Raw genomic sequence first — 72089 nt, 5'->3', positions numbered from 1 at the left:
ATGTTTTTTTTTTTTTTAATTGATGGATAATTGCTTTACAATATTGTGTTAGTTTCTGCCATCCATCAACATGAATCAGCTATAGGCATATATATGTCCCCTCTCTCTTGACCCTCCCTCCCACCTGCCACCCTATTCCATGAGAAGAATTTTAGATGAAATGTTTTACTTTCATGAAATACACAATCAAAGGAGCATGTGTTTGTGTAAAATCAGTTTTAAGCCCAGCTTAAGAAATAGAGTATTATCAGTATTTTATGGGGCATAGGGGCAGTTTTCAGTTACCTGTGCTTATTTAATCCACAGCCAGATGTTGGGCTCCATCAGACATTTACATTTAAATATGTCAAATTATCACCTCTTTTAACATTATCCAGATAAGAGTTGGTTTTAGTGGTTTGAAATCTTGAAATCCCTACTCCCCAAAGTCTATTCATTATCTGACCCCTACCACTATTAAAGCTTCCCCCCAACTTTTGTCTGCAAAAATATGGGTTGATAATCCATATCAAGAGCCCTATTTCTAGGAATAACATCCACTTAACTACCCAATTCTTCCTAAATTCTGTGATGTTAGAGCCAGGAATCCTTACAGACTTGAGGAAGCAGCAGTACCTCCCTTGGCAGTGCACATAAGGGACATATTTTGGGGTCTTTCAAGGAATGGGGATGGAAGGGTAGGTTGCAAATATGACTTTCCTCTCCTTAATACACAGACATTGGGTCTTGCCACCAAGAATCCTCTTCTTCCTTGTCTGGCCTTTTCCAGAGGGACATCGTAAATGGTTTCAAATGTTCTGTATGAGTGACCTTGTGTGCATGCTAAGTTGCTTCAGTCGTGTCTGACTCTTTGCAACTCTATGGACTGTAGCCCACCAGGCTCCTCTATCCATGGGATTCTCCAGGCAAGAATACTGGAGTGGGTTGCCATGCTTTCCTCCAAGGGATCTTCCTGACCTAAGGATGTCTCTAATGTCCCTTGCATTGACAGGGGGGTTCTTTACCACTAGAGCCACCTGGAAAGCTCCATGGGTACTTGGATGGAGCAGGTAGGCGCAGTCATCTTCAGACAGGTGGCAGAGAGGGCATTCTTTTTATTTTATTTTTTTTTTGCCTGTGCTGAGTCTTTGTTACTGAGTGGGGTTTTCCTATGCAGCAAGTGGGGGCTACTCTCCAGCGGTGATGTGTGGGCTTAGTAGTTGTGGCACATTGGTGTAGTTGCTCCATGTCATGTGGAATCTTCCCAGACCAGGGATTGAACCCATGTCTTCTGCATTGGCAGGCAAATTCTTTACCGCTGAGCCCCTGGAGAGGTCATTCTGAGCAGCACTGATGCCTCCCTGCTGCTCAAGGTCAAGAAGCATTTTCCATTGCTCATCACTCAAAAGCAGTGATGATGTTCCCACCCATACACATCGTTGTATGAGTGTTCCTGCCAATCTCTCATTTCCTGGGTGTCACCAGACATGGTTTCTAAAATTTTTAGGTGCTTCCCACCCCATTCCTATATCCTCGGCTGCTGGGCTGAATCTGGACTGACTTCTAGCTCTCCTACCTTTTGCTGCTTTCTCCACAGGGCTTTGAGAATGATCTGGATCTGAGACCCTAGATGGACCTAAATCTGTGTTTCTTGATCTTATTTCAGAGTGACCTCTCCTTCTCCCTGTCTACTTCCTAGATCCCGAAGACCTTACACCACCAGGTGGAGCTTTCTGGTCCTGGACTCAGATGAACTTCTAGCCTTGGGGCTTTTCTACAAGGGGGTGAGGGTGGGGATTGTTTTGGATACAGCATATCATGGATGGGCAGGGTCCAGGCAAAAGGACAAGCTCCATCTTTGTTATTCCTCTCATAAAAATGCATGCCACGATGCAGAAGGCTAGTCCTGAGAGTCTCAGGGTCTGAGTGTGGGGTCTTGTCTTGAGTCTACTACAGCTTACAGAGAACCCTAGAGCCATTAGTGATGACGAGAGGATAAAGTCATAAGTGAGTCAGTCACTTACTCACTCATATGTTAATAAACATCAAGTGTTCCCTGACTCGATGGTTGAAGATGGAAAGTATCCCAGAAAGGATGAGAGAGGGACTTTCTGGTTGTGGAGAGTGGCGTCCTTGCTTGCTGGCTGGTTAGTGAATTTTCTGTCCGCTCTGACTGGTTTCCTTCCTTGGAAAGGGAATCTCTCGCGGAATGCAGACTGCCAAGAATGAAGCTCCTGTCAGCTTCAGGGGTTGTTACTGAGGTGCCACCCGGGTGTGGACCCGGGTGTGGACAGTCCTCGGGGACTGTGCATGTGTGGGGCCCCTCTGGACTTTCCACTCAATTTTGCAGTGAGCCCAGAATTGCTCTGAAGATGTGTATTAACAACAGCAGCAATTGAATGTGTGAGCTGTGGGCTTTGCCAAAGATGGGGCTGCCAGGAAGATAAAGCCTGTTAAATTCTTTTTTTATCCGTTTGGATAAAAGGTGCTTTTGAAAGAGAGGGTTTTGTCAAGTGCCATGATCTCATCATTTGGCAGCACCCGCGGGAAAGAATCCAAGGGAAACCCGGGGCGTCGACATGTGGGTGACTCAGGGCCCGCTCCGCTGACGGTGAGCAGCCGGGGCTGCGAGTCTGTGGGAGGGGGCCATGCGGAGGGTAATGAAGCCTGGAGGCTCCGGCCAGGGGCTCTTGCCTGCCCAGGAGTGGCGGCCGCTGGCCTTGGCTTCTCTCTTCTGCATTTCCTCTGTGATCTTCAGTGGATGGTTGTAATCTGTGGTGGCTCTTTCAAGGGCTCGGCTAACATGGAATAGCCCGGACCTTCATTTACTGACATTCCAGCCCAGTTCCCACACTGGGCCTTCACTGTCAATTCCTGGAGGCAGTTAACATGCCTGAAACACGCCCTTTGATGAGTTTTGCTCATCTTTTTGGTTTACTTAATAATATTGCTAACATATGGAAAAAGGTTTTTAAAACTTTTTATTCCCATATCTCATTTGCTTCTCACGGCAGTGTCTGATGAACAGGGAAAGTGAATGATAGCAGAGTGGCTAGTCCTTGTCTTGCAGATGATGAAGAGACAGACATTCAGCCAGAGAAATGACTTGCCTCAGCTGCATGCCGATGGGCAACATGGATGATGTAGGCAATGTGGACCACAGTTTCCAGGACTCTTCCTTGGGCATCCCAAGGTTTCTGGTCTTCTAAGTCCTGGGGTCCCACCTTAAATGCTGTGTATTAGTCGCCGCGTGTTAGTCGCTCAGTTATGTCTAACTCTTTGCAACCTCATGGACTGTAGCCCTCCAGGCTCCTCTGTCCATGGGATTCTCCAGGCAAGAATACTGGAGTGGGTAGCCTTTCACTTCTCCAGGGAATCTTCCCAACCCAGGGATCAAACCCAGGTCTCCTGTAGTGCAGATTCTTTACCATCTGAGCCACCAGGGAAGCCCAAATACTAAGTAGGTCAGCGAAATAGGTGATGCTTTACTTAATAGCCACTGAAGAAGACAATTTACCCTGTAGGTATCTGCATTTGCAGGAATTTTCCACAGATAGACTTTCACAAGAGATTTAGGATCAGGATGAAAAACAATATAACAATGAAAAATTCTTTAAAAAGACTTTTTTTTTTTTTTCCAGTTTGGCTGTGGTATTGTTGCTGAGTCCTTGAATAAGCCCTTCTTATTTGTACCCATGAGCTAAGTTTTAAGAAACAGATTACCAGGGAAAACAAGGCTGAGTGAAATGTTTAGGTAGGGCTCAGGTCTCATCTCAACCAGGAAGACACTGGGTGGAACCACAAGGCCCTCAGGGAGGCCGTGTTATCAGGATTTGAGGCAAATGGTCCAGGTGGCTGTTTAGCATCTTCGAGTTTACAGCTTCCATTCCAAGCCAGTAACTCAATTGGGCCCCCCAGTGACCTGTGTTCCACACCTGGAGCAGTTTCCCCGGGGGTGGCTTATTCATTAGCAAATGTGAGAAATTAGTAATTAGCACCCCTCTACCGAATTAAAGCAGTGGCGGTTGTAGGTGGGTGTTTAAAAAGGAGACCAGCTCCTCCTCCCATTCTCTTCCCTTCTGAGCAACTTGGATTAACACTGAAAGGAAGTCTCCATTCATGAAACCACTGTAACATTCAAGACTTTTAAAACTGAAAAGATGGATGTAAAAAGAAGGCTAAAAACATTTGAAAAAAAATGAAAAATCTCACAACACTACCATCCTAATATGGCTGTAGTATTTATTTTTGTCCACACATTGGAAGAGGGTGTTTGCTATGACCAGTGCGTTCTCTTGGCAAAACTCTGTTAGCCTTTGCCCTGCTTCATTTTGTACTCCAAGACCAAATTTGCCTGTCACTCCAGGTATCTCTTGACTTCCTACTTTCGCACTCCAGTCTCCTATGATGAAAAGGACATCTGTTTTTGGTGTTAGTTCTAGAAGATCCTGTAGGTCTTCATAGAACTGTTCAACTTCATCTTCTTTGACATTAGTGGTTGGGACATAGACTTGGATTACTGTGGTATTGAATGGTTTGTCTTGGAAACGAACAGAGATCATTCTGTTGTTTTTGAGATTGCACCCAAGTACTGCATTTCAGACTCTTTCATTGACTATGATGGCTGCTCCATTTTTTCTAAGGGATTCTTGCCCACAGTAGTAGATATAATGGTCATCTGAATTAAATTCGCCCATTCCAGTCCATTTTAGTTCACTGATTCCTAAAATGTAGATGTTCACTCTTGCCGTCTCCTGTTTGACCACTTTATGGACCTAACATTCCAGGTTCACCTGGCGTGCTGCAGTCCATGGGGTCACGAAGAGTCGGACATGACTGAGCGACTGAACTGAACTGAACCACACATGTTCTTTGGCAGTGTGGCAAGTTCATTAGAACATAACCATTTAGTATTGTGGTTTTTCCCCCCTAATATCATATCATACGTATACATTGTCTTCATCATGATAATTTTCAGTGTCTACACCATCTTCGGCGGGTTGATACTTTCAGTCTACTGACCAGTTCCTTTGATGAACATTTTGATTATTTCTAGATTTTTTGTTATTGAGGTGGCCAGCTACATTTTGGTGTGTTAGATACTTTGTCTTCTTTGAAGTGGTTTTCTTAAGGAAATACCAGCCGGCACACCTGGAAACAACGTAGCTGTGGGGATGATATCACTCTTCTGCTTCTGTCCCCACCAGAGGGAGAGGCTGAGGCATTTCAAACCATCTCGCAAGGCTACTCTTTGAAGTGCTTTTTCTATTGCCTTAAAATAATCTGTCCTTGGGGCTTCCCTGGTGGTCCAATGGTTAAGATTTCACCTTCCAATTCACGGGGTGTGGGTTCGACCCTTGGTCAGAGAGCTGAGATCCCTCATTCCTCAGGCCCTACCCCCCAAAAAAAACCAAAATGTAAAACAGAAGCAATATTATAACAAATTCAATCAAGACTTTAAAAATTGTCAAAAAATCTTTAAAAAAAGGAAGAAAAAAACAATAAAATACCATCCTCAGTTCTTACTTATGCGTGTGCCTGCATTCCCGTCTCCTGCCCACCTCCACCCCCCGCTTACCTCTCTCACTGTCAATCCTCAGCCCAGATCTGCCCCTTGGACCCCTCATAAATATCCATCTCCCCATCCCTGGAAGGGTCTTGTCTGACCCATCTTTTCGCTCTTGGCTCTTTGCTGAAGATCAGCTCTCAAAGGGATGGAAAAGGCAGGGAAACAACACACATATGAATCATATCAGTCTCTGCATCTGATGTCTTATCTCAGTATTATTTCTTGTCCCACTTACATCAGAAGCCCTCAAGGCAAGAGCCCTGCCCCTACATGTGCCATGGAGAACAGAGAGCCCCGTTGGCACTGGGTGAATGGGGAATGTTGTCGTTGTAAGGTGTTGATGGGAAGATGTGAATAGATGTTCAGGGAGGTAGAACCTGTGCTAGAAATGAGTGAGTGGGGCTTCCTGGGAGGACCATGAAGGGAAGAGTCTTCACAAGAAGAGGGTGTCTTCTGTGTTTTCAGAAAAGTGTCTGGGGCTTCTGCTACTGGGGGATCCTGGCATTGGAGAAGGTGCTGGGTTGGAGTGCTGGCCATTGGAATATGTTCCATGGAGCACTTGGGTCCTGTCAAGTTGAGTTCAGGGCTATAGACAAGGGAATGATACACAAACCTTTGGGATAATCATTCAGTGATACTGAGCAGTGGGACTGGAGCTCCTTTGACAAGCTCTATATTTTAATACTTTAAGTTTCCAAAGGGAAGTTGAACTTGAGAGAGGATTTGTCAAGGATAAAAATCGCTTGTCGAGTCAAGCCAGTGGGACCATCCATTCTCTGCTGACATCCATTCTCCATAAGCCCTTTTGACATTATCCTAAAATACTAGTGATATATACTTAACCTTCCTAGATAATTTTAGCCAAGGCCCTTCATGAGTTAAACAGAAATTACAACAAGTTGGAGAGAAATCAAAATCCTATCCAGTCAGGGCCTTTCACTTCAAAATAGCTTAGAGAAGTAGGATGCCTCTACAAATGAGTTCTTTCTAATGCAAAAATCTGTTCTTGTACTTGAAATGTGTTGACTGTTATGAATTTGCTGTTATTTTTATACAAGTTGCGTGGGTAGGACACCTATAATTCTATGTACATATTGTTCTATAGTCAACAAGTGTTTTAATATACATTTTCTCTTTATTCTTAGAACAACTTGTGAAGTAGAAGTAAGGCTGCTTCCATTTACAGAAGTGGACAGTGAGGCAGAAGAGAGTTAGGGATTCAGGTGGTCCACTCCCTGGTCCACTCCCCACTTAAAATAATGCATTCTGTACAACAGTGTGAATGTGTCAACACTTAATGTCATGGATCCATACACTCAAAATTGGTCAAGATGGTAAGTTTTAATATTACATATGTTTTACCACAATTTTTTAAATGAAAAAAATTGTACTCATCACCAGTGGAAGAGCGAACTTGGCGTTGATAGTACATGTAAAGGCAAGTTAGCCTTTATAATAGTAGTCATAGTTAATGTTTATTGAGCCCTAACTAGGGGGTTCCCAGGTGGTGGAATGGAAAAGAACCCACCTGACAATGAAGGAGATTCGAGAGATGCAGGTTCAATTCCTGGGTGGAGAAGATCCCCTCAAGGAGGAAATGGCAACCCACTCCAGTATCCTTGCCTGGAAAATCCCATGGACAGAGGAGCCTGGCGGGCTGAAGTCCATGGGGTCAGGAGAGTCAGATGCAACTGAGCACGCACGCACGCAACTAAGGGATTCATTTAAACACAATCGATTCACCTAATGACCATATGTGGTACACACTAACATTATTGCCAGTTCATAAATGAGGAAACAGAGGCACAGAGAGGTGAAGTCACTTGCCCAAAGTCACACAGTAGTGATACTAAATATAGTAAGAGACCCTAAAGACAAGAAAGGAATTTATGTGCCTGCATTTGTGGGCACAGCACATGGCAGATGTCAGCAGGGTCTTGCACAGAGATTCAGGTGACCATTGTCTGGTGGTTCCCTGAGCAACTGTCTTTCTTCATTTCACTGGCTTCTTTTGCTCAATCTTTTTGAACTTTTTGAACCCGAGAAGTGAAGACCTGGTTCAGATTCATTTTGTGGATATTATTTGTTGGAATGTTAGCAACTCAGTAGCAGAGAGAACTGTTTGGAAGACCTATGCTCCTTCATCACAGGTTCATGATTCTGGTCTTCCAGGGAATGTGGATAAAGACTGGTGCAGGACTCGGTGATTTCATTGCATTCCTTGAGATAGACAAGGCCAGAAATTTAGAGGGTGGCTTCCTTGGTGTCTCAGGCAGTGAAGAATCTGCCTTCTAATTCTGGGGATGCAGGTTTGATACCTGGTCAGGGAACTAAGATCCCACATGCCTCAAAGCCACTAAGTTGCAACTTAGACAAAGCCCTTGTGTGGGAACAAAGACCCATCATAGCAAAAAAAAAAAAAAAAAAAAGAGAAGGAGGTCAATTTCTGAAAATCATAAGGTTGTGAGGGCAAATGGACTTTAATAAAAATGGGAAGTCTATGCCCCTAACTTTCAGATTTTTTCTTCAAGTTGCTAGTGGCACCATCACCCCATAGCTGGTGAGCATGAGAACAGCTGGAAAAGGGACTGATCTAAAGCTTGGCACGTGTCTGCAAATCCAGCCTCAGAGAGATGGTTTGAAATTCATTTACTCTTCCATGTAGTCCTTCAACTAATGTGTACTGAGCATGTGCTAGAAATTGTAGTGGTCCCTGGAATTCTGCTTGAAAGGATCTCATCTCCCCCAGAGAGGGTTTATTGCGAGAAGTTTCTAAAATGTAGCTTTGGGGGGCACATGCCTTTTATCCCTAGTGTTCAATTAGGTATTTAGCTCTTCTGGGCCTGTTTAGTGTGCAGGTGTCAAACAGACACAAGCATTTCAATACCTGTGAGAGATCCTCGGTTGGCAGACTATTAAACATCAAAGGCCATCAGCTGTCTCCAGGGTGGATGGTCCAGCAGTTTCTAGGAGCTCAGAGAGTGAACTATTGGCAGACTCAAGGGTCCAGGTGCACACACCTAGATGCAGCCACCTCGGGGCTAGAGATTTTCACTTTTTTCCAGCTTTATGGAGATATCACTGGAGTACGACATCATGCAAGTTTAAGATGTACCATGTACTGACTTTATGTGTGTGTCTACCACTTGATGATTGCCACAGTAAGGTTTGTTAATGCATCCATCACCTCACGTAGTTACAACATTTTTGCTCTGTTGAGAACTTTTAAAATTGACTCTTGGCAACTTTCAAGTATAGAACACAGTACTGTTAACTCTAGTCATGGTGCTGTACATTATATACCCAGGATCTAGTCATCTCCTTTTGTTGTAGTTGTTAAATATTTATTTATTTATTTAGCTGTGTGAGGTCTTAGTTGTGGGGCACGGGATCTTTCACGGTGGCATAGGAACTTTCTAGTTGTGGAGCACGGGCTTAGTTACTCTGCAGCATGTGGGATCTTAGTTCTCCGACCAGAGATTGAACCAGTGTCCCCTGCATTGGAAGGTGGATTCTTAACCACTGGGCCATCATGGAAGTTTCACTTATTCATCTTATAACTAGAAGTATGTAACGTTTGACCAGCTCTACCCATTTTCTTCACTCTCATCCCCTGCCCCAGCAGTCAACAACACTATAAATGTGTTTTTTTTAATTTTTAAAATGTATTTTTATTAATTTTTTTCAGTTTTATTGATGAAGAATTGACAAATAACATTGTAAGATATCTAAAATCATCAGCAGCATGATTTTTATAGGACACTGGATTCTCAGACCTCATTCATTTTTTTTTTTTTTTAGCCTCTTTATCACCCTCTCCCTATTTCCCTTGGAATGTACTTTTTTTTAGATTCCAGATGTAAATGAAATACTACAGTGTTTGTCTGTCTCTGTCCTACCTGTGTCACTTAGCACAGTGTCCTCAAGTTCATCTGTGTAGTTGCAAACGGAAGGATTTTTCCTTTTTCTTGAATAAGATTCCACTCTATCTATCTATCTAGCTATGTATATACATATATAGAGAGAGAGGCTTCCCAGGTGGTGCTTAGTGGTAAAGAACCCACCTGCCAACGCAGGAGATGTAAGAGATATGGGTTTAATTCCTGGGTCAGGAAGCTCTTCTGGAGAAGGGCCTGGCAACCTACTCCACTATTCTTGCCTGGAGAATCTCTTGGACAGAGGAGCCTGGCGGGCTACAGTCCACACAGTCACTACAGTTGCAAAGAGTTGGACACAACTGAAGTGACTTAGTATGCACGTATACGTGTGTGTGTGTGTGTGTGTGTGTTATATTTTCTTTATTGTAAATAATGCTGCAATGAACATAGGAGTGCAGACACCTTTTTGAGATGGTGATTTCACTTCCTTTGGATAAATACTCAGAAGTGGAGTTATTGATGGGTCATATGGTTCTATTTCACATTTCTTGAGGAACCTCCATACTGTTTTCTATAGTGGCTGCACCAATTTTAATTCCTACCAAAAAAAAGGTTCCCTTTTCTCCAGATCCTTACCAACCCTTGTCTCTTTTCTTTTTTATATAAAGATTTTTATTTAGTTATCTTTCCATCCATTTATCCATCCATCCACCCAAAAAGCACTGCAGATGCTTCCAGGCACTGGGAATTTTCATGAGCAGGGAATCACATGTAGTATTTCCCATCTAGTCTGATTGTGGAACCCTAGATATTCTGTGGAGCAGAGTTTTGGAGACATCAAAAACTATGAAATACTCTTGCATTCCCTTCATTGCCTCTCCTATGAACCCTAACCTGACTAGCATTTGTATCTACTGGGGTATGTTATGAAGGGTAAGATTTTGGAGAAGAAGAGGGTTACAGAGGATGAGATGGTTGGATGGCATCACTGATTCAATGGACATGAACTTGGACAAACTCCAGGAGGTAGTGAGGGACAGGAAGGCCTGGTGTGCTGCAGTCCCCGGGGTCAAAAAGAGTCGGATGCAACTTAGAGATCGAACAACAACAACGAGATTTTGGAAGGCAGCAGCTAGAATTTGTTGAGTCCCTGAGATGTTGTGAAATCTCTTCTTCCAGTGATCTGCAGCACCGAAGTCTTAGTTTGGATGAAGAGTATAGAGACGCTGGTATCTGAGCATGCCAGGCCTCCCCTCCTGCCTTTTCTAGATAAACAGAACTGCCACCTTCCTTTCATGCAGAGCCACCTGGCCTCTGGCCTCACACCTGGGATGTTTCATCTCCAAGTATCTGATTGACCTGCCTTTCCACTCTCTGCCTCCTACTCCTAACTGGAATCTGGGGAGCTGTGAACGTGTGTGTTTGGGGAGAAGGCAGGAACTGTGCCACCACCTGGAGGTTTGGTAGGCACACCCCTGCAGTGTTTACGCTCGTGTGAAGCTGCAGAGGTCCTGGTGGAAACTCAAGTCTTGGGTTGGGTCTGCCATACTGGCGATGCCTAGGGAAATCCATGCCCAATTTCCCAAGGTCCCCAGCCTCCACCCTCTCCCTGAAGTCACCTCCCTCATCCCACCCTGGATAGGGTAATGGGGTGGAGGGGGAGGAGACGAAGAAGGATGTCTCCCTTTATGTATTTAAGGGTCAAAGAGTCATAAACATTTTTTTGGCTGAAGAATCCTGCTTCCTGACATGTTGCTTGACTTGCTGTCAGGCTTCTTAGCAGGAAGATATGGCTTTCTCCTTCCCTCCCACGAACATTCCAAGGTATGGAGCTGGTCACACTACAGAGATGTGGAATAGGAAAGAAGACAGCTTCGAGTCCTTCCTGCCCGTCTAGAGGAAATAGAAGAGTGAACCTACAAACAAAAATAGTTGTTTCCCTAAGTTTGTAAAAACTGCCTTAAAAATAAAAATGGCTTCATTGTCTTGTATGATTGATGTGCCGAGTGGCATGTTTAAAGAGCCACCAAGATTTTAGTTTCAGGCACGTATGAGTCAGTATCATAGTTATCAAAATAAGACCATATATGTGAAAGTGCTCTGTAAACAGTAAAAGCAGTCTGAATGGAGGTGATTCTTGTTCTTGTCTTGTTACTAACGCCACCTGTAAACACTGCTTCTTATGGGTGTCATGATGGCCTTTTCTAAGGCTGGCTTTTAACACTTAAACCATGTCAATACCCATCCAATGGAGCTCTGGAGGCTCCTGGGGTCAAAATGTCTCTCCTTGTCATGTTACCTCAAATTCCTATCATTTGTCTTGTTTGTATGTCAGCTGCGTGGGACAATACAGTAAGGTATGCTTGTTATAACATAGCTTGTTTGAAAATTTAACAGACAGCAGAGTTTTTTTTTTAAATATTTATTTATTTGACAGCATCAACTCTTAGTTACATCATGTGGGATCTTATATTGTGGTCAGTGGGCACGGTAGTTATGGCATAGGAGCTTAGCTGCCCCGCAGCATGTGGGATCTTAGTTCCTCAATCAGGGATCGAATCAGCATCCCCTGCATTGCAAGGCAGATTCTTAACCACTGGACCGCCAGGGAAGTCCTGAGAGCAGAGTTTTAAGGGCAAAGGACAGATGTATTTTGAACTGGGGAGATGGGGAGAGGAAGCTGATGACCCGAGATTGGCACTAAAGGTCTGAGAAGCAGCAAGGACAGAGCAAGGCAGAAGGAACAGTGCAAACCCCATTAGCACCAATATTCACTGCTTTCCCCTGTTTTTCAGTTTAAGTGAATCTGACAAGATCATTGCCATTTGGACACTCATGATCATTGGGACAACAAAGAAATAGATAAACATAGTGTTGACATTAACACGTACCTATGTTAAATAAAGTATTTCCTTCATGCTAAATACAGTCAGTAGGGTGATGAGTTGTGGGGAATTTTATGAAGTTCATTTTCAGATGGGGTGCCTGAAAATGTCCCCTCCCAGGGAGTCAGCAAGGAACAACAACCGTAGGAGCCCTTATAGCATGGAAGAGGGTCTAGATGAGGTGACAGGGGGTCCCAGGCATAGCATGAAGTTCAAAAGAGGGTTTACAACTTGAAATAGAAATTTGCACATTAATGATTGAAACATGCAGGAAATATTACATAAACTACCAAGACGCTGTCCTGGATCAACACAGAAGAATTTCAACATGTTTTCAGAAGTCTTGATAAATAAATCTTTTTCCCTAAACTCAGCACAAATGCCAGGTCCTTTAAGTGCGAGTAGAGTCTTACCTGGGCTTCCCAGATAGTGCTAGTGGTAAAGAACCCAGTTGTCAATGCAGGAGATGCAGCAGATGTGGGTTCGATCCCTGGGTCAGGAAGATCCCCTGGAGGAGGTCATGGAAACCCACTCCGGTATTCTTGCCTGGAGAATCCCATGAACAGAGGAGCCTGGCAGGCTACAGTCCATCGGGTAGCAAACAGTTGGACCTGACTGAAATGACTGAGCACACACACATTCAGAGTCTTACTCCAGAGGTTGTATGTGACTTCTGAGCAGACTTTCTGTGCAAGCGAAAATGTGTTCCCTGAAATGTACGCCATCAAATCAGAGCTGGAATACAGACTCTACAGTGCTTCTGTGAACTGCGAGTTTGGCAAAGGCTCTGGGTCCTTCTGGATATTTTGCTTGCTGTACGTTTCCTGAAAAAAAAAAAAAAAATACAGTCTACACTCTGAGGGATAGGAGCGACCACTTACTGGCTGATTGCTGGATTAAGCTAGTTTTTATTTCGTTTGGACTTTGGAGAAATCTTAGCTGAATTGACCTTGAAAGGGTTATTTCTTTGAAGTTCATTAAAATATGTTCATTAAAAGCTATGTTTCCAAATTTGACAACACGTTTAGTCAAAACCACTGAGATTCTGCCACTTTGTGGCTTTGGCCAGATCCTGCCAGTGTGGAAGTTGATTCTTAGAAATATGGAGGATGTGATAGAGAAAAAGGTTCAGATTCCCTGAGGTTCAGAGTTGTAATTCATAATCATGATTTCCAAATGGTTGACATTTCAAAATATCCAGAGCCATTATTTTCATTAACTAAGAATTGTTTATTGAGGTGTGTCTGAGTTCCAACTAACATTTCAGGGTGAATGTACAAAAACCAAGGACTCTTGCTTCAAGGATCTTATAACAACAAACCAGCCCCTTGTTGAATACTCCAACTTCTGTCATATATGCAGTGTTGTCCCAAGAACTGTGGGGAATATGAAAGCAATCTAAGCCTGTGTACTTCAAGAATTTGTGGTCTATTTGGATATTAAGATCAGTACCTAGGAAACAATGGAGCCTATCTTAGGATGCTTTTGACTGTGAGAAATAAACACCTTGACGGAAACTGGCTTAACCAAGTAGATGGTCACATAATAGGCTGTCAGAGGTAGGACTGGTTTTAGGCTAGAGATCTAGAGACTCGAAAACTTTAAGATCCAGGTTTTTCCAGTCATCCCCCCTTGCCAATCCCAAAGGTGTTTCATCTTAGGCTGTAGAGCAGCAGCTGGTAGCAGGTTCCTTCTTTGTGTCCAGTAGGGGAGACCTGTCATCTCTCTCATAGCTCTCTCAGAAGAGCAAGGAAATTCCTTTCCCAGAAACTCTCAGAAAGTCTCCTGTCACTTCTCATTAGCCCTAATTAGTTACACACCCATTCCTGAACCAAGCATTTGGTCAACAGTGATGGGAGTGGTCCAACTGGCTCAGATTAATGGGTTCACCACTGGAGCTGGGATAAAGGTCAGCTTCCATCAAAAAGTAAGCCTTCATGGAAGATCAGAGAAGGCAATGGCACCCCACTCCAGTACTCTTGCCTGGAGGATCTCATGGACGGAGGAGCCTGGTGGGCTGCAGTCCATGGGGTCACTGGGAGTTGGACATGACTGAGCGACTTCACTTTCACTTTTCACTTTCATGCATTGGAGAAGGAGATGGCAACCCACTCCAGTGTTCTTGCCTGTAGAGTCCCGGGGACGGGGGAGCCTGGTGGGCTGCCGTTTATGGGGTCGCATAGAGTCGGACACGACTGAAGCAACTTAGCAGCAGCAGCAGCATGGAAGATACCAGAAAGGGAATATAGATTCAACTGAAAAGGAGTCAAGTGGAAACAGCCTAAATGTCCACTGACAAATGAATGGATAAAGAAGATGTAGTTCATATATACAATGGAATATTACTCAGCCACAAAAAGAACAAAATAATGCCATTTGCAGCGACACGTATGTGGCTAGAGATTATCATAGTAAGTGAAGTAGGTAAGTCAGACAGACAGAAAGACAAATACCATATGATACTACTTATATGTGGAATCTAAGAGATGATACAAATGAACCAATCTATGAAACATAAACAGAATCAGAGACATAGAGTATAGACTGCTGGTTACCAAGTGGGGGCGGGGTAAGAGAGGGTTGGATTGGGAGTTTGGGATTAACAGATAAAAACTAGTATATATAGGATGGATAAACAACAAGGTCCTACTGCATAGCAGAGGGAACTATATTCAACAACTTCTTATAAACCATAAAGGAACAGAAAATGGAAAAAGTATTTTATATATATATATATAACTGAGTTGCTTTGCTGTACATGGTAATTAACACAGCATTGTAATTCAACTATACGTCAACAGAAAAGATTTTTAAAAAGAAAGAAAAGGGGTCAAGCGGCTCCTGGGTTGACCAGTGAGCATGTTCACTATAGGATACAAGCAATATGTTAAGATGTGTGTGCTTCATGCTAAGCTGCCTCAGTCATGTCCGACTCTTTGTGACCCTAGGGACCATTCTCTGTCCATGGGGGTCTCCAGGCAAGAATACTGGAGTGGGTTGCCAGGCCCTCCTCCAGGGGATCTTCCCAACCCAGGGATTGAACCTGCGTTTCTTACGTCTCCTGCTTTGGCAGGCGGGTTCTTTACCACCAGTGCCATGGGGGCAGTCGTGTTTTGCTGTCTATAACCACAGCTGCTGTCTGATGCTGGGTGTCATTAGATGGCATCTTGCTGACCTCATCTTGCTGGTGCCATCTTTGGAAATGCGCCAGGTTTGGAATATAAGGTGGTGGGTACTGACCAGCTCTACACAGTGGAGATAAGAAGAATTGGTAGTTGGGGGTCAGAAGAGGAAAAATCCAAAAAAGAGTGAAGCCTGCAGAGTGAAGCCTGCAGACCAGGCATTGCTGGGGTAGGAGCAGACACAGAAGTGCCTGGGGTGGCCAAGGGGGAAACAGCAGGTGAGAAGGTTGCAGAAAAATATTCAATAAAGATTTTTAAACTTGCCACAGTCAAATGCCCTGGAAATCCCTTCCTCCTGGGAAGCCCCATGAGCACTTCTCCTGGATGCCATGTCAGGTTTACATTACACTATTAATCCTTCTGTGTTAGTTTTGGAGTTTGAGCATATCCTGTGGTTATGCTCTTACACTCCAGTTTGCCTTTTTATCATTTCTTTGTATCATTTTCCTCCTTCCAAACAGTCTTCTGCAGCAGGGGTCCTGGAGAAACCTAGACGCTTCCGTCCTCCCCTGATCCCAGCCTCTCTGGTCCTCTCCTCAGTGGCTGGGTGGATGCCCAGGAGTGTGCACCGTTCACCAGCAGAGATTGGTTCTGATGTCCCTCAGATGGTGCTTCTGATGGTGGTTTTGATTTCTTCACACGTAAGAAGGAGCATGGATGTTCCTTGGTCTGTCTGGGGTCAGATGTACACTATAGCATGTATATACAAGAGAATCATCTCTTGTTTTGGCTACACCAAGAGGCTTGTGGGATCCTAGCCCCCTGACCAGGGATTGCACCTCTGCCCCTTGCAGTAGAAGTGTAGAGCCCTAACTACTGGACCACCAGGGAATTCCCAAGAATCGTCTTTCTCCTCTTGGTTCCTCAGGGGCAGGGGGATGACACGTTTTCCCCTATTTACAACTTACAGAAGTATAACATGGTAGGTACTATCGAGATCTCCACTCTACTGATGAAGAATTGAAGCTCAGAAACATTCAGGTCATATAACTAGTTGGGGTGAATCCCAGATTCACTCAGAGCCCGTGGTCCTCACCAGCACACTGCACCACTTGCTTGGAGAGGTTTACAGATGAACTTCTGGCTAAAGAGCAGAGAGGCAGGAGGCCTGGCATCTGTTTCTGACTCCCCGGCCAGGGATCTTGTTCAGTCACTGTAGGGAACTTGGGCCGCAGATAACTTGTCTGTAAGATAAGGGAACTGTAGTCAAGAAGGCTTCTTGTAGCCTTAATATCTGATGAATCCATAACATGGGTGAGTCTGAGGCCTTGTGTTAATAAATCAAGTTCCAAGAATGAGGTGAAACTTAACCTTTTTATTAGCTCTGTTTTAAGTGTTTTGAGTGTCCACACTCAACATCCAATTTTGAACATCCCCTAAGGGTCAGGCACTTTTTTAGCAGTGCCACAGGCAGACAAAACCCTTCAGTCCATTCTGAGTAACTTTTTTTTTTTTTAAGAAATTCATGAAGATGTCTTTGGGGGCCAGAAAGTGAGTTTTACATTGTTAGCATTCTTTCCCTGATGGTCCTATTGAATCCTTGTATTCTCGGGGGATATGATACTTTGATGGCCCTGGTCTTACTGATTTTCGCCATTCATGTCAGAGAACAGGAGCCCAGTTCAGGAAAGTTCCCTTACCAACCTGCCATCCTAAAATAGAGTCCACAGCCAACCAAAGTTGATGGGATGGACTAGCCAGGCCCTTCCTTCAGCTTGCACCTTCCGTAGCCTGACCCCTGGCTTGTTAGGCACAAATGAATGAATGAACTCATGAACTAATGATGCAACTTTCCAGAAACTAGGCAACAGAAAAATCTGATGGACTGAAAATATTTCAAAAGTCATTTATATTTTCATGACATTTTCAAAACATGTTTCAATATGTCTTCTCAGGTTTGCTTGGAAATTTCAATTCTCAAAAGTTTCAGTTCAGTTCAGTTGTTCAGTTGTGTCTGACTCTTTGTGACCCCATGAATCGCAGCACGCCAGGCCTCCCTGTCCATCACCAACTCCTGGAGTTCACTCAAACTCACGTCCATCTAGTCGGTGATGCCATCCAGCCATCCCATCCTCTGTCATCCCCTTCTCCTCCTGCCCCCAATCCCTCCCAGCATCAGGGTCTTTTCCAATGAGTCAACTCTTCGCATGAGGTGGCCAAAGTATTGGAGTTTCAGTGTTAGCATCAGTCCTTCCAATGAACACCCAGGACTGGTCTCCTTTAGAATGGACTGGTTGGATCTCCTTGCAGTCCAAGGGACTCTCAAGAGTCTTCTCCAGCACCACAGTTCAAAAGCATCAATTCTTCAGTGCTCAGCTTTCTTCACAGTCCAACTTTCACATCCATACATGACCATTGGAAAAACCATAGCCTTGACTAGACGGACCTTTGCTGGCAAAGTAATGTCTCTGCTTTTCAATATGCTATCTAGGTTGGTCATAACTTTCCTTCCAAGGAGTAAGCATCTTCTAATTTCATGGCTGCAATCACCATGTGCAGTGATTTTGGAGCCCCCAAAAATAAAGTCTGACACTGTTTCCACTGTTTTCCCATCTATTTCCCATGAAGTGATGGGACAGATGTCATGATCTTTGTTTTCTGAATGTTGAGCTTTAAGCCAACTTTTTCACTCTCCTCTTTTCACTTTCATCAAGAGGCTTTTTAGTTCCTCTTCACTTTCTGCCATAAGGGTGGTGTCATCTGCATATCTGAGGTTATTGATACTTCTCTCGGCAATCTTGATTCCAGCTTGTGCTTCTTCTAGCCCAGCATTTCTCATGATGTACTCTGCATATAAGTTAAATAAGCAGGGTGACAATATATAGCCTTGATGTATTCCTTTTCCTATTTGGAACCAGTCTGTTGTTCCATGTCCAGTTCTAACTGTTACTTCCTGATCTGTGGCTGTAAATCCAGATCAAAGAGAATGCTCTGTTTTTACATAGCTTTACTACTTAGTTATTTATCTTTTACTGGGCTGTGTCAGATCTTAGTTGCAGTGGGCCTAGTTGCCCCATAGTATGTGGGATCTTAGTTCCTTGATCAAGGGTCCGAACCCAAGTCACCTGCATTGCAAAGCAAATTCTGAACCACTGGGCCATCAGGGAATTTCCTTATATAGCTTTGTGTTGATAGTTTATCATTCACATGATCTCCTTTATATTGTGGACTTACATGGTACAACCTAAACCTCTGAATAACTGGCTCCCTCCATACTCATGTGACCTAACCCAATGCACTTTAGGTAACGTACTTTAGATGCAAAGAAGCCTTAAGGAATTTAGAACCTGCATGGATTCCAGTTGCTTCCTGCTCTATTTCTTCCTGCTTGACACCAGGACAGCTTATGCTGGCCATAAGATATAGCTGTTTTCTGAAATGGCAGCTATCTCAGTAATCAACAGGGCACTTAAGTTCTTGCATCTTTCTTTTGTTGAATCCAAATATTGACACATTTTCTCTTAAGCATTGAGGATGCCTGGGAAAAAGTCAAACAGTATTACTCAAATTCCTTAAATCAATGATTAAAGATTTTTAATCTTGTCTTTCATGCAGTAAGAATGGCTGACAAGCCTGGTGTAGATATGAGTTGTACAGTAACTAAAAAAAGAAATCTTTTCAACAAAACCCAAGTTAATTCTTGCTTGATGTTGATTCACAATCCATCTCAACTTAATCGCTTTTGTTACTTAACACGACTTATACTGGAGGAAAAAAAAAAAAAAAACTATCCTGAAGTCAACTATTTATTATTGTTACCTGATAGAGAGTCATAGGAATTTAGGACTGGAAAAGACTTAGGAAAACTATGGGTCATCTGGGACCTAAACATTGGAGGTCCGAAGGGGTCAAAACTTTCCCAGAGATTTCAGAGACAGTGATGACCTAGGAATAGAACCCAGTTTTCCTGACCCCGCTCCCAACTGTGACCTTAACACTCCCGCTAAAAAAAGAAGTCTCAAACTCACTTTGAGTTGGGAACTCGTACAGGTGAGGCTGAAACTGAGAAGCTGTCACTGTTCTCCTGGGTGGCCTATTAAGAAAAGAGGAACATTTCTCTTTTTCTAAACCACATTTGTTCTAAAGTAGGGACTGACAGTTTATTTCGGGAGTATTTATCAGGGACTTCCCTGGCACTCCAGTGGTTAAGACTTTGCTCTCCAATGCAGGTGGTGCAGGTTCAAATCCTTGTCGAGGAACTAAGATCCCAAACACCTGTGCCCAAAAAGCCAACCCCTAAAACACAAACAATATTGTAACGGATTCAATAAAGACTCTGAAAATGGTTCACATAAAAAAAAAAATCTAAGAAAACTCCAAAACCACAGAACAACTATTTATCATACCCATTATCATCATTGCAAATAATAAAATATTTTACATTGTACAGGGCTAAATTTTCTAGCACTTTCACGCGCACCCTTGTTACTGTAGCTTGGAGAGGTGGGTGCTAGTGTCCCCATATTGCTGGTGAGGCCCAGTGTGTGGTTTCCTGGAAGTCATATAACCAGCAGGTATGAGCTCTCATTAGAACACAGGTCTTTTCAGTCCCCAACTGCCTTGGTGCATTCACTTATGTTAAAACTTCCATTACTGAGATGGCAAATCCTTGGGTAACTCTGAGTTGTTGTCGTTGTTTAGCCACCCAGTGTGTCCGACTCTTTGCAGTTCTAAGCCTGCCAGGCTGCTGTGTCCATCAGATTTCCTAGGCAAGAATACTGGAGTGGGTTGCCATTTCCTTCTCCAACTCTGGGGGAGGAATTTAAATCTTCTGGGGCTAATGTTGAAAAAACCCTTGCATTATTTGATTCCTACTAAGCCCCTCTTTTGGCCTCTGATTTTTGAAAGTCCTCACCAAAAGGCTCGCTCACTGCCTGGGTTTCTGCTTGGAAGGTTCTCATTTCATGTGTGCGATGGGCCCAGTCCGGGGTCCTGGCCTCCACTGCACTGTGTTCCCACTCAGGGAGGACCCCAGGCCCAGCTGGCCATAGTCCTGTAGCTCCCACAAGACACACCTGAGGCACCTGTCTTAGCTTTTGTCACATGTGCTTTCCGAATGCTGAAATCTGTGGATTTCTGGAAGTTTCTCTTGCAATCTCAGGGGTTGATTCTCATGGTGACAAAGGGCTGGTTGGGCCAATTTCCTTAGGGCATGACCTCTCTCTCTGGGGGAATTCTGCACCTACAAATCAAGGCGGGAACAAAGAAGTATTTTTATTCGTGTGTCCCACATTCCCTTTTTTCTTTTGAGCAGTCTCCTGGAGGCCTCGGGATTACCCCTGCGCACCCGCTCCTCGCCTCAAATGTAAACAAATCATAAATTCTGCAGTAAAAGCAGTGCAAAGGTTTTTAAAGACTGTGTTTACAACCTGGCTTGATCTTCTAAAAACCGAATTTTACTCAAGATAGAGAAAAATCCAAGGAAGAAAGAAAAGAGAGAAAGAGAAAGCTTGCATTGCCTAAATCTCTCTTCACCTTGCTGTCCTCCAGTCCTGGAGAGAGGCATTCCTGGGACTCAGAGCCCAGTGTTCTCACCTCCCGACATCTGCCACACAGGTTAATGGCAGGTGGGTGGGAAGACTGCCCGCCAAACCTGTTCCTTGTGATTCATGATCAGTTAGTTACATGTTTCAGATCTATGGGATGGCTTCTGTGGATGGAAGAGAATGTTCTGAGCTTCAAACGTTTTTGTTCTTTCAAGAGGTCTGGCCATGGGCTCAATGGCATCCACAGCTGTGCATGTAGGGTGGCCCTCAGAGATGGCCCTACCTTGGGGTCCACTGGCCCAAACCTCCAAAAGCCTGTTTTACCTGCTTCCATTCTTGCAGGAAAGATCTTCAGAGAGACTGGCAAGTTGAGGCTATTAGCAGTCCCTGGGAAAAATAAAGGGCTGAATCTGGGAATTTGGGGGTGGCTCAATCATTTAGACGATTTGGGGAAGTGTCATCAATTTTTTAAATATTGAGAGACTTTCCCATGACCACTTTAATCATCTACCTTGGCAAGAAGGGACATCTTCAACAGTGAGCACTGGGTCTGCTGACTTTGCCCCCTCCTCAGACTTCTTCCCCATTAATCCCAGCCAGCCCGACCCTTCAGTCACTCCCACCCTGGTGGGCTATAGTCCCATGTTGCATAGAGTTGGGCAAGACTGAAGCGACTTAACATGCAGGAAAAAAAGGGCTTGCTCTAAAAAACAATTTTTCAAGGCAAGTTCCTGAGTTTTCTCCTTTCAATCTCGTCCTCTGCTATATGGAAATTCTGGACCCATGGCTGACTATCTCTGTGGGTTACCAAGATGGAATTTGAGGGTCTCACAGTCAAAAGAAAACCTGACTAGTCAATATTGGTCAATATGGAAACACTATCATAAGGCCAGCAAATGTCAGAAGCAGACATTTTATTTGAGATGTCGTAAATTTCAGGGTGTAATAGAAGGACTGTGACTGATGAGTACCTGTTTCAGAAGTGGATGGAGGTAATTTTGCTGCACACATTCTGCCAAGCGTGGGGTAAATAAATAACATTCAGCAAGTTATGCATTTGTTGAAACAGTGGGTGTCTCCCCGGGTATTGGAATCATAAATGTGCCTGAAGTTCCTTTTATCCCATCTTCTGCATAGAACAATCCTGATGTCTAACTGCAACAGTTTAGGGATTGTTTCAGAGCACAAACTGTACTTCAAACATGAACTGTTAAGCGACAAACTCGGATGAAAGTTAGGCTTGCAGGAATCAGAACCTCCCTGATGTATGGTGTAAATCCAAAATGATAGTGAGTTTTCCTAGGTGGTTCCCCCAATCTGCACAACCACCTGTGAATAGATGTGATCATCCCATCCCCATTATATAAATGAGGAAACTGAGGTTCAGAAGGTAGCTACTGTGCCCAGGAGAAAGTGTTAGTCACTCAGTCATGTCCAACTCTTTGGGACACCATGGACTGTAGCTGACCAGGCTTCTCTGTCCATGGGATTCTCCAGGCAAGAATACTGAAATGGGTTGCCTTTTCCTTCTCCAGGGGATCTTCCTGACCCAGGGATTGCACTGGGTCTCCTGCATTGCAGGCAGATTCTTTACCGTCTGAGCCACCAGGGAAGCCCCTAATGTTCCCGGGAGTAGACCTGTAAGTGCTGCAGCAGCGTCTGCACACAGGTCCCTCTGACAACAGGCTTCTTGCTTGTCTTACTTTACAGTATGAATACAGAGTGGGGTTTGGCAGCAAGGGAGCCAGTTGGAATTATATTCCAGATATTTTCCAAGCCATCTATCTTGTTTTTTCCTTTGCCATCTGGCTTAAAATTTTTGATGTTGTTGTTGAAGTATAATCGCTTTACAATATTGTGTTAGTTTCAGGTGTACAGTAAAATGATCTAGTTATATATACATATATATGGTTTCCCTGGTGGCTCAGCTGGTAAAGAATCTGCCTGCAATGCAGGAAACCTGGGTTTGTTTCCTGGTTTGGGAAGATCCCTTGGAGAAGGGAAAGGCTACCTACCTACTCTGGTATTTTGGCCTGGAGAATTCCATGGACTGTACAGTCCATGAGTCACAAAGAGTTGGACATGACTGAGAGAATTTCACTTATACATATATATGTATATATCTATATTCTTTTAAAATTCTTTTCCACTGTAGTTTATTACAAGATAGTGAATATATTTCCCTGTGCTATGGCAGAAAGTGAAAAAGAACTAAAGAGCCTCTTGATGAAAGTGAAAGAAGAGAGTGAAAAAGTTGGCTTAAAGCTCAAGATTCAGAAAACTAAGATCATGGCATCCAGTCCCATCACTTCATGGCAAATAGATGGGGAAACAGTGGAAACAGTGGCTGACTTTATTTTTCTAGGCTCCAAAATCACTGTGGATGGTGATTGCAGCCATGAAATTAGAAGATGCTTGTTCCTTGGAAGGAAAATTATGACCAACCTAGATAGCATATTAAAAAGCAGAGACATTACTTTGCCAACAAAGGTCCGTCTAGTCAAGGCTATGGTTTTTCCAGTAGTCATGTATGGATGTGAGAGTTGGACTATAAAGCAAGCTGAGCGCAGAGGAATTGAACTGAGGTGTTGGAGAAGACTGTTGAGAGTCCCTTGGACTGCGAGGAGATCCAACCAGTCCATCCTAAAGGAGATCAGTCCTGGGTGTTCATTGGAAGGACTGATGCTGAGGCTGAAACTCCAATACTTTGGCCACCTGATGAGAAGAGCTGACTCATTTGAAAAGACCCTGATGCTGGGAAAGATTGAGGGCAGGAGGAGAAGGGGACGACAGAGGATGAGATGGCTGGATGGCATCACCAACTCGAAGGACATGGGTTTGGGTGGACTTTGGGAGTTGGTGATGGACAGGGAGGCCTGGCGTGCTGCGGTTCATGGGGTCGCAAAGAGTCGGACACGACTGAGCGACTGAACGGAACTAAACTGATACAGTAAATCCTTGTCTGTTTTATACATGGTAGTGTGCATGTCTTAATGCCATACTCCCAATTTATCCTTCTTCCCCCTCCCCCTCCTTTCTCTGTTGGTAACCATTACTTTGTTTTCTATATATGGGAGTCTGTTTCTGTTTTGTAAATCTGTTCATTTGAACCATTCTTTAGATTCCACATGTGAGTGATATACTAGTTGACTTTCTCTAATTTACTTCACGTAGTATGATGATCTCCAGGTCCACCCATGTTGCTATAAATGGAAAGTTTCATATTTTTTAATGGCTGAGTAATATTCTATTGTATATGTGTACCATGTCTTCTTTATCCATTCGTCTGTTGATGGAGACTTAGGTTGCTTGCATGTCTTGGCTGTTGTAAATAGTGCTGCTATAAACATCCGGGGGCAAGCATCTTTTCAAATTATGGGTTTCTCTGAATATTTTTTTAGGAGTGGGATTGCTGGATCATATGTTAACTCTACTTTTAGTTTTTTCAGGAACCTCCATACTGTTCTCCATAGTGGCTGTACCAAATTTTATTCCCACCAAGAGTATACGAGGGTTTCCTTTTCTCCATATCCAGCACTTATTATTTGTAGACAAACAACTTATTTTAAAAGGAACAAGGGAGAGAAGGTCATAGCTTTATTATTTATAAAGCCAGGCCCTCGGCTTTATTGCTTTCTTCTCTTCACCTCTCATTTCGTTTTTTTTTTTTTTTCTTTCTTCATTCCAGTTCCTCTCTTGGTCACCTCAAGTCCTGCCTAGATCCTATATTTTTAAAAATAATGTACTTTAAAATAATTTTAAACTCTACAGAAGTTGTAAGAACAGTACAAAAAAACCTTATATCTTTTTCAGATTCCCCAATTATTAATATTTTATAGTGCAGGCTCTTTGTCTTGCTCTCTCTCCATGTAGCTTATTTACACACAATGTACATGGATAAATAATTTCTGTGAAGTCGTTTTCTGAGCCGCTTGAGAATAGCTTGTAGCCTTACTGCTCCATCACCCCTCATGTATTTCCCCACAGCAAGGACAGCCCTGTACAACCAGCATACAATGCCATCCAAGTCACTTACATGCATTATCATTTCGTCCATAGACTTCATTCTCATTTTGCCAACTGTCCCAACGATGTCACTTCTTTTCTTGTCCTGCATATGTTTCAAGGTCCTGTGGTGCATTTAGTGGTCACGTGTCTCCAGTGTCTTGTGGCTTTTTAAAACTATTTTTATTTATTTATTTCTTATCTGGCCATGCTAGGTCTTAGCTGTGGCATGTGGGGTCTTTGGGTGTGGCATGAGAGATCTCTTTCCCTGACTAGGGATCAAACCCAGGCCCTCAGCATTGGGAGTGTGGACTCTTAGCTGCTGGACTGCCAGGGAAGACCTTCCAGTGTCTTGACCTGGAATGGCTCTTCAGTCTTTCCCTCTCTTTCAGGACCTTGAGTAGAAAGTGTATTGGTCTTTGGTTCCGTAGGGTGGCCCTGCCCTGGGTCCGTCTGATACCTTCTCCTGTCCAGACTCTGGCCGTGTATTCTCAGCAGGAATCCTACAGAAATGATGCTGTGCACTGAGCAGTTGTCAGCTGTCTCACCATGAGAGACGTTTCTCAACCCCAAGTTTCCATTTTCTCTTCATAACTGAGGAGGATATTGTGAGGAGACCACATCAATACCCTGTTCCCACCACCCCAAGTCTCCACCAATGACTTCCTTCTGGTCAACCACCTCTATGGTGGTTCTCCAACAATGGTTCTCTATTTCTATCATTCCTTCTGCCTTCCACTGACATTCCATTGTAAGCGAAACTTTCCCTTCTCCATTTATTTGCTGGTTATATATATATTACATATGTGTGTGTGTATGTATATGCTGCTGCTGCTAAGTTGTTTCAGCTGTGTCTGACTCTTTGTGACCCTATGGACCGTAGCCTGCCAGGCTCTTATGTCCATGGGATTCTCCAGGCAAGAATCCTGGAGTGGGTTGCCATGCCCTCCTTCAGGAAATCTTCCTGACCCAGGGATCAAACCTGCATCTCTTACATCTCCCGCATTGGCTGGCAGGTTCTTTACCACTAGCACCACCTGGGAACCCCACACAATATACAATATTCACAGTTATAGTATATGAGATACGTAATATTTACAGTTATATGAATGGATACATAAATTCCAATGATTTAATGGGCTTTTTGAAGTTGAAGTGCAATTGACATACAATATTATGTTAGTTTCACGTATACAACAGAGTAATTCGACATTTGTATACACTGTGAAACGATCACCACAATAAGTCTGGTTACCATCTGCCACCATACCAAGTTAATACAATATTATTGGCTGTATTCCATGCTGTGCATTACATCCCCATGACTTATTTATTTTATAACTGGAAGTTTGTACCCTTGATCCCCTTCACCCTTTTCTAATCCCGCCTACCCTGCTACCCCTCCCCTTTGGTGACCACCAATGTGTTCTCTGTAACTACGAGTGTACATTTTTTCTTTGCATGCTTGTTTTGTTTTTTGGATTCCACATATATGTGAAATCATGTGTTATTTGTCTTCCTCTGACATTTTGTTTAGCATAATGCCCTCACGGTCCGTCAAGGTTGTCCCAAATGGCAAGATTTCATTCTCTCTCTTTTTTGGCTGTACTGAGAGGCTTATGGGATCTTAGCTTCCAGATCAGGGATCAAAACCCCGCCCTCTGCACTGGGAGCCTCGAGTCTTAACCACTGGACCACCAGGGCAGTCCTCTTGAGAAGAATTTTGCACAGTATCTTTGTGGGACTCTTTCTTATGACCCATAATGTATTGAGTTTGGTTTTATAAAGTAGATGCCATTTCTTGACAACCAGAAAAGCTCAGCGTTCACTTTTTCCCCGAACTTTTTATATGTGTACAAAAAACATTTCTATAAAAATTCTCACCTGGCTTCTTTAGGAGGACAGAGGGTAAGAAATTAAAACTCACATATCACTAGGGAAAAAGTGGAAGTTGTCAAGTTGTAAAGTTGAAATCAGAACAACCATGGGACCTCAGATGTATTTTCTATCCAGGCCTTTTCAGAAGAGTCAGGATGGGGGTTGGTGTGGAGGAAAGGGATGATGGAAGTCTGTGATTTTAAGGCTGGTTTTTAAAGTCCCCCAACCCCCAACAATATTACTTTGTTATTGTTTAGTTGATAATTCAAGTCCAACTCTTTGCGACCCCATAGACTGTAGCCCACCAGGCTCCTCTGTCCATGGGATTTCCCAGGCAAGAATACTGAAGTGGGTTGCCATTTCCTTCTCCAGGGGATCTTCTGGACCCAGGGATTGAATCCATGTCTTTTATGTCTCTTGCATTGGCAGGTGGGTTCTTTACCACTGCCGCCACCTGGGAAGCAGGTAAAGGAGCAGAAGTGGGACAAGGAAGCTGGGTCTTCAGGCTGGGGTGTGGTTCAGGAGGAGTCCCCCAAGGGTAGCTTTAGCCCAACTCTGCTGAAGATTCCTGGACTGTGAGCTACCCTCATTTAGAAAACAAAGATCATGGCATCCGGTCCCATCACTTCATGGCAAATAGATGAAGAAACAGTGGAAACAGTGGTAGACTTTATTTTGGGGGGCTCCCAAATCACTGCAGATGGTGACTACTGCCATGAAATTAAAAGACGCTTACTCCTTGGAAGGAAAATTATGATCAACCTAGATAGCATTTTAAAAAGCAGAGACTTTACTTTGCCAACAAAGGTCCATCTAGTCAAGGCTAGGGTTCTTCCAATAGTCATGTATGGATGTGAGAGTTGGACTATAAAGAAAGCTGAGTGCTGAAGTATTGATGCTTTTGAGCGGTGTTGGAGAAGACTCTTGAGAGTCCCTTGGACAGCAAGGAGATCCAACCAGTCCATCCTAAATGAAATTAGTCCTGAATATTCACTGGATGGACTGATGCTGAAGCTGAAATTCCAATACTTTGGCCACCTGATGCGAAGAGGTGACACATTTGAAAAGAGCCTGATGCTGGGAAAGATTGAAGGCGGGAAGAGGAGGGGATGACAGAGAATGAGATGGTTGGATGGCATCACCAACTCAATGGACATGAGTTTGAGTAAGTTCTGGGAGTTGGTGATGGACAGGGAGGCCTGGAATTCTGCAGTACATGGGGTCACAAAGACTTGGACACAACTGAGCGACTGAATTGAACTGAACAGACTGAGCTACCCTCAGAATGGTCCCATCACCTGTCCTTCACTGGGCAGGGCTGCCCTGGGGGCAGGATTCCCAAACCCTCTGGCTCCCTGCCCTTTGCATTAAGTGATTCTAGTAACTTGAGGGCAGTCCTCCAGGGAAGGGCCTGAGGGCGCTGCTGTGGGATTGAAGGCATTTTGAGGTGGGAGTTGGGAGGAAGGGAGTGGTGGGTTGAGGGCGGAGCATTAATGCCTCTGCCCCTAGACAACTCCCTCCCCTGATTGGGCCTGAGGCATCCCAAGGAGCCAGGCTACCCATCCTCTTCCCCAAGGTTCAGATTTCTCCCCCAGGGACAGGAAGAACATGAAAAGGCCCTGGGGCATCTGACCTGGTTCCCTTCTCTCTGCCAGGATGAACCACAGAAACCGGACTCCTGTCCTGCCAGCCTACTTCTCTTCCATCTCCCAAGCCCAAGGTTCTGCTCACGGTAATTATCACCAGCAAATATGAGTCACGGAATTCCCAATCAGAGAAGCGTCATCTATCTCAAGATGTACACAAGAAACTATAGTCTGTATAATGGAAGGACTCTAGTGAGGAAGAATGGGGCTGTCCAGGATGGTGGCTGGAGAAAGAAGGCAGTGCTGAGACTTAGGCTGGTCTTGATGGTGGGTTTTGGATGGTGGAAGAGAGGGGCAGCAGTTGGGCTGATACAGGTAGAGTAAGGTATTCATGGTGAACCACGAACCACCCTGTTAGTGGCGCCCAGTGAGGCAAGAAAAGAAGAGGTGTGTTGTGGGGGGGACCAGTGAAGAGGCTGAGCGGCAGCTGACCACACCTAACCCCCATCCAGGGTCAGGGTGGATGCAGGGGGAACAGAAGGGACTTTCCTCTAGGACTCCTGAAGGCTTTGACCAATTCTTTTTTGCTTTTTGACTGCACCATACAGCATGTGTGATCTTAGTTCCCTGAACAGGGATTGAGCCCAGACCTCTGCAGTGGAGGCTCGGGGTCCTAACCACTGGACCACTAAGGAAGTCCCTGGCTGATTCTTCAGCAATTATTTTAAACATCTAGACAAATTGTGAACTTATATATGAAACTGTGACTTTGTCCAGAGGAGGGGAATTTTGACAGAAGGTACATTCTACCCACTCTCCATGCTTTGAAGAAGATAGAACTAAGAATAAGCATTGTATTATTATATATTATATATATATATAGTATGTATTATGTGTTGTCATCAAACCGTATTAATTTGATTTTTTTAAAGTAGCCTTCAATATCGGTGATCCTGGCATGTTAAGAGACAAATGGAAGTGTGAATTGCCAGTCTCTGCACATGGAGTCACTCAACAAACCATTCTTGAATCATTAGAGTAATGTGCTCAGAGCACATGTGGTAGTTGATTTGAATCTTAGCTCCACATTGTTTAATGCAGTGTGGAGCCTCTAGGCTGAGTGTCAATGACACTCAGTGAGTCCTGAGAACACAGGAGAGGCGTTGTGTTTTGGTCTTTTGAGGAAGCATTTTCCTGAGTGCCAAAGAGCAACAGCTCCTGCAAAAGCACAAGGCTCTAGAATGTTCTAGATTGTGTGCATGTCTTGAGGGAAATAAACCACTTGATTTTCCAAGTTCATTTAGGCTTTTAATCTTATTGTTGACATAACTTAATGTAATAAAGAATAGATATATTTAAAAAATTAAGATAATTTTTAAAATGTACTATTACTAGATAGTTTGGAGGCCTCTCAGGTGGCTCAGTGATAAAGAACCCACTTTACCAATGCAAGGGATGTGAGTTTGATCCCTGGGTTGGGAAGATACCCTGGAGAAAGAAATGGCAAGCCACTCAAGTATTCTTGCCTGGAGAATTCCATGGACAGAAGAGCCTGGAGGGCTGTCCACAGGATCACAGAAGACTCAGACACAACTGAGTGACTGAACAACAAAAGATAGTATGTACATAAGGCACATATGTAAAAGCTGGCTCAAAACTCAACATTGAAAAAACTAAGATCATGGCATCTGGTCCCATCACTTCATGGCCAGTAGATGGGGAAACAGTGGAAACAGTGTCAGACTTTATTTTCTTGGGCTCCCAAATCACTGCAGATGGTGACTGCAGCCACAAAATTAAAAGACACTTGCTCCTTGGAAGAAAAGCTATGGCAAACCTAGATAGCATATTAAAAAGCAGAGACATTACTTTGCCTGCAAAGGTCCATCTAGTCAAAGCTGTGGTTTTTCCAGTAGTTATGTATGGATGTGATGAGAGTTGGACCATAAAGAAGGGTGAATGCCAAAGAATTGATGCTTTTGAACTGTGGTGTTGGAGAAGATTCTTGAGAGTCCCTTGGCCTGCAAGGAGATCCAACCAGTCCATTCTGAAGGAGATTAGCCCTGGGATTACTTTGGAAGGAATGATGCTAAAGCTGAAACTCCAATACTTTGCCACCTGATGTGAACAGCTGACTCAGATAAGATCCTGACGCTGGGAAAGACTGAAGGCAGGAGAAGAAGGGGACAACAGAGGATGAAATGGCTGGATGGCATCACCAACTCAATGGACATGAGTTTGAGCAAGCTTCGGGAGATGGTGAAGGACAGGGAAGACAGGCGTGCTGCAATCCATGGGATCACAAAGAGCTGGACATGACTGAGTGACTGAACAACAATAACATGAGGCACAGGATTACAAACTACAGGATTACAAGCCGTTCAGAGACTCCCTGCATATTTGTGTCAAATTTCCCACTCAAATGGTTGCAAAATATATACACTATGTTGTCCCTTTTAAAGCTAACACTAGATCTTAAAGATAATAAATGATTCATGTGTATAGTGCTATTTCACTTTTTAAATTTATTTAATTCCTAAGCAATCACAGGTAATAAAACCTTTAAATAATTTAAAAATATACAGAATAAAAAGTGCAGGCCTCTTGCCGTTCCCCTCCCATCACTTTTTAAACAAAAAGTCTTCACATATACACAGATGCATATATAGATGCACACATATGCTGAGTATTTTTTAAAACATAAATGGTTTATACTGTATATATTTTGTGTGACTTTTCTCATATACATGTTTATTTCTATAGATATCTTAATAAGGCTATGTTATGCTTTTAATTTCATTTTTTATTAATAAAAAGGTACTAACTTTTTGGAGTAGATGATATATGTAAAATTAAAAAGATATGAACATGGGTTGAAGCGACAAAGAAGTCTCCACCTACCTCTGGGCCCAGCCTTTTTCTCTTTCCACATACAACCACTGTGACTGTTTATACTATGTCATTCCAGAGAAAGTCCATGCGTTTACAAACATATATTTAAAAATCTTCATGCATACAGATAGTAGCGTGCTGTTCATCCTATTCAGTTCCTGTGTTAGTCTTCTTCATACAAAGTAGATTGTAGATGTTTTCTCATCCATGTGTATATAGATGTTTCATTCTTTTAAGAGCCACACAGTGCTGTACTCGATACCAGGGATGTACTGCAATTTGTTTAATCTGGTCGTTAGTCCTGTGCCTGTACGGAGGGTACCTGTTGGGTAAATTCCTAGAATACAGGGCTGTTTGCTTCCTCTGCTCCTCCGTGTCTCCTTATCAGTCTGTTCATTCTTGTTCTCACTCACTCACTTGTTTATTTACCAATTCTTTCAACCCCAAAGCCTGTGTTTTGCTGCCCATCACTTCAAGTTCTTGACTACTTTCAAGCCAGCATTCTGTATTTACACGTGATGTTATTTTGCAAACAAACATTTGTTCAGCAACAGTTAAAGGCCTTTGTATGGATTCCCTGCTTTGTACTCTGACCACCTGTAAGCTCCCAATCAGCTGAGAGGTCCTAAACTCTCCAGGGAAGAATGTACCTCAGTGTGTGAGTCCTGGGGCCTCTCGGGACCCTGCCTTCCCATCCCACCCAACCCCCATCCCCTGGCCTCTCCTGCGAGAGAGTTTGCCAGAGGATTTTATTCCAAGTGCCAGATGAGTAGGAGAGAGGTCTCATGCCAGCCAGCCGGTAGGTAAGTATTAGTCACACTGGGGCACAAACATGTTTCTAAAGCCACATCTAGCCAGCTGTGGCCAGCGGTGTCACAGGGCTGGCTGCCTACAGACACCTCTGAGCCACATTAAGAAAGAGTTCCCATTTGTTGCGGCAACAAAGCCAGCTGCTGGGAATTAGACAGTGGAGCTCAGGGGATGAGGGGGTGGCCGTGGGGACTGAGCGAGAGGCTGAGCCACGCCCTACACAAACAATTCCTTTAAGTCTCCTCCAGATGGGAGTTGGCACCGGGAAAGAGGTGGGTCGGAGGAAAGGGAGGCAGCTCTCCAAACCCTCACCATTTATTCAGTGAAAGAGGGAACCTTTGATTGATGGTCCTGATGATGGAGACAGGCGTCCCTCAGTGGGAAAATGTGGGGTGGCGATATCACAAGGCTTTTCTCTTGCATGTCTTTTCTCTTGCATGAGAGATGGAAGAGCATTTTCTAACAAGTTGGTTCCAGCGCTCACCTCAGAAAAAAAAACTAGCTCAGAAGTCCTGTGCATTGTTTCTGCACTATTTGGGCTTCAGATGGTGAAGGATCTGCCTGTAATGCAGGAGACCTAGGTTCGATCCCTGGGTAGGGAAGATCCCCTGGAGAAGGGAATGGCAACCCACCCCAGTATGCTTGCCTGGAGAATTCCACGGACAAAGGTGGGCTACAGTCCACGGGAAGAGAGTCGGATACGACTAACACTTCTACACTTTCATTTCTCACTAAGACCCTGGACTTCCTGGTCAAAGAGTTGATTTCTATCTACAGTCAAGGACTGCTTTACAAGTATTTCTTTCCTAAGTTTGGATGTGATTTTTACATTCAAATCTCAGAGTATCATTTTTATTTTTTGAATTTCTAGTCTTTAGGAAGTGAATAGTAATTCCCTCCAAAATAGGTTATTTCCTTAGGATAGACTCCCAGAAGTGGATAAATATTTTCTTTTTTTTTTTCAAATTTGCCTCTTAATTCCCTCTTGATTTTTTAAAAAAATTAATCAACTTATTTGGCTGTGCAGGGTCTTAATTGCAGCATTCAGAATCTGGTTCCCTGACCAGGGATCAAACTCGGGTCCCATGCATTGGAAGCATGATGTTGATCGTTCTTAGTCTTTCACTCATTCACTGATTATTTGACTTAATAGGTCATTAAGTGAACATTTCTTTAGTGCTTATTATATGCCAGGCAAAACACTCTCTGTGTCTACTCTTAGATCCGCTCATAATAATTCCTCTCGAATGAGGGCTCCATATGGATACATCCTTTGTCCCCTTGTTGGCTGTTTTGTCTTAAGTACCTAAAATTGTGTCTGCCACATACAGATTTGTTGGGAAAAACAAAACAAAACAGGAGGAGGTAGGTAATATTATGATGTCCCTTTACAGATAATAAAACTGAGCCTTAGATGGGTTAAAGAATTTGCTTAAGGATTCAGAACTCATACCAAGCAGAGCAGGGATTTAATTTCCTGTGACTCCAAAGTCCTTAAGATGACCTCTGTTTTCTAAAGCGCTTACAATTTAGGGAAGGAGATGTTATGTGTTCAAATAACTCTCAAACAAAGCAGAGGAAATGAGTAGAGGTAGGAGCAAGGTGTTGTGGGATCATAAAGAAAGGATTTTTTTTTTTGGTGGGGGAACCCAGGAGGGCCTCCAGGAGGAAGTGGCATTTGGATCTGGACCTTGAGGGATGAACTTCTATATTTGGTCTCAGATGTTCGTTGCTGGCAAAGTAAGTTTGGACTAAGCTGTGATTTAATGCGGAAAAAAATGCAGGCCTGTTTCAGATTGCTTATTTATAATAAGACTTCTTTAGTTCAAATTCCTGCCTGAGACCCTTCTGTCCCTGGCTGTGATGGTATCTTGTCTCCCTGGGTTTGATGGAAAGCATGCTGTCAGTGTCGCTTTCTGAAAGGTATTCCTAAATCGCTCTGCATAGTGTTCTAAATCGTGGGACTGGTATCTCCTTTCCAGAAGTTACTACTTGGATTAAACATATTTGCTTGGCTGATGACTGTAAAAATCCTCATTTCTTACTAATGGTGGAAAACTGCTCTGACAGTGGACTTCCCCCCTCACCCTATCCCGCCCCATCCTTAGCAATTGGAAGGGGACAGTGAATATTCTTTGCTTTTGATCAAGACATGTCTCCTGGCAGGAGAACGGAAGGATGTGTAGGAGGGAATGTCTCCGATAGTAACAATAACAAGAGTAATGAGTAAAAGTTCTCAACAGGATCTTGGGCAACTAAGTTACCCAGGCGTTTATACATGTTTACAGTGTGAGTGTTTTTTTTCTGCAGCTAACAATGGTTCCCAAATGTCTTCCTTCCCTGGGCCCCCTCCCAAGCATGTGAATGGTCCTGTTTGAACTATAGAGAAGCAGCTTTCAAAACCAGACTTTTTTTTTTTTGGTTCCTGCTTGTTTTTGGCATAAAGCTGAGCAGGGCGCCCACTGGCCTTTGGTCATGGAGGGCAATGCACTCAAGGAGCCTGGGTCCTGGCTCCAGGGCTGAGAGTATCACGTGCCCTTATTGAGCCACAGGCGACTCTTCAGCCAGCGCCACTGCTTGTTCAGTGAGAAAACTTTTCCCTCATTTCCCTCCCCTCTCAGCTCTAAGATAATCAGAGTTGTGATCCTTCTGTATAAGAAACAAAATGTGACTTGAGCAACAAAGAACTGACTTCCTACATACCCCCCTGTGCCACCTCTTGGGTGACTTCAGAGGAAACAAGGTTTCCTCCTCCCTGGCTCTGCTGGACAGAGTCTCGACCTCCAGCTCGGGTCAGCCCAGGCTGAGCTGCGAGGCCGCAGGAAGTTTCTCTCATCCTCTCTCATCCTCCGCACCCGCTTCACATCCTGGTAACAGGAGGATGAGCAGGAAGCAGAGAGTGTCAGGGCAAAGTCTTTCAAGCTCACAGTGGGTTCAGGCAGCGCGGGGGCCTCTAGGAAAACAATACAGAACTTTCCGAATGGTCCTGCTAATGGCTCTCTACAAAGCCTTTACACGGTTGTGCTAGAAACTGTGAGTCACCAAGACGCTGGGTTGTTTATTTATTTATTTCATTTTGCTAAAAAAAAAAAAAGTGCAGTTTGAATGTTGCTCTCAGCTACTCTTTCTGGTTGCTTGGGAGAACTTTGTGGTGGGCGGGACTGGCCGCTATGAGGCCTCTTGTAGGAGGGACAGCCCGTGGCAGCCCCTCTGCTCAGGGTAGGATATGGGTCAGCTCACAATGATGCTTTAAATTTGGGAAAATTATGGGATTTATCTGGTGGTTCAGTGGTTAAGACTCTATACTCCCAGTGCAGGGGGCCCAGGGTTGATCTCTGGTCAGGGAACTGGATCCCACGTACTGCAACTAAAGATCCCACATGCCACAAGTGAGACCCAGCACAGCCAAACAAAGAAATTTATTTTTTAAGTTGGGAAAATGCTCTTGCATACAGGTGCCAGCAGCTGGCTTGTTCTGAACCTTTGGACAGTCCATCACTTTCCCACATGACAGTGTCTGGTTCGTAGCATGAAGGGGCTGGAATTTTTAAGATATGAGGTTCTCTGAGTCAGTGAGACCCACACGGAGATCCTCTGGACCTCCTGGGAGCAATGAACCTCGGGTGCCCCTCAAGTCCCCTTTCTGGGGGCACGTCCTTCCCTTCCTGTTGGGAGTTGGGCTTGGAAGACTGTTTAGCAAATCTCCACTCCCTTGGTGTAAGACACGGTCTGGCGTTTGAAATTTCATACGGTGGTTTTCCAGAGCCTTTATTTATTTATTTTTTAAACTTATTCTTATTTTTGGCTGTGCTGGATCTTTGTTGCTCCGTGGCTTTCTCTAGTTGTGGTGAACAGGGGCTACTCTTCTTTGTGGTGCGTGGGCTTCTCATTGTGATAGCTTCTCTAGTTGCAGCTCAGGGGCTCTAGGGCGCCCCGGCTTCAATAGTCGTGGCACGTGAGCTCAGTACTGTGGCTCCCGGGCTGTAGAGCACAGGCCCGGTAGTTGTGGTTCACAGGCTTAGTTGCTCGGTGGCATGTGGGATCTTCCTAGACTAGGAATTCAACTCATGTCCCCTACATTGACAGGTGGATTCTTAGCTGCTGGACCACAGGGGAAGTCCTAGAGTCTTTATTTTTTAAAAATAAAATGATTAAAAATTATTATTATTTTTTTTTAGTGTAGGATTACAAGCCACGCTCAGACAGGGCACCTGCTCGTAAAACCTTTGCTTTTTCACCAACTTCTCTTATTTAAACACTCTTGTCCTTGTTACTGTCACTCCACTTACTGAACAAAGCCAGGATGGAAAGGAACCCAGAATGCTTCTCCCTGGCCTCTGCCTACTGTCCATCCCTTTTCTTCTTTAGCTGTTGTGGGAGTGATAGCAAAAGGGAGGTCTGCTTTTTAGGAGGTTGGCATTTACCAAAAATAACACTTTCCCTGACTCATTTCCAGATACTGCCCATTCATTACTTTTGAATGTAAATATATTTGAAAGCAGACCTGTCCTAAGGCACTCCCCATCTCCCATGATTAGAGACCTCAGGGCATCATCCTTTTGACTCCTGGGAGATTGGCATTTAGAAGCTCCAGGCAAGATGCAGAAACCAACTCCTTCTGATTCTAAGCTAAAGGCAATGATACACGGCAGAGTTACTTCTACAAAGGGCCACTCTAAACTGAGAAAATACAGGACACGACAGAGAGACATGATCAGACTGGAACTGAAAGGGATCTTTGGGGAGTTACCTTTCTCATTTGCTAGTGAAGCCCTTTTATTCCTTGTTCTGTGTGAGATGGCTTGTGACAAGCGTCTGGCACAAAACGGGTCTTCAGTTAGTATGAGCATCCTTCCCTGTTCCCACTGCTTTCCATTTCCCATGAATGGGTGGGTGCAGCTGCTCAGGGCTGCCATCCTAAAAGGCCAAGGAGCAGGGGTGGGGTGGGGGGCCGAGGAAGATCAGGAGACCTGTATTTGCCGGTGGAGAGCCCTTCTCTCCAGAATAAAATTGTACAAATGAAATGGTGAGTTCTCAGCAGATGCCTAGGGCAACCTTCAGGGAAGAAGGGGCAGCCTGAGTGATGTGTTTGAAGGGAAGCAGACTTCAATGGACATGAATTTGAGCAAACTCCGCGAGATAGAGAAGGACAGGGAAGACTGGTATGCTGCATTCCATGGGATTGCAAAGAGTCGGGCATGACCGAGTGACTGAGCACACACACACACACACACACACACACTGTAATACAAAGTAAAATCTTTTTAAGAAGTACCCAAATAAAAAGGGGGAGCTTTGAAAAAACCACAGAAGAGTTAGCTGTGGTATCTGCTTAACCAAGGAAGGTGAGAGATACGCCAGCCCTGGTAGTCTTGGTTCTCTTACACACCACCCCATCTTGGGGTGGTGTGTCCTTGGGGTGGTGTGTCCTTTACCTGCATGTCCTTGTGCATTCAGGTCTCCTTCCATTGCTGTTCAGTCACTCAGTCGTGTCCGACTCTTTTTGACCCCACGGACTGCAGCATGCCAGGCTTCCCTGTCCTTCACCAGCTCCTGGAGTTTGCTCCGAGTCATGTCCATTGAGTCGGTGATGCCATTCAACCATCTCGTCCTCTGTCACCCTTTTCTCCTTTTGTGTCCCTTGCTGCCTTGTATTTAGACTGAGGCCCAGCTGCAGGGGCAGGTTGCTTTTGAGAGGTGTGCAGCTTTCCACTTTACTGCTTTTCTGCTGTTCTCATGGTTTATTACATCAGCTGGTTTCTAAATTTGATGAATTTCTCTATTTATGGGAGTTTCTTCTCTTTCTTTTTCTTGGCTGCAAACTGCGCGGCCTGTGGGATTTTAGTTCCCTGACCAGGGATTGAACCCGAGCCCTCAGCAGTAAGAACATGGAGTCCCAACTTCTGGACCACCAGGGAATTCCATCTGTCTGTATTCAGGGAGATTACACTCTGGTCAGGTCTCCAGATCTCTGAGGAGCCTGCTCCTTGGCAGTGTGGCTGGTAACTATCCTGGCAGGAGCCACCCTGGCAATTCAGCCTCCCCGGCCTCCCTGGGATTCAACCTGGATGCTGCCTCCAGGGATGCTCCACTGACTTTGGAGGCAGTCATTTCTCTGGTAGCCTCTTTACAGTCTCAGGAAAAGGCTGCTCATCCTGCCTTATGGTTTTGAATGTGAAGTAGCTGCTTCCAAGAAAAATGTGGTCAGAATATGTTCTGTATTCTGGATCAGAACACAGATTTGTTGAGAACCAACCCCAAAGCAGGTACTCTACTAGGCTCCCAGGGTCCAGAGAAGAAAGACAGTCCTTGCTTCGACGAGCTTTCAGTCTTGGGGGTAAACACAAATATGTCATTTCAAGGCAATTTGCTGAATTGAGGGGTGAAGCAGGGGAATTCCCCTGAAAGTCCCTTAGACCGTTTGGCTCAGACAAACCTGGTGCCTGTGTCCAGCCTGTTTGGCTCCTCTTCTGAGTGGATGATGCCCAGACAGACAGAACTGAATGTCCAAGGACAGACGCAAGCAGAGCCCTGAGGAGGGACACTTAGCTGAGCCCTGGGATGTGGGAGGGGAGATGCCTCAGAGTCTGGGTTTCTAATGGATGACTTGAAAGAGGAGGCTGAGTTGGTGAGGGAGGAGAAAAAGGGTATATCTGGCGGTGGCATCCTCTGAGGAGAATGAGAGCAAGTGTGAAAAGGCAAGGCATGTTCCTGCGTCCTCGGACGGCCAAGTCCATGGGGGTGGGGAGGTCAGGGGGGCAAAGGGTCCTGATAATGACGGGCAAGCTTGAGAGAGACCTGGTCAGGTTTTTCAAAAAGTATATCCAGTGGCTGAGAGGAAGATGGAATTGAGGGAGGTGAGGTTGGAGAAAGAAGTTTCATTAGGGACTTCATGGAACTGAGGGAATCAGGAAACAGACAACTCCCTGCTTATGGGGTTCCCCTTCTTTCCCTCTTTATCCCATTTCCCTCTTCATTCCCAGCTTTGAGGGGAGTGACTGAAGGGCCATCCTCTTCCTCCTTTTTCCCCCTCCTTTTTTTTTTACTCTTTATTTTGAAATAATTTTAAACTCACAAGATAGCTTCCCTGGTAGCTCAGCTGGTAAAGAATCCTCTTGCAATGCGGGAGACCTGGGTTAGATCCCTGGGTTGGTAAGTTCCCCAGGAGAAGGGAACGGCTACCCACTCCAGTATTCTGGCCTGGAAAATTTCATGGGGGTCACAAAGAGTCGGACACAACTGAGCGACTTTCACTTAAACTCATAAGAACCTTCATCCAGCTCCCCACAATGGTATCATCATAAATTCAGGAACATATCAAAATCAGGAAACTGACATTGGTACAAAACTGTTAAGTCGGCTACAGGTTTTGTTCAACTTTCATTGGCTTTTGCATAGTGTCTGTGTGTGTGTGTGTGTGTGTGTGTGTGTGTGTGTAGTTCTGTGCAGTCCTATCTCACATGCATATTCAGATGACCACCACTCTAATCAAGACCAATCCCACCAGGGACCTTCTTCTACCGCCCCTTTCTGGCTACTCCTTCCCCCCAACCCCCCTCCCCTACCCACCCTGAAGACCATTCTAATGAGTTAAGTGAAAGCATTCAAACTGCTGCTGACTCAGAAAGGGAAAAAAAGACCCTTCTTGGCACATGTAAGTCCTTTGAGTTTTTCTTCCTTACTCTGAATAGGTCACGTCTACCTCCCTGGAGAGCATGGGTGTGGGGGGAGACTGTACTTTGGGCCAGAAGCAGGAATTGTTTTTATCCCCCCGAGGGTTCAGAGTCCTGCCAGGTCCTGAGGCTGAGGACAGGGGCTCTTGTTTCTTTCTTTGTTTTTTATATTTTGGGGCTCTTCTTGGCGAACTGTGGGAGATAGTGAGGGACAGGAAGGCCTGGGGTGCTGCAGTCCATGGGGTCCCAGAGAGTCGGACAGGACTGGGCAGCTGAACAACAATTTAACTCGAAGTACCTCTTTTATGAGTTTCTTATGTCCTCAGTAGAGGACAGAATCCAGGCTTAGTCAAAAGTGGATAGGGTGATTTTAAACTTATAACAGGAATGCACAAGAAATAAATATGTGCCTAATACATGTTCATTTTGTAAAGTTTAAATATTGTTCTGTAGAAAGGTCGATTTTCCCTCAAATGATAAATGGTTAATTCAATAATAGCCTCTCATCCTCATTCTAGAGTGTATTTGAAGTTCATAAGTATCGTTTTTATGCAGACTGACCTCATCACAGGTGCATTTCGGAGATTTTACATACAAAGCGTGTATTTCAATACCCACTAGCAGGAGTAGTGAAACAATGTGATTGTAATTTTGGAGATGTCATATAATAACAGCTTAGATTCGAGAAACTCTTTTGGTATCATCTGGTATAACTTTTTAATTTATCTTAGGAACTGCTTCTCTAAAGCACTGATCTTCATGGATGTACAGGCATAGGAGCTGACTGGCTTACATGCAGCTGCCCCCTCTGTGTTAGCTTGAATTGTTGGTGCATTTTCCATTTTGTTTGTTTGTTTTTGAGTCAAAATCTATCATGTGCACTTCGTTTATCTGTTACAGCTTGTCTTTTCAAACTTTTCCACACGCCGCCTTGTTGGATTTAAAAGCAGTTTTCGGTTTCCGTGAAACCTTCTTCAAGTGTAAACACCTTCACTTCCTTTCATTGGCCCTCACAGGCCCGTTTCCCATACTCCGGGCCATCCCGTCACCACTTCCTCAGGAAGTGCCCTCATTTACCCATGTCACTATTAAAGTGTGGCATCCACATCTTGTCTCTTAGCACACAAAGGAAAACAACAGCACAGTTTGAGGGACCAAACTATGTACACATCATGTAGGATATTAAATACTTTCAACAGTATTCTTCTTTAGTGATGTAACAGTCTCTGCCTTTAATTCTCCCCAAATACCTCGTAAGAAAATCAGTCAAATGAGCACTTCCTCCACAGAGTAAGCACTTAAGGTTCGCTTTCATTATTATTACTAATCTAAAACAATGAACACAATATATTTTAAAAACAGCAAAAAGACCGTTCCCCCCAAAACCAAAATCTCTAAACAACCACAAAGTCACACATCAAAAGGCATGAATATAGGGAAAAGTGAATAACCTAGAACAATAAGGCAGCTTTCCACACCTTTTTTTTTTTTTCTATTGAAATATGACAGGGGAATTCCCTGGCAGTCCAGTGGTTAGGACTCTGTACTTTCACTGATGGAGCCCAGGTTTGACCCGTGGTCAGGGAACTAGGTCTGGCATGCTGGATGGATTAGCCAAATATAAATAAATAAATAAAATTAAAAAAAAAAGAAAAAGAAATGTAACCGACATACAACATTGTGTAAATTTAAGGTGTTCAATGTGCTAAAAGGGAACGTGGCTCAGTCGTGTCCGACTCTATGTGACCCCACGGACTGTAGCCCACCAAGCTCCTCTTCATGGGATTCTCCAGGCAAGAATACTGGAGTGAATTGCCATTCCCTTCTCTGGGGGATCTTCCTGACCCAGGAGTTGAACTCTGGTTTCCTGCATTACAGGCAAATTCTTTACCCCTGAGCAACCAGGGGAGCCCCATACAACACGCTACTTTGAGGCATTTGTGTGCTGTAATATGAGTACCGCTGTAGTGAAAATTAGCACCTCTCTTGTGGTACATAATTGTCATTTCTTTTTAGGGCCTGGAATAAGTAAGTTCTACTCTCAGAAAATTTGCTGATATTGCCTGTATTCACCGTGCTTTGCGTTAGATCTCTAGGACTTATTTACTACTGATTGCAAGTTTTTTTTCCCTTAAACAACATCTATCTTGTCTCCACACCTCCATCCTGTGGGTGACTATCATTTACTCTCAGATTTTTACAAGGTTAGCTTTTTTAAGATTCCATGTTCAAGTGAGATCATACGGTATATGTTGTTCTCTGTCTGACTTCTCTCCCTTCCATAGCTCAGTTACTAGAGCAGAGGCCAGGAGCTCCAGTCAGTTACAGACAAGCCTTCCTGCCTCTTTAAGGATTCTTTCCTTTCTGAGAGAATAATGGTAAGAATCCATTCATTTTTGACATGCGTGAGCAACAATCTTATTTCCTTGCATTCCTGAGATAAAGCCTAATGGAGCAATGTTTTTTTTTTTTAATAAAGAGGAGTATGGAGAAGGAAATGGCAACCCACTCCAGTATTCTTGCCTAGAAAATACCACGGACGGAAGAGCCTGGTAGGCTATAGTCCATGGGGTCGCAAAGAGTCGGACACGACTAAGTCGGACAGGACTTTTCTTCTTTCTTTCTCTGTAAGGGAGAGAATTAAGCTCAAAGAATACTAGCACTGGAGAGCTTTGCAATGTAAGAACCAACTCTGAAGAGGTTATTTCAATGCAAAAAAAAAAAAAAAAAAAGAGGAGTAAAGCTCTATCTCTGGGTTTTAGAAATACTTTTTAGGTAGCAACACAAATGTTTTCTTGTTTCATTAAGTAATACTAGGTATCAGAAATCATGATGCTGTGTGGCGAGGCCAAAAAAAAAAAAGAAGAAGTTTGGGACTTGTCTGGTGGCTCACTGGCTAGGACTCCATGCTGCCAAAGCAGGGGGCCTGAGTTCGATCCCTGGTCAGAGAACTATTGAGTTGGCCAAAAAGTTTGTGTGGACTTTTCTGTAAGTGAAAAAAAAACCTGCACGAACTTTTTGGCCAACCCAATAGATACCATGTGTTGCAACTGAGTGTATATGCTGCAACTAAGACCTTACACAGCCAAATAGAAAAAAAAAAAATGCGTGTGGAAGAACTATGGTCCTCTAACTTAAAATTGTTCTGACATCTCCTTGCTCTAAAGTTCAGAATCTTTAAGCATAGTTCAAAAGGCCCTGTACAATCTGGTCCTATGTCTGTTATAGCTCTGTTCGTGCACTTACCCTTAATCAGGAATACCAGCTCACCGTTCATCTCCTGGGACCACTGGTCTCCAACACACCTTAGAGCCTTCACACAGGTCTCCCTTTTCTCTTTCCCTCAGATCTCAACTGAGATCAGTCCTCAAGGAGACATTTCCAACCTCCCTTTAACCATCCCCTTCCTCCCCCTCCCACCCCCCACCAGCTAGAGTGATCTTGTTATATATCCTCAAAGAGTCCTATACTTCTTCTTTAAGTAAGTTCACTTAATGATAGAACATATTCATATTTATTTATATTATTGTTAATATTCAGAACTGTATATTTTATTATTTTAATTTGAGGATATTTGTATTGTATCTCCAGCATCATGTGTGGATTATATTAACTCACTACAGACTCATGAATGAACCATGAGGGACTTCCCTGGAGTTTCTGGGGTTAAAACTCCATGCTTCCACTGCAGGGGGCAAGGGTTTGATCTCTGGTTGGGGAACGAAGATCCGCATCATGGCCAAAATAATAAAGAAGAAACACGGGCTCTCTAAAACCCTCATGGTCTGACTCCTGTCTCTTCTCAGACTTTACCACTGTCCCCCTCACTCACTCTGCTTGAGTCCCACTGGCCTTCTGGGGTCCTGAGGAAGTCTAAAACCGAGCAAGGAGAATTCCATTAGATCTTAAGGCTCATGGGTTTTCCTCTTTGGCTCAATGCTCTGCCTTCTGGCCACACATATGGCTCTAGGCAGGGGTACATGACTCCACTAGGTGGGGGTCTTTCCCTACCCCAGGCTCTGCCAGGTGATCCTGCCCCCAGGGGCTTTGGGTGGTGGCAGCTCGACCTGTTGAAACCACAGTTTACCCTTCAAAACCAAGATGGAGGCAGCCTGATGATCTCTGAATCACCTCTGGGTCATTCTTCTCTTTTCTTGAAGAGAAGAGTACATTTGCAGCCCAGTGGAGCAGTCCTGTGGGATCCACGATGTCCAACAGCCTTCCTTCATTTCATCTTTTTTTCTCAGTGCTTGATCTTGGCAGTGTTTCTGCTGGCATAATCCCGTCTCTTCCTGACTTCCTCTGAGGCGGTGGATTAAATTTTCTGTTCATATCCATACTAATCTCCTTATCAAATGATGAGTGTTTCAGCCACACCCTTAGTGTTTTCTTTAGAACATGTTCTTCTCACTTTTTGATGCAAACCTTTTTTTTTTTTTTGGTAAGAGGGATTTTTTTTTTAAAGCAATTAATTAATTTTAATTGGAGGATAATTACCTTACAATATTGTGATGATTTTTGCCATGTATCAACATGAATCAGCCATATTCATGTATCTCTCCCATCCTGAACCCCCTTTCCACCTCCCTCCCTACCCTATCCCTCTGGGATATCCCAGAGCACCGGTTTGGGGTGTCCTGCTTCATGGGTTGAACTCACACTGGTTATCTATTTTACATATGGTAATGTATATGTTTCGATGCTCTTCTCTTAACTCATTCCACCCTCTTCTTTCCCCACTGAGTCCAAAAGTCTGTTCTTTATGTCTGTGTCTCCTTTTGTAGGATCTTAGACACCCAACCAGGGATGGAACCCTCACTCCCTGCGTTGGAAGCACAGAGTCTTAACCACTGGACTGCCTGGGAAGTCCCAAGAACATGTTCTCATTTTTTGCAACATGAATAGGCTGAGAATTTTCCAAATCTTCATGCTCTGGTTCTTCTTGGCTTAAACTTTTCTCACTTTCTCTCTTTCCTCTTGCATTTTATTGTAAGTGGAAGGGGAAACCAGCACCAAGCCTTCTAAACTTTGCTTAGAAATCACTTCGGCTAAAATCCAGTTCCATCACTCCCAAGTTCTATCTTCTGCAAAACGCTAAAACACAATTCAGCTGAGTGGATGGCCTTTCCTCCAGTTCCAGAAACATGCTCCTCCTTTCCACCTGAGACCTCACCAGGGTGGCTTTACATGATGGAGACTATCTCTCCAGGACTCCTGTTTTCTTTCTGATCCATCATCAACATTGCCTTTGACATCCATCTTTCTACCAGGAGTCCCTTCATAGAAATGAAGGCTTGTTCTCCCGTGCACCTGAGAACTCTTCCGGCCTCTACTCACTCTCCAGTCCCAAAGCCTCTGCTCATATTTAGGTATTTGTTTCAGCAGCATTCCCACCCCACCTCCCACCCCAGCCATGGTACCCAAATCAAGTCTGCTTGGGCTGTTGTCACAAAATACCACCAAGCTGGCTGGCTTAGACAACAGAAATGTATTTCCTCACGATTCTGGCCTCTGAAAAGTTCAAGATCAAGTTTCTGGCAGGATTGAGTTTCTGGTGAAGGCTCTCTTCCTGATTTGCAAACAGCTGTGCTGTGTGCTGTGCTTAGTTGCTCAGTCGTGTCCGACTCTTTGAGACTCCATGGACTCTAGCCCGCCAGGATGCTCTGTCCATGGAATTCTCCAAGCAAGAATACTGGAGTGGGTTGCCTTTCCCTTCTCCAGGGGATCTTCCCAACCCAGGGATTGAACCCAAGTCTCTTGCATTGCAGGCGGACTCTTTACTGTCTGAGCCAGCAGGGAAGTCCAAGAACACTAGAGTGGGTAGCCTATCCCTTCTCCAGGGGAACTTCCTGACCCAGGAATCAAACTGGGGTCTCCTGCATTACAAACAAATTCTTTATCAGCTGAGCTACCTGGCAAGCCCTTGCAGATGGCCGCTCCCCGTTTTATTATCCTCAGTAGCACTGAGCGCTGACCAGTACTCCTTACGCTCCACTTGCTTGTCTTCCTGCTCCGGGATAGGAAGCGCCAGGAGGGGCAGAGCCCTGCATCTGAGTGGTTCACTGATGCACCTTCAGTGCTTAGAGCCAGCCTGGCACATGGCAAGTGCCAAATGGGTATCTGTCAAAGTGAAGGAATAAGTGTGTGTGTGTGTGTGTGTGTGTAACAAAAAGATATTATTTAATATTTACTTTGTTCTTACCGATGAGGAAAGAAAGCCTTGTCACAATGGCTTAAAATCTAAGGTTTCTCTTCTCTCCCCCCGTCCCCTCAGTCTTCCTCCTCCTTCTTCATGATTTTAAATGTTCTTGTTCGTTTTTATTTCTTGACGCCTAGCAGACATTTCTTCTGAGTATGTGTTTGGTTTTACGTTCCTGAGATGCTCCTCTTGAGAAAATCCATATTCCTGTTTTTCTCATCATCTGTCTTAAAATGGAACTGAGTGAGGGGGTGTGTCTTAGCCCAGATAACATCCACATCGGAGCAAAGTTTCCCACTGCAGGTGGCAGATAATGTTGCTGAGGTGAGAATCCTTGAGGCTGTAGACAGTTGGTTAAAATGAAATAAGAGAATAGAAAGATAATGTATCATGCAGCAGCTTTTGTAGTCAGAACCACTGCAGGTTTGAGGTTCACGGCCAAGTGCCAGCGAAGCCAGCCTCAGCCCCAGCTCATGGGCAGAGTCGCAGGCCAGGCCCGCCTGCACCCCCTCCCTCCCACACTCCGCATGTGGATGGTGACAGCCACACAGGCTCCAGGCTCTGGCAGTTCCAGGTGGGAGAGTCTGTTTGCACAGGTGCGCCCCGCAGCCCGGAGTTGCAGTTTGGCTCGTACTGTGTCCCTGAATAGAAAAGCAAAAAAAAAAAAGAAAAAAAATTTTTTTTTTTTTGTAATGAATAAGAATCTCCCTTCAAACTACAGAAGCAGGTCATAGAGCATTTGACATTTTTGGACCCAGGGATGACCTGTCTTCCATTGTCACAGGGAAAGTTGCTTTCTGCTCCAGACAGAAATGGATGATGATAATTCATTGAATTCATTATGTAGTTTGAAGTCTTTAGGGGTGGAAAAACAAAACAACAGAATTTGTTTCTTCATTCCCGAACTTTCTTTTATTTATCTATCTATTCAGCTGTGTCAGGTCTTAGTTAGGACACGCAGGATCTTTGTTGCACAGATTCTCTAGTTTTGGTGGTCAGGCTCAGTATTTGAGCCTCGGGCTTAGTTGCTCTGAGGTGTGTGGAATCTTAGTTCCTCGACCAGGGATCGAACCCATGCCCCCTGCATTGCAAGGTAGATTCTTAACTACTAAACCACCAGGGAAGTCCCATCTCAAGCTTACTTTCAGACAAAGAAAGAAAGCAAGAAAGTGAAAATTACTCAGTCATGTCCAACTCTTTTCAACCCCATGGACTGTAGCCCCCAGGCTCCTCAGTCCATGGGATTCTCCAGGCAAGAATACTGGAGTGGGTTGCCACGCCCTCCTCCAGGGGATCTTCCTGACCCAGGGATTGAACCTGGGTCTCCCACATAGCAGGCAGATTCTTTATTGTCTGAGCCATCAGGGAAGCCCTTACTTTCAGAAGAGGTCCCCAACTCACAGGTGTTCCTTGTCTTTTGATAGTCAAAAGGATTGAGTAAATGCTCTTATCTATATTGCCAGTTCAGATTCTGCCTTTGTTTAATTGTACATTTGCATTACTAATGTTATTATTTACTATTTTAAAATCTGCATCAGTCACAGAATCTTTAGTCTCCAGTCTTGAAGAGCTGATGCATGAAGTGATTTCTGAATGCTGGTACTCTGGCTTCATCAACACAGAAACGCAGCAGTATGTTCAAGGAGATAGTTCAAGGAGAATACTTCTGGAGTCAGGGTGGCAGTCTAACCTTTAAAATGTATGTTACCAGCACTTACATGTCACTTTTGATGTGCCCCCCTGAACGGTAGCCTGCCAGGCTCCTTTGTCCATGGAGTTCTCCAGACTACTGTAGTGGGTTGCCATTCCCTTCTCCAGGGGATCTTCCGGACCTAGAGATTGAACCTGGGTCTCTTGCATTGCATTGTATTGCAGGCAGATTCTTTGTCATCTGAGCCAACAGAGAAGCCCTTTTGATGTGCCAGACCTTTTAAAAAGGTTTAAACTGTCAAAATTCATTTAGTCCCTGTAACAGTTCTGCACACTGGATATTAACATTGACTTCCTTCTGCAGAGGAGGGGTGGTTTGGGTATCATCTTAGCAGGTGGCAGAATTAGGGTCCAAATCCAGGCAGCCTGAGCCTTGAGTCTGCTCTTCCCTACTTTTGACTTCTGGTTGGTGGTCTCGGGTTGCTTGCAGGGGGAGCTCAGGTTGGACACTGTGGGCTTGGCCACTTACCCATCTCCTGACATCACCTGTCACAGGCCTGAGGGAAAGGGAGCCGCTTTACTGGGCTGGGGCTCAGTCTCACTGTTGGCTCTTTCAGGTCTCTTGGAAGAAGTTTTGAGAATCCCAGGGTTTCGGTGCCTCCTCCCACACAGCAAGCATGTCAACCTGAATGCCTGCTCTCTTGCTGGGATGTTTTCGAATATCCCTCCTTGGGATCCAAGGCGAAACTCCTACCTTTCACCTGGTTGGAATTCCTGGCCCCAGCGTGTACAGGAGCCTCTCAGTGAAGTAGGCGTTGGGAGTCGGTACTCGGAAGGCCAGAAAAGCATCTCTTTGTGATGGGAACAGAGAACATGACATAATCCCTTGGCATCCCCAACAGAACAGGCTGTACTGTTTTAGAAATAGCGCTCACCTCTTAATCAGTTATTTCGGGTCTGTGCATCCTGAGCTGTCACCAGAACCTCCTGAACTTCAGGGCTGACTGAAGGTGTCCGGAGAGGCAGCGTCATCCTCAGCGCCTGGGGTCAGGGGCTGGGGAGGCACCCGGACGAAGGACTGGGTGGCCCTTCAGGGGCTCTAAATAGCAACCAGCCAGGCTCGTGCCCTCTTCCGTGAATGTGCTTTGCCATTTCTAATCAGCTCAAAAGAGGATGAAGTGTATTCTCCAGGGAGGTGCACTCCAGGTCATTCTAGAGACAAACCCATGGGAGTTTTTATAGTAACGTCCAAATTGTCCGACAGGGAATTCAAAGAGAGATGATTCGTTCAGCAAGTGCCCTGCTGGCCACTGGTCCTGCCCTGAGTGTCTAAGGACAGCCCTTTGCCTAGACGGGGCTTTCTCTAGTTGCAGTGAGTAGGGGCTCCTCTTCATTGCAGTGCACAGGCTTCTCATTGCAGTGGCTTCTCTCATTGAGGAGCACAGGCTCTGGGCACATGGGCTTCAGGAGTTGCAGCACGTGGGCTCGGTAGTTGTGGCACATAGGCTTAGTCGCCCCACTGCATGTGAAATCTTCCTGAACCAGGGTTTGAATCCATGTCCCCTGCATTGGCAGGCGGGCTCTTATCTATTGAACCACCAGGGGAGTAAGGATAGCTCTCCTGTCTTGACCCCTGGGGGAGCCATCCCACTGGCTTTCCACGTGGGTACCAAGGAGGTGTGATTGGCAGTGACTTCTTACAGGTTTTATGGACCGTGTCTTCAAGGGACTAAAAATATGGGATTAGAATAATGTGGGTCTCAAACTGAGCCAGGAGCCAGCATGGCTGAAGGAGAGTGGGAGGCACGGGGAGAGGAGAGCTGGGATCCTGCTGGGGAGCTTTGGGAAGTACTCAGTGTCCACTGCTTGCAGGTGGGCACAGCCCTGGTTCCCGAGGTTTGGCTGGGGAGCAGGTGCTGACCCAGACCCTTCACTGGTTTCCATAACACTGTTTCTTGCCAGCCTCACACCATCGAATGAGATGATCATATGAAAGAACAAGGCAAGCCGTAAAGCAGTAACCACACGAGAATGGAAGATGTTGTTGGTGTAATTTACTTCACTAGTTGAGTTTAGGATTGTTTTTGCCCTACTTTACCCCTTCCTTCCAGGCTTATTGGGCTTTCTTGGTGGCTCAGATGGTAAAGGGTCTGCCTGCAATGTGGGCGATCTGGGTTGGGAAGATCCCCTGGAAAAGGAAATGGCAACTGACTCCAGTACTCTTGCCTGGAGAATCCCATGCAGAGAGGATCCTGGCCGGCTACAGTCCATAGGGTCTCAAAGAGTGGAACATGACTGAGCACACGCACACACACACACACACACACACACACTCACAGTAGGCAAGTCTATAGAGACAGGAAGTAGAGTAGTGGTTGTCTAGGGCCGGGTCAGGGAGAGGAGGTTTGACTACTAATGAGTATAAGGTTTATTTTAGGAACAGTGACGGTTTCCAAGTTACATTGTGATGATAGTTGTATAACTCTGTGAATATACTTAAGACCACTGAGTTGTATGCTTTAAATGGTTAAATTTATGGGGATTTTATCTTATTAAAGTTGTTAGAAATTGATATATAAATTATAGGAAAGGAGACATTAATTTTGATTCAATATCCAGATATCCAGAGGCTTCAAGTTGAAGGAATGTCTGAATCAGCTCTTGAGTAAGTTTCCTGAGTGGAAAGTTCTGGGGCAAGCACTCTGAACAGAGGCCACGTGACTGCAGAGGCGTGGAGGAATGAAAAGGAACGACACCTCTGAGGAGCAGCCAGAAGCCTGGAGTGGCCAGAGCGGGTGCCACTGTGGCGGGGGGTGGCACACGAGACGGGCAGGGTAGGGAGGGGCTAGACTGTGTAGGGCATTTTGAGGGGACCCAGGAGCTGGGCATGTCTCATCCTTGGTGGGAAGTCATGGAAGGGCTTTTGTGAAGAAGCATCATGATCAGTGCTGGGAAAGATTGAGGGTGAGAAGAGAAGGGAGCAACAGAGGATGAGATGGTTGGATGGCATCACTGACTCAATGGATATGAGTTTAAGAAAACTCCGGGAGACGGTGAATGACAGGGAAGACTAACGTGTTGCAGCCATGGGGTTGCAAAGAGTCGGACACAACATAGTGACTGAATAACAATCATGGTCAGATTTAAGTTGTAGAATGCAATGGAGTGGGTGGTGTGGTGGAGTAGAAATAGAGACAAGTTATATGGCAGAAGCTAACGCCTTGGACTAATACAGTGTGAGTGAGATGAATTCAAGCCATATTTGGTAGATGGAATGCTCAGGACCTGAAGCCCAATCCTTTATTTATTTATTTACGGCTGCTCTGGGTCTTTGTTACTGCACTTGGACTTTCTCTAGTTGCAGGGAGAGGGGGCTATTCTCTAGTTGAGGCACACAGGCTTCTCATTATAGTGCCTTCTCTTTTTGCAGAGCACGGCTCTAGGGCACGTGGACTCAGTAGTTGCGGCGAGCAGGCTTAGTTACCCTGAAGCATCTGGAATCTTCCCAATCAAACCTGTGTCTCCTGCATTGCCAGGCAGAATCTTAACCACTGGGTCATCAGGGAAGTTCAAGCCCAATCCTTTTGGAGTGAGAAGAAGTGGAGTAGGAAGTAAAACAGAAGAAGGAGGAGGATGAAGGAGGAGGAGAAGGAAAGGAAGAAGAGGAGGTGAGGGAGGAGGGAAGAGAAGAGGAGGAAGAGGAGGAGCGGGAGGGGAGAGGAAGAAGACATGAAGTAAGCTAGCCTGGGTGACTGGGTGGTTAGAGGTACCGTCAGACAGAAGCAGGATGCAGCAGACAGGGGGCAGATTTGGACATACAGATCGGGAGTTCAGGTCTAGATGTGTAAAGTCTGAGGACTCTTTGGGACATGTAGGTACAAATGGACAGAAGGCGATTGGGACTGATCACAATCATTATGAATCACAGCAGCAACCAAACCTAATGTCCAGAGGTGGTCTGCTACATATAACCCACTGAACTAGGCACTTTATATAAGGATTTCTGGTCATAATGAGCAGTCTCTGTAGAAAGATATGGAACATCACTTCTATTTTATACACAAGGTGAGAAATAGAGAAATACTGTAGAGATAGACACTCTGGAAACATTGGACATATACATTTGTTTCCTGAAACTTGACTGAATCATTCCACCATTGAAACGCAGTTTACAGACCTTTGCTGGTCTCTCAGTGGTAAAGAATCCACCTACCATGCAGAAGACACAGGTTTGATCCCTAGTCTGGGAAGATCCCACATGCTGTGGAGCAACTAAGGCCACGCATCACAATTACTGAGCCTGTGCTGCAACTACTGAAGCCTGGATTCCCTAGAGCCCGTGCTCTCCAGCAAGAGAAGCTACTGAAAGGAGAAGCCCACCACTGCAACTAGTGAGTAGCCTCCACTTGCCACAATGAGGAAAAGCCTGCAGAGCCACAAAGACCCAGGAGAGACAAAGATAAAAATAAACAAATGAATAAAAATTTAAAAAAAGGAAAGAAGTAGAATATGGCCAAGACCGTGACAAGGAGGAAAGCCAACAGAAGAATGGGAAGCGTTTGTTGGGGGAGCTAGTGGCTGAGATCTTGAGATTCCCTTGGACTGCAAGGAGATCAAACTAGTCAATCATAAAGGGATTCAATCCTGAATATTCACTGGAAGGACTGATGCCAAAGCTGAAGCTCCAATACTTTGACCACCTGATGTGAAGAGTCAACTTGTTGGAAAAGACACTGATGCTGGGAAATATTGAAGGCAGGAGGAGGAGGGGGCGACAGAGGGTGAGATGGTTGGACTATTCAATGGACATGAGTTTGAGCAACTCCAGGAGGTAGTGAAAGATAGGGAAGCCTGGCATGCTGAAGTCCACAGGTGGGTGGGGGGGCGGTGGTCACAAAGAGTTGGACACGACTGAGTGACTGAATAAGTTAGAGAAGGAAAACCAAGAATCATCTGTGTTCATTTGGTGACAGAGTGGAGCCTTTTCATTACCACAGGGCTCCTTTTAAGTATTCACCCAGTTTAGCAACTTCAAGAAAGTTTAGGAGTTCTTTCAAATTTTTAAAAAAGGTGACTGACCTAGAGATGAATTTTCCTTCTTTTCGGATTATTTACATCTTTGTTTTCTACTAAGCTCTCAGCTCTTTTTAAATCTTGCTTTTGCTAAACGAAAGTGCCATTTAAGTCATGTTATGCAAAGTTAATTTTTTTTTTAAGTCAAACAATATGAAACCAGGCAATAAAATTCAGGAAAGGGGCCTGTTTAAAACTCATGGCCTTGTCTAAACCTCTGAGTGTCCATAAACAGCTTCCGAAGCAGGTGGGACACAGTCTGCCTGGCTGTGGTCAGAAGGCCTGGTGTCCTTCAGGGGCCCGTGGATCCCTGGGCTCTGCAGTCACATTCTATTAATGCCTCATTAGACCAGCTATTCAAGCCCTTGTCTTTACATGTTATGTGTTTGGTGAAGGGAGAGACAGATGCCAGTTTCCCAAGAGGGGGGAAAAAAAAGCAACTGGAAAAAAGGAAATGGCAGATCGTCAATGAGATAGCTTTTGTTTCAATTTTCCCTCCTTTGTTTTCTTTTGCAGCCCTCTGTGAATTACCGTACTTTCCCTTTTGGTATTTTGGACCATAGATCTCCGCATTAACCTGAATTTCACTTTTTTTTCCCTTTTCCCTAATATTCATCTGGAAAATACCCGCACACCTGACTGCCTCATTCTAGCGAGACCCACTGGCCACTTCCAGATTGATTTACCGAGGGTGAGTGGCGTTGTCCTGTGGCTGGAAGCCCAGACTGGAAGCCAGGAAATTTGGGCCGCGTTCCCAGCCCGGTCACCACGCCTCTGCAGCGCCCACAGGTCCCCACTAAGCTGCACTGCGCCTGCGCCTGCGCGGATGATACCCGCAGATAAGCCAAGGGCAGGCTTTGTCTGGCGGTGGTTCCCAGCTCTGCCATGAACTGGCCGCATGACCTTGGGCCCAACCAGAGTTCCTATCTCCGAGCCTCAGTTTGCTCTTTTGTAAACGGAGAATGAGAAGCCAGGAGGCGATTACATGGAGTTGGGTATTTCAGCCTCGGTGGGCCTCACAGGGCAGACAGGATACAGGATGTGACCCTTTAGGACTAGGCAGGGCTGGGTGGAAAGGGATCAAGGGAGCAGGAAGCGATCAAGCTGTGGTGTCAAGGACAAGTTGTTCTGCTCTTCTGCTTTCTTACTGTTTGGGGTAATAGGAGGACCCTGGCAGCAGCCTCAGGTGGGTCCTGACACCAGCAGGCCTATGGAGGAGAGGGGCTGTCAAGAGCAGAGAAGAGTAAAGCCCTGGCAGCAAGTGGGACCAGGCTCGGTGACGCAGGTGACAGCATCCACTTACAGGACTGTGACCTGGGGGTCTTTGTAGGGGACAGTGCCTCACTCTGGATAGTCCTGGTGGTGCTGGTGAAAGTCGCTCAGTCGTGTCTGACTCTTTGCGACCCCATGAACTAGCCTGCCAGGCTCCTCTGTCCATGGAATTCTCCAGGCCAGAATACTGGAGTGGGTAGCAGTTCCCTTCTCCAGGGGATCTTCCCAACCCAGGGATCAAACCCAGGTCTCCTGCATTGCAGCCGGCTTCTTTACTGTCTGAGCCACCAGAGGGTGGGTGGTGGTGCTGGTGGTGGTAGTTTAGTAGCTCAGTCATGTCCCACTCTTGCGACCCCATGGATTGTAGCTGGACAGGCTCCTCTGTCCTGGTACTTTCCCAAACTTTGATTCTGGCACCGATGGCTGTGATTTTTAACAAATGTAAGGAGGGAGAAACAAGCACTGGACTTGGATTCAGACTAAGGGGATCTTGGATTTGAGTTTTGCTTTTTCCAATTCTGTGACCTTGGCTGCTGCTGCTGCTGCTGCTAAGTTGCTTCAGTCGTGTCTGACTCTGTGCGACCCCACAGACAGCAGCCCACCAGGCTCCGCCGTCCCTGGGATTCTCCAGGCAAGAACACTGGAGTGGGTTGCCATTTCCTTCTCCAATGCATGAAAGTGAAAAGGGAAAGTGAAGTCGCTCAGTCGTGTCCAACTCTTAGTGACCCCATGGACTGCAGTCTACCAGGCTCCTCCGTCCATAGGATTTTCCAGGCAAGAGTACTGGAGTGGGGTGCCATTGCCTTCTCTGGTGACCTTGGCTAATGCCTTAATTTCTGAGCCTCAGTTTCCCCATCTGTAAGTTTTACAGCCTTGCTGATTTTTCTGGTTTGTGATACCAGCCCTGCTGATTTTTCTGGTTTGGTGTGAGGAGCACATAAATCCCAGTACACGGGTGCATTGTGTAGGCTTTATAGTATTGATATGTGCTGTCATAATTTGGCTTTTGTTTTCTCATAAGACATTTAAAAAATTTTTTGGCTGTGCTGGATCTTCATTGCTTTGCATGGGCTTTCTCTAGCTGTGGCAAGCGGGAGCTTCGCTCTAGTTATGTTGCTCAGGCTTCTCATTGTGGTGGCTTCTCTTGTTGGGGAGCATGGGCTCTACGGCACGCAGGCTTTGGTATTTGCAGCACGTGGGCGCAGTAGCTGTTGTGCATGGGCTTAGTTGCCCCAAGGCATGTGGAATCTTCCCAGACCAGGGACTGAGCCCATTTCCCCTGCCCCGACAGGCAGATTCTTAACCACTGAACCACTAGGGAAGTCCTCTCATAGGACATTTTAAGGACAAGCTAAATGAAAGTGGCTGTTGGGTGTAGACCTTGGAAGACCTTGGCATGTTCACTGTCCTATGAGGGAACAAGGTCAAATGAACAAGTAGCTGAGAATGAAAAGGGTGTTCAGAGGGGCCCACCTCCCCCTCCTTGATTTCTCCTACTAATGGACATCTATGTTTCCACTCAAAATTCCCATTCATTTGTCAGGTACAAGGCCAGATACCAAAATAGCACTTGTGTAGGGCTGGAAGTATTAGGGCTCAATTGTTTCTGGGCTTTATTTCTTTCTCTCAACCCTACCTCTCTCAGAGTGTCTGCAGAAGTGTCAAGGATGTAGTACAGGCCGGGTGATGGGGCTCAGACACGGTCCAAACATTACACACGAAGACAAGAATTTCAGAGATATTCCAGGGCATGGGTGCAAGCCTTACTCGTGCAAGCTGATCGTCCAGTGCCAACACGTGCTGTGAGAGACCAGCTTATGCAGGAAAGGAGGCCAGTTCGACAGATGTTCAACTTTAAGTGAAGAATTTCGGTTACATTTCTGTACATGCGATGGATGTCATGGGTCAGCAGTTTGAAATTCATCACTTACACTAACCAGAATATTCTTTTTCAGAAACACACCAGGGGGTTTCAAACAGAGAGAACCAACGCGTCTCATGTTTTTTGGTCAGCAGCTGCACCTAAATAATGTCGGGAACACTGAAAATGTCACTTTGAGAAGGCACGGAGGCCTGGAGGACAGGCACGGACTTTAGGCCTCCTCTTATTTGCTGTCTTTTCCAGTCTTGTGGCCTCAGCAAACCAGCAACCTTCTCAGTTTCTGTTTCCTCATCCTCAAAGGGGGGAAATTATATACTGAATTTAGGGGTCATTGTGATGGATTAAGAGAAGAGCTGAACCTGGGTCCAGAGGTGGTAGAAATTTGAAATGTGGAATCTTTTGTGGTGTTTGTGATTGAGCACTGTAAGCTTCTATAAGATTTTCTTCCCCTTCTTGGTACTTTCCTCATGGTCCAGTGGTTAAGAATCCACCTTCCAGTGTGGGTTTGATCCCTGGTCGGGAAACTAAGATCCCACATGCTGTGGAGCAACTAAGCCTGTGCACCACAAGTACTGAGCCCATGTGCCCTGGAGCCTGTGGGCCACAACAAGAGAAGCCTGCATGCTGCAATGGAGAACCCACGTGCCACAGTGAAGACCTAATACAGCCACAATGAACAAACAAAAAAGAACTGTTTTTCTTATATGGAATATGATGGACAGATTTAGTAGAACTTCATGATTTTGTTTACTTAATATCTTAGCTGATTTCCCTATGGTGGTTTACCTTAGAAATTACCCATAAAATAAAAGGAATAAAATAAACCAGTAAAATTTGTATTATGTGCCAGGTAGACTGCACATTCTATGTGTAGAAACAATTAATACTCAACAGACCGCAGGCAGTGGGTGTCATGTTCCCCCCCTCACTTTTCAGGCAAGAGAACTAAGAGTTTGAGTCATTTGATCAGGGCCACATGGTGAGTGAAGGGCAGAGCTCGGACTCAGAGGGGGTGTTTTATGACACCAGAGGCCACATTCTCAGGCACTAAACTTTACTGACTCTACTCTAAAGCTGCCTGTTATTGGAACCTCTTGCTTCAGAGCAGTTGTTAAGCTTGTCATGGCTACACAGCGACTAGTCGGAAGTTTTGGGGAGATGATAAAGTGCAGTGAGAGCCGTCAGTTTTGTGGGATCCACTTCTGGGCATTTTCTTTTGTATGTTTCCAGCTCAATGGCCACCACACACCCCCCACGTCGCTCATCCTCCCCACCGCAAGCAGATGCCCGGTCCATAGCATCCCTCTTGTTCCATTTACTCCACATGCATCTCCAAACGCGCTTTCTCTTGGTCACTTTTGGTAGCACCATCTTGCTCTTTGGAGCCTGGTTGATTTCCAGTTATCTCGGAGTCAATTCAAGCCCAAGAGTCTAACGAGGCTGCCTCCAGTGACCTCTTACTTCACCTTCTCGTGTTCTATCTTCCCTCAGTCCCTGAAAGCACACCCCTGTGGGTGCCCTCCATGGACTCAGCGCCTGCCTCCCCCCCACCTTTGTGCCTTCTCCAGGCAGTGGTGCCCGCCATGTAGGAGGGCAACTAGGCAGCCTTGCAGGCAAGACCCAGCCCAGAGGTGGCCCTGTTGATGGACAATCCAGAAGTTTTTTTATTCACTCATGCATTCATTCCTCCATTCAGCATTTTTTTTTTAATTGATTACCAGTGCTGGAACCAAAACAAATAATCAGACACAAGTCTGCCCTTACAGTGTGGTGGAGGGGACAGACTCAGAATCAAAAATGACAGGTGGGTGGGATCGGTCTAACGTGGTCCCCTCACAGCATCACGTGAGGGGCACGCTCACACCGTGAGTGTGTAGAAGGGAACGGAGGAGGAGGAGCTGAAGGACAGGGCGGTTCAGGTGGAGGGAATCAAGCGTATAGAGACTGAGAGGCGAGATGGAGCTGCTGTTTTCACAGAAATAAAACACTATGACCGACACAGATTGTGTGTGTGTAGAAACGGTAAAAACCTGACTCGTTCACCGACCACCATCTCAGCTCCCACACAAGGGGAGTAATTGAGATGTCACAGCCTGTGCTTGCAGAGGTGTGGGCATGGCTGAAAGGAGCCAGTCAGGGTTGGGAACACACCCTGGGGCCAGCTTTCGTAGAAAGGAAGAGATGTTCCCACTTCTATGAAGGGGCAAGAGGAGGAAAGAGTTATTAAAACCCCAAGAGGGCTAGGGAACTTGCCTGGGGGTCCTTTAGACTCTGCACTTCCACTGCAGGGGGCTGATTTCGATACTGGTTGGGGAACTAAGATCCCATGTGTGTGTGGCATGGCCAAAAAAAAAGAGAAAAAAACAAAAAACCCAAACCAAAACAAAAAACCCCAAGAAAGCTATAGTTGTAAGCCTAGGAAAAGGCTCCCAGATAAGAGCCGGGGACTTCGGTAAAAGAACACAACCACTTCCAATCCACAGCCTGGCAGGGAGCTACAGAGCAGGTGGAGGAGTATGGAGAGTTTTCTGGAGGGTAGCAGAAAACACCCAGCATGGCAGCCATCAATGGCGTCATCTCCCATTTCTACCCCAGCTCCCATCCGTAATCTGTATCACAGACAACACACCTCGTTCTGCAAACGATTGGGCCAGCGTGCAGCAAAAATGCACAAAGAAATAAATATAGATTCAAAAATAGAATCCAGACCACAGGAGACAAAGAGGTCAAGTATGAGGAACGGGAGAAGAAGGCTGGATAATAAAACAAATCTGTGGAGATCATTTGGATGTACATAGTCACTGCAGTTGAGCCAGAAACACAAGTCTGAGCTTCTTGGTGGCCAAAGTTTGGAGGAAGATGAGGTCAGTTATATAGCTGTCCTCGTCTAAAAGGTGAAAGCAGACCAGTTTGTATCAGAAGTTGCATTTTTCCCAGACCTTAGCATGAATAGGCATTTTCTCTGTGGGGGCAGCGTGATTTAAGAAGACTGTGACCCTAAGAAAATGACTCCAGCAAATTCTGGTTGATGCTCCACATCTGTGTTGTCCGCTGGCCATGTTCAGCTCACTGCTAGTGCCCACTGATGGCGTCCAAGCCCCGTCTCTTACCGGATTTCACGTTCCTCACGATCAGAGATCATGCTTGGGATGTCTTTGCTACCTCCCGTTCCCAAACTATTTTGAAATTGAATCCAGTGAAAATGTTTTGAGTATTAGCTTTTCTTCTGTCACTGCAGAAATAGTCTTATTACATTGTCGAGAATAATTAGACCAAGAACAGCCAACTCCCTAATCCTCTGAACGTGCTCCAAGAGCAGGTGCTCTGGGGTTCAAGGTACAGTGGAGAGTGGTGTAGGCATCCTTGTGGAGCTGAGATGGAAAGAGCAATTCATCCAGTTCTCAATTCAGCCTGAGTGATATGTAGTTGAGACCTGTGATGCTTAGCAGATGGGAGTCGAAGACCCCTTGAAAAGGCAATAAAAACTAAAGACTCTCTCCCCAGAAAAAGACAAAAGTTCATAGCTTTGATTTCTGTTTCAGGGAATTCGCACACTTCCTGGAGCTCAGCTGTGGACTCTAGCTTAGAATCTCTGATTTAGACTATGGGCCTCATATTTTGCAGAAGGGATTTTCTTCTGGAAACTCTGTGGCCCCATTAGTGACGGGGACAAAGGATATGCAGGTATCAAATTGGGATGCCATAGCGGGTGAGAGGAGTGGGCCGATTGCACAATCAGCCTCTTACTCTCCTCACCACACACAAATATTCTATACGTAGGACAAAATATATATGACAAGTGAAATATTATTCAGCCATAATTTGGATGGCAATTCTGATACATGTTACAGCATGAAGAACCTTGAGGACATGATGGTCAGTGAAACAGGCTGGTCGCGGAAGGACAAATGCTATATGATTCTACTTATGATTCTCTAGGTAGAGGAGTCAAATTGAGAAGGACAGAAAGTGTATGATGGTTGCCAGGGTGGCAGGAAGGGACTGGGGAGTTAGTATTTCATAGGGACAGAATTTCAGTTTTGCAAAATGAATAAAGTTCTAGGGAAGAATGGTGTGACGATTGCACAGCAGTGGAAATGTACTTAATGCCACTGAATTGTACACTTAAATATGGTTGAGGGATTTCTCTGGCAGTCCAGCAGTTAAGACTTCGCCTTCCAATGTAGGCGTAGGTTTGAACCTGGTGACTCAGATGGTAAAGAATCCACCTGCAATGCAGGAGACCTGGGTTTGATCCTGGGGTAAGGAAGATCCCCTGGAGAAGTGAATGTCAACCCACTCCAGTATTCCTGCCTGGAGAATTCCATGCATAGAGGAGCCTGGTGGGCTACAGTCTCTGGGGTCACAAGAGTTGGACACAACTGAGTGACTAAGACTTTAAAAAACTGTCCATATAAAAATTTTTTTCTAAAAAATGGTTAAGGTGGTAGATTTTATATTATGTATATTTACCAAAATTAAAAAAAAAAATTAGACAAGAGCTTAAAACACAGGAGCCTGAAGATGGAGTGTGCAGCCCTAGGCTAGTGGGGAGCCAGGTAAGCCTAGTCTCAGCTGCTAGCTTTGGTGGACTGTGGATCCCCCCCCACAACCTCCCCACAAAAGAAAAGGAGTTCCTGGGATCTCTGCTGCCTGGTGGGCTCCCTGAGCTGTGGAGAGTGGTCATGGCATTGAGCACCAGCACCAGGAGCGCCTTGACCTGCTTTGGGATGCTCCTGCTTGCAGAGGGTAGTGGGGGCGGGGGTGGTGGCACTTCCCTTGTAGCTCAGGTGGTAAAGAATCACTTGCAATACAGGAGACCTGGGTTTGATCCTTGGGTTGGGAAGATCCCCTGGAGAAGAGAATGGCAACCCACTCCAGTATTCTTGCCTGGAGAATCCCATGGACAGGGGAGCCTGGTGGGCAAGAGTCCATGGGGTTGCAAAGAGTTGGACACAACTGAGTGACTTGTTGCAGAGGTTTATTTCAGCCCTCCACCTTGTTACTGACATAGATTTTTCCTATACGAGGATGGCTAATAATGGCTCTCCATGTAATTTCTAAAGGAAAACTGTGGCTGCATAAATGATTCACCATTCAGGAACTCTTCATTTTATAGGACCCATCTTTTTTATAACAGGAAGTAAATATGCGTTGCTAAGCTACTATGTCCACCAAAAAAAAAATCATATAGTAGATTCCATTGTGTTCTTTGTGTTCTGTGAGAGTTGATGATTCCTCTATGTTAAGTTAGTCCTTTTGTTCTTGACCTCCTTTGCCTAAAGTTAATTAGAGTTTGGCCCAAGTGTACTTGGGGTAAACAGAAAAAAAAAAAAAGGAATAAATCATAATTTCCCATGAGAAAACAGTAGGTTTCTTCAAATTTTCTCAAAGGAATTTGAAAAAGATTTATTGGCCTTTATTTTCAGTTCTGTACCTATGTATCATGTATCTGTCTATCTATCATCTCATCTACCTTAGAATCTATGGTTCTAAGATTGCACACATTAGACTTAATTGTATTATTGCAAAGGAAAGAATCCAGACTGTACAGGTAAGTTTTAGGAGTTACAGGTAACTCTTTAGACTCCCTGAGGATGGAGCATCAGTGCTCCACCTCTGAGAAGTATACAGCAGGCAGAGATCATTTCAAGATGCAGCTTAAGGGATTTTGATCAAAGGAAGGAAAAGCACTGCGTGGGCGTTATCCATTTCCCCAAGATGGAGATCTCAAAATAAAAAGGGTATCATTGCCCATATCAGATTCCCTGACCATCAAGGTCACAGGAGGGTCCTGAGGTAGTAGAATTATGCCTTTTGTGTATTTCATTTACTTGAGCTCAAATATGCATACACTAAAAAAAATTTTTTTTTTCTTTTTTGGTTGCACTTTGTGACAAGTGGGATCTTAGTTCCCTGACCAGGGATCAAACCAGTGTCCGCCACACTGGAAGTGCTGAGTGTTAACCACTGGACTGCCAAGGAGGTCCAGGAGGGAGCCATTTAAATAAAGCTGGCAAGTAGGGCTTCCATTTCACCCAAAGTCCCACCTGAAGACAGGAGGGGAGCACAGGAATTTGCTAATTCACAACTGGAATTTCTTTCGTGCTCTCTGCATAGACATCTCCTCCTGTTGAGTGTGATTCCAGCAGCTTTTCTTCCCATACCGCATGGCTCCCACACGTAAGCCATCACCTTCATCTGATGCCACTGCTCCGTTTCGACACTGGTGTAAGGGCTGACTGGGTTGAGGTTTCCGGTAGTGGGGATGGCTGTATCCAGCACGATTTGGTCTAGCAGGGATCATAAAAATTTGAGAGAAAAGTCATCCTGCTGTGGCATCAAGGACTAAAATGCTTGTTAAAGAGACAAGTTAAATATGTAGAAGACTTTCATGAAGACTGAAATAGCATCTGATTTGTGCCCGGAGGGCTTGGACCGTGAGTTGTGCCTCTGAATTTCAGCATGTGTTCTAACTTCCTGCCCCAGAGGTATTGATGAAAAGGAATTTCCAAGAGTAATTTCAATTCTATATGCTTTTCATTCCCTTCTGACCCTAACTCTCATGGAAATTATAGTGGTCAAGAACCTGAATTTGGGATCAGATGTCAGATTCCGAGTTCTAGCTCCACCAACAACTAACAGTAATTTGACTAAGCCTCAGTTTCCTCAAATGTAATGCAAGTTCTTACCTAATAGGATAGTTCTGTGGATTAAGTGGGACAATCCATGTGAAGCACCCAGCACCTGCATTTAATAAGTAATGCAATCAATGTTTACTCTGATTATTCAGGAAGCAAAAGCAATCCAATGCATTGGCTGCATGCCACTGATTTGTGGGAAGAACAAAGGACTGGTTCTGTGCTCTGGATCCAAAGCAATGAAAAAGTTTCAAAAACATATTTGTTTTTTATTCTTTTGTCTGCTGTATTCTCTATACCTAACTTCTCAACAATTTAAATTACGTGTTTCCTATGCAACTGTTCACCCAGTGGATTTGATGGGTATTTGTCGAGCACCTACTGTGTGCCAAGCTAGAGGGTGGCGATGTGGAGGGAAGGCAGTCTGAACAGTGGGAGGAGATGGATGCATAACCCGGGAGTGACGAGATAGCACAGACAATGGAGTGGTGGGGGAACCTGAATGGACTGAGGTGCAGAAGTGGTGAACAGATGAAGGGATGAGAAAGGCATGGAGGTGAGAAACAGCAGGGAGCGGTGGGGCAGCCACAAGGAAGTCAGGTGATCAGAGTGCAAATCTGTGCAGATCTGGGAATGGTGGGCAGTGACTGATCCTGGAGACATTCCTGCTTCACCGGGGGCTTTAACCTTGACCGTGAGGGCCGTGTGGAGCCGTTCACCAAATGTGTATTCTCATCAAGATGGCTCATCCTGTGTGGAGGATGGATTGGAGGGGGAGACATAGGATGAGGCTATGCAGCCGGGACCACTGTGGCCACAAAAATGAGGGCTGGCCAGGGGACGTGGGCGATGTCCCTGGGGAAGGAGAGAGGCAGGGCCATGGAGAAGCAAATACCAGGTGAACTCAGTAGGACCTGTGATCGCTAGAGTGCAAAGTGGGGGGAGAGTGGAGTTGGGGGCACCTCCCAGGTGTCAAGACAACTGAGAAGATGGCAGTGCTACCAACTGAGGTATTTTCAAAATAGAAAGAACAGGTCTTGAGGTGGGGAGATTTTTCTCCTTTTGAAAGAACTTCCTAGACCTTACAGTCTAGGGAGATAATGATTCAAGTGTGCTTTTCTTTCATTACATCTGGAATTCAGTAATCAAAATTATTTGTAATAACAAAATCTTCAGAAAGCATGTCTAAACAGGAAGTTGCATAGTCACTTATTCTCAACCAGAACCAAACAATATCCAAGTTCAAATGACCTTCATGATTTAAGATAGGCAGGGGGAGAATCTTTCAAAAAAAAAAAAAAAAAGAACATGGAGGCTGGATAAAGGAAAACCAAATATAGTAATACTAGTCCAAAAGAACTAAAAATGTTGATTCAGATCTTTCCCACTTTTTCTCTGACATTTAATTAATTGCATTTTGATCTCTCTTCCTGTCCCCCTTTATCCTGTGATGAAGATTCTAGAATGTGGTAAACAGAAAAAAATGAAGTCAACAGAAGGAAGAGGGAGAAGCAGAGCTTTGATAATCCATCAATTGACAATTTATCCCCTTATATCAGGTAGAGTTTGGAGTACCAAATAGGCAAGACTGGGAGAAGATAGGAAAGAATCTGAGGATTTAGCCACAAATTAGCAAATCTGGTAGACTCAAACACTTGTGCTTCCTTGCCTGGACAAGCAACATAAACTGCCTACATGTTTTGAATTTCATTTCTTTTAGCTTTAGTCATATGATTTTGGGTATGAGTTCTGAATAGTATTCTTGCCTGGAGAATCCCCTGGAAAGAGGAACCTGGCGGGCTACAGTCCGTGGGGTCACAAAGAGTCAGACATGACTGAATGATTAACCCTTTCACTCTTTTCTGAATAAGTAGTGAGAAATGGTTCCACCTCAAACTCTGGTTAAATACGAAGCTGAAAGCAGGATGGAAAAGATGCATACACATTCCTTTGCAGGATGTGGGTCATCTGGCAGCACCAGGCCGCCACACAAAGGGCTTCTTAGAGTTATCATTTGACAAAGTACCAGGGAGAGGGCTGACGTCAGCAGGGACAGGGCCATGGGAGGGTGTCCCCCGGATGACTTCCTCCCCTTCCTCTCCCTGCCAGAGCGCCGTCGTCGTCTGAACCTGTAATCCCTGCCCAGGCAATTCCAGCGCTGGGCGTTTCTTAAGCAAATAGAGCAGATCCTGCCAGGGTGAAGGGTTGCCACCTTTTATAACTCATGTTCCGGGGCAGCCGCTCGTGACCTTTTCTCACGACTCAGGATCACAGCCGCATTTGTGCCTTTGAAATGTCTCCCTCTTCCTGCTCCTCGTAACCCCCATGTCTCCCTGTGTAGCTGGCGCCTAGAACACGCCGTGGTGTTTGTTAATTAGCTCCTCTGTAGAACGGAGCACTTTCTTAGCTCAGTGATGCCACATTCTTCAGGGAGTTCTCCGGTCTGTGTCTTGCTGCCCAATGATGCAGGAAGGTTTCTGGGATGGGAAAGAAATCTGTCCGCTGCTCCCTGTATAAGCATCGTCCCCACCTCCCTCTCCCTGCCCACCAGCCACCCACACCACAGGTGTTCAATAAATGCTGCTGGACAGTGAAGCAGTGCGTGCATACATCCTTAGCTGTGTTGGATATGGCTATCTTCTAGCTTAAAAAAAAAAGTCAGATGTCAAAGCACTGAACATAGTTTCTATGAGGAATGAAAACAAGTCCCTGCACCTCAAAGGATGAGGTTCAATAGTCAGAAAGGATGTAACAGTAACCCTTGCCCTTGGTAAGACCTTGCTCTGTGCCAGGCACTGTTCCCGGCGCTTGTATCATCATTTGATCCTCGCAGTAGTCTTCTGCTTCTTATTATCCTCATTTTAAGGAGGCACCCAGTCTATGATATTTTGTTACAGCAGCTCTAGTGATTTAAGAAAGGAGGGAATTTTAAAAATGGATATGTAATCGACATATGATATTAGTTTCAGGTATACAGCACAGTGCCTTGATATATGTATCTCTTTTGAAACGATCGTCAGAACAAGTCTCCTTAGCATTCATCACCACACATAGTTACAAAGTTTTTTCCTTGTGATGAGAATTTTTTTACTTACCTTCTTAAAAGCTTTCAAATATATAATTCAATATTATTGACTATAGTTGCCATGCTCTACATTGCATCCATACTTATTTTAAAATGAAAAGTTTGTATGTTTTACATACTCCCTCGATTTTAACTTTTGTCTTTCCAACCCCATGGGATCACTGAAAGACCTGTTGATGTTCTGCTTCTTAGCAGCTGTCTTTTTTTCTAGCTTTCCAGCTTTTTCTATCATTCCACCAAGAATCAACAAATGTCATGGGAGAAAAACAGCTGTGTGCAAAAGTTGGGGTTCCCACAAAGACCTCTTCATTCTAGAATCTTTTCATTCTAGATTCTCATGCCCTGGCTATCCAAGCAGCTCTTTCATGACCTCAAATAGTTGTTCTTTTGTATTTTGTATACAAAATACAAAAATATTTGTATTTTCTAGTGTTTTCTGTGGGAGTATTAGACTGCAAAAAGCTAATATCATAGTAGGAGAGTTGAATTATCAGAAGTGATCATTTAACGTCAAGTAATATGGACTTCTGTATTAGTTCTCCAGGGGAACAGAGCCAGTATAGATATATAAGAAAAGATTTATTATGGGAATTGGCTAATGCAATTATGGAGGCTATGACGTGCCAGTGCCATCAGCAGCTGGAGAACAAGGGAAGCTGGTGGTGTAAGCCCCAGGATGAGGCTGAAGGACAAAGAATGGGAGAGTGGATGCTGGGATGGGCAGAGGGGAGGGTTAGTATAAATCCCAGAGATTGAGACTAAGACCAGGAGCTCTGAGGTCTGGAGACAGGAGAAAATGGATGTGCCACATCTCAGCTCAAGAAGAGAGAAGAGAATGTGTCTTTTCTCTGCCTTCTTTGTGCTATTCAAGCCCTCCATGAATTGGATTATTTCCACCCACATTCTTTTATTTTTTTACTTTTTTGGCTGCAGTGGGTCTTAGTCGCTGTGTGCAGACTTTTCTGTAGTTGCAGCCAGCAGAGACTCTTCGTCACTGTGGTACTTGGGCTTCTTATTGCAGTGCCTTTTCTTGTTGAGGAGCACAGGCTCTAGGGCATGTGGGCTTCAGTAGTTACAGCAGATGCTCAGTATTCACGGCTCATGGGCTCAGTAGTTGTGGTGCATGGGCTTAGTTGCTCCACACTATGTGGGATCTTCCTAGAACAGGGATCAAACCCATGTCCCCTGCTAACAAATTAGCAGGCAGATTTTTTTTTTTTTTCCCACTGCACCTCCATGGAAGTCCCCCCACCCACATTCTACTCAGTCTACTGATTCAAGTGTTAATCTGTTCTCTCAGACACTCCCAGAAGTAATATCTTCCTAGGTCTCTAGGTATCCTTTAGCCCAGTCAAGTGGACATATAAAAGTAACCATTACAGCTTCTGAAGACTTTTGATATGTTTTATCAAGTTGCTCCCCAGAGAGCTATTCTAATCATGTTTCTGTTGAAAGTGTATTATGTAATTATCACGTATAGACTTCTAAGGTAGTTATTGGTGTGCATGGAAGGTCCACTATCCAGGGGTAAGCTATGGATAAAGAGACTGCAACTGTGCTCCCCAGCTTACTCACAGCCCAGGGCCTCACTTACAAGAAGGTAGCAGAATGTGTGTTAGTCGCTTCAGTCGTGTCTGAAACTTTGAGACCCTATGAACTGTACCCTGCCAGTCTCCTCTGTCTGTAGGATTCTCCAGGCAAGAATACTGGAGTGGGTTGCCATACCCTCCTCCAGGGGATCTTCCTGACCCAGGGATCGAACCTGCATCTCTTTATGTCTCCTGCATTGACAGGTGGGTTCTTTACCACTAGCACCATCTGGGAAGGCAGTAGAATGAGAACAGCATGGTTTCATCACTTTTCAGTTGTGCAGTTTTGAATGGATTGATTTGATTCTGTGAGCTTTAATTTTATCTCAAAATGGGGTACATCTCCCAGCGTTGCTTACATGATTAGTTGAGCTAAAGTGTGTACAACCGTAGGCACGTGGCATGCGTTTGTTAAATGGGAACTATTTTTATAAGTAGTGAGTCATAAACATTGGTTGAATGAATAAATGAATGAATGTGTGAATAAGGTAATGGTTTAAGGAGCATGAAGCTGCCTACATCAGGGTTCCTTGGGGTAGGGTATGAATAAGGGAATGAAGGCATCGGTAGCAGGGGACGGCACAGAGCAGACAGACAGACTTGGGGTGTGTCGGTGCCGGTGATACTTTACAAACTTGTCAAAAGGCAAGAAGCTAATCGCTAGAAAATAGACGACCAACTCATGTTTGTTCTGTAGGCTGCTTTGAATTGCAGGGGACTTCAGAATCTCTTGTGCTATTACTTTCACCCTCAGATGAGCGCTGAGAAAGTGAATCTCTTTTTCTGTCACTTTAAATACATGTCAGTTTGGCTTGCCATAAAGCAAAGTCAATGATGATAAATTCTTTGGTAAAAACCTTTCTTCATGTCTACTCCAGCAAGAAGATTTCTTGCAAAATCACAGAAATTCAGAATCATGAAAATCTCTGGAATCCTTGAACTGGAGAGACCTCAGAGATCATTGGTCCCATATTTCATCATCATTGAAATCACTGCAGCAGAATTCCCGACTGTGAGGCTTACATCTGCTGCTTGTTTGCTCTGTATGGTGCCATGAAGCCTCAGTTTCATGCTTGGGGCAGGGTGCTCTTACCTGCTGGCCCACCAGGCATAATGCTCATCTAGGAAGTGAGCTGAAATCAGCTTCTTGATAAAACCCCTCCATTGATCTGGTGTTGGTTGGCCTTCTCTTGATGAAAGTGAAAGGGAGAGTGAAAAAGTTGGCTTAAAGCTCAACATTCAGAAAACTAAAACCAGGGCATCCAGTCTTCATGGCAAGTAGATGGGGAAATGGAAACAGTGAGAGACTTTATCTTTTGGGGTTTCAAAATCACTGCAGATGGTGACTGCAGCCATGAAATTAAAAGACGCTTGCTCCTTGGAAGAAAAGCTATAACCAAGCTAGATAGCATATTAAAAAGCAGAGATATTACTTTGCCAACAAAGGTCCATCTAGTCAAGGCTATGGTTTTTCCAGTGGTCATGTATGGATGTGAGAGTTGGACTATGAAGAAAGCTGAGCGCTGAAGAATTGATGCTTTTGAACTGTGGTGTTGGAGAAGACTCTCAAGAGTCCCTTGGACTGCAAGGCAATCCAACCAGTCAATCCTAGAGGAAATCAGTCCTGAATATTCATTGGAAGGACTGATGCTGAAGCTGAAGGTCCAATACTTTGGCCACCTAATGTGAAGAACTGACTCACTGGAAAAGACCCTGATGCTGGGAAAGATTGAAGGCGGGAGAAGAAGGGGATGAGATGGTTGGATGGCATCACCAACTCTATGGACATGAGTTTGAGCAAGCTCCAGGATTTGGTGATAGACAGGGAAGCCTGGTGTGCTGCAGTCCATGGGGTCACAAACAGTCAGACGTCACTGAGTGACTGAACTGAACTGAACTAAGGTCCCATGGAATAATTCTAATCCTTTTTCCTAAAATGTGTTATTCAATCATTTGAAGGTAGCCCTCCATGGAAAAAACACTGGATGAAGGTCAGAAGACTTGAATTTTAAACCAAGTCCTATCACTTGGACTGTGACATTGTAGAATATTCATTTTATAAAATAGGAGCCCGAGGCTTTAAAAGTTAAGCAACTGGCCCAAGGCCACACAGCTATTAAGTGGTGAACTAGTGAGTGAAGCTTACTGATGCTGAAGCTCAAGTTCTCGTCCTTTATGTTAGAGAGCCTCTGCGTGCTACTGTGGTTTGTTGTTGTGGTCAATTAACCTTCAGTCTTTTCTCCTATGAATTTTAGTCAAGTCACATTTTCTCCATTTGGGACTTGTGTGAATCAATCCCTCTGTCTCTCCCTATCTACTGATATCTGTATCTGTCAAGCAATCATCTATTTTCTATCTATCTATCTATCATCTTACTTTCATCAACCCATCAATTTATTTTTACTTACATGTACTTTTCCTTATTAAATTTGAGGGGTGAAGGGTCACCAGGGGTGACCATCATTTCAATCTGTCAAAATGAGTACTGGTTTTTACTGTAAAACATCTCCCTTTGACTTATCTACAAAACTGACAATTTTCAAATCTGAAAATTTTAGGACACTGCTAAAAATTTTAATATATTAGGCAGGGTCATATGACAGGCCACTGGCAACCAGTTGTGAACATATTTAGCTGTCCAGTTATTTTAATCATGTATTTTCAATTTGACCACAGTGACATGCCAACAGACTTGACCGCATTTCCTAGTGGATATGTTTGATGGTTTGACATCCTGACCTCAGTGAACCCATGCTGACTCCATGTGATCATAGCATTCATTTCTAAGTCATTCACAAGACATGTAGTTAGGAATTTTATTCTGGAATTTTGCCAAGGTTTGACATCCAGAATTTGCTTTGACCCAACTGTAATTACCAGAACCTAGGTTTTCTTGAATTTCACAATCAAAAATGATTTTCCAGTCTTCTGGCACCTCCTTATTCTTCATGTTTTCTTCCCCCCAAAGACTGCCAACCGAGGTTGCATAATTACATCTCTGAGTCTTTCAGTACTTTGGGTTATGATCTGTCTGGGCTGGAAGATGTGATCTCATTTAAATTGTGATGTAGTGGAAAGAGAAGCAGACTTGAGTGTGGACCCCATTCTTGTCTTGGTGTATCACTTGCTGGTTATTGACTTGCGGTAAATGACTAAATCTACATAACCTCTGTTTCCTTATCTGTAAGTGAGGATGAAATCTCACAGGGGATTGAAAGGATTAAATGAGTTAACTGGAAAAGTGTCTGGAGTACCATAAACTTCAAAAATCTGAATTGCCCTAATGCTTTTTCTATCTTGGAGTTCAATTTATTCTTTATGGTTTAAAATGTCCTTTAGAATTGGAAAACAGTTCTTCTTGCTGGAGAAGACAGAAGGGAGCCAGAACTCTTTGGGGCTGAAGATGGTGTGGAGCACTGGACTGGGAGGAACAGGAGTTACTTACTGTGTGATCTTGAGCAGGTCATGGAATCACTCTGGGTTTTATTTTCATCTGTAAACTGAGGAGGAAGGACTAGGTGATTTCTAAGTTCTTGTTCTTAGTTCTAAATCCTCTGAACCTAATTTTGCCATTTGCCATGTCCTTGGACCATAGAACCATCTTCCTGGAGAGGGGTCTATCATTTATGCACTTTGTGCATAAATCTCAGAATATTAAAACCCCCTCACTGATCCCTTGCCACATGCTTCTGAGCTGAAAGTCTATCATCTATGGGTTGACATGGACTATTAGACTGAATGAGCCCAGAATAGGATAACAATCCTGCTTGCTGTCCCCAACTCAGCTTATTATTCACCATTTTGAATTACCGAGGCTTTGATTCTTTCATTAGCCTAATGATTGAGAATTGATGGCATAATAATGCTATGTCAACATATAGAGATGTTATGGAAATTATGGAAATAATTATGTAGCACTTTCCATACTAAAGTGGGGTTTTTCTGATACATGAGGATGGATTTCAGATGTGAAATACAGCAATCACTCTTCACCCTAGAATGCTGGAAGAAATCTTTGGATCTACCCAGGAAGTTGCTATTCATTAGTTGTGATTAATTTGGAAAAAAATCAGATTCATTGTCTCCAAAATATTAATAGTAAGAATTGTGTTGTTACTGAGCTTATTTCCTACTCTGGGGACTACAGAAAGTGTCTTCTGATTTCAAGATAACTAAATATATAGATGTCTTGTTCTTCTTTTCTGGGAAGACTTTACCAGGCAAATTTTATTCATTCATTTGCATCATGTATACATTAACTTTTTGAAGACGTATCTCAAACACCTATTGCATGCTGTGGAACCCAGGGGCTCAGAAAAGAATTGAGGGGGTGATCACTGCTTTTAGAGAGGTCTCCATCAGTGAGGGAAGACTTGCTAAGGCTGACAGTGTGGTAGGGCTCTAAGAAAGTGTATTTTGGATCCTGGACCTTTCAAGAACCTTCTCAGGAGACTTGCTCTTCTGTTAATCCTTCTCTCTGCATTCCTAAACTCTTGGTTTTATCACCCCAATACTGTATCTTTTATCTTAAAAGCAAGCGCGTTGTCATATGGCAGAAGCCAAATGGATACATATATATGTATAGCTGACTCTCTTTGCATGAAAGTGAAAAGTGAAAGTGAAGTCACTCAGTCGTGTCCGACTCTTAGCGACCCCATGGACTGCAGCCCACCAGCCTCCTCCGTCTATGGGATTTTCCAGGCAAGAGTACTGGAGTGGGGTGCCATTGCCTTCTCCGACTGTTCACCTTAAACTAACACAATATTGTTTATCAGCTATACCACAATACAAAATGAAAAGTTTCAAGTTAAAAAAAATGGGAAAGAAAATAGTCAAAAGAAAAAAAAAGAAGGAACCCCCCAAAAAAGCAAATAA

Source organism: Bos indicus, chromosome 24, assembly GCF_029378745.1.
Source record: "Bos indicus isolate NIAB-ARS_2022 breed Sahiwal x Tharparkar chromosome 24, NIAB-ARS_B.indTharparkar_mat_pri_1.0, whole genome shotgun sequence".
NCBI classification, from domain to species: domain Eukaryota; kingdom Metazoa; phylum Chordata; class Mammalia; order Artiodactyla; family Bovidae; genus Bos; species Bos indicus.
Note: the sequence above shows the minus strand (reverse complement) of the source record.